Raw genomic sequence first — 72,089 nt, 5'->3', positions numbered from 1 at the left:
GAGGGAAACTTCTTCCTAGGAAATCGCTTAGGGTTAGACACCATTAAAGCAAAATCCTCATTTGAGAGCTCATACTCAGAATGATCTGAATCAGATCCGTCATCAGCAACAGTTTTGCCTTTCGCAACTAAGGCTAAAGACCCCATCTTAGACACCACCTTTGCTTCTTTCATTACTTCACTCTCTCACGCCTTCAGATTCCCACAAGCTTCGCAAGAGTATAGTTCTTGAATTGTTCGTGAGCTTTAATCGTTGACACCACTGCTTTCCACTCTGATCGTAGTCCGTTCATGAACGTGACCTTTTGCTCAATCAGTTCACGTCCAATTCCATGCTTCATCATCTTGCTAAGAATATAATTATATCGATTGAAAGTGGCACTCAGAGTTTCTTCAGGCTTTTGAACGAACTCGCCAAACTCGGATAATAACAGCGTTTGAGTTGAGTATTCTAGATCTGCGTCTGTGGAATAGAGCTCTCTCAACCTATCCCATATAGCCTTCGCTGTGTCACATGAACTAACAAGACGAAAGGTATCTGCTTGCAAAGCGAATCTGATGAGCCTCATTCCTTTAATGTTGCTCATGAGTTTGTCTTTTTCATCTTGAGGCACATCCTTCACACCAAGAAGCAGTTGGTTGTATTCTTTCTGGGTATTGATTTTTCTTTTGGTCTTTGTGTGAACAAACAGACCTAGAGTGTTTGCTTTCCAGATCATATAACCATTATCCTCTGAACCTAAAACATAATCTTCAACGTGCAGCGCCCAGACTTCATATTCGTGAGGAAAAAGAATCGGGATTCTGGTTGTTAATCCGATGCTGCTTGAGATATTCAAGGATTTGATGTTTGAATCGTCGTTCTGCATGGTGAGTCCTTAAGGGGTTAAGTGTTTCTAATTAGCCCTGATCGTCATTTTATGTGAAAACCCTAATTGTGTTGGGTTTTGAGTTGGGCCATTCTGTTGGGCCTAGATGTTTGGACCCATGATGGGCCATCTAATAACAAGAATATGGAGTATAGAATTTGGATGGGCTTTAGAGTAAGGCCCATGTGAAGGGTTTGGGCCCAATTTGGAAAACTGGGCCATATATTAGGCTTTGGTTCATTGTTTGACTTTTGGGCATTTGGAATTTTGAGTTTGGGCCTTGGGCTTGGGTCAAGCTAGGTTGGGGGTAAAGTAGACTTTTAGCCAAGCATGGACTTATGTTATGTATTGGAACCCAATTATTAATTGGGTGCTGTTTTGATGTTGACAGTTCGGGAATCTGTCATCCAGCAGCTAGAGTTTTATCTGGGGGACTTCAGCAGTGTGAGGTGAGTTACCTTCCAGTAGAAGTGGGTCGAAGGCATCAATGTCGGCCCACTAGTAGCTGATCATAGTAAAGATGATTGTCTTTATGATAATTGTCTGGTATGCCACTATCTATTATGCATTGTGTGCTAGTATGTTATGATATTATGTGATAGTGGTAGGAGGGGTGGGATAGACCCCGTTATCGGTCGAAAGGACCGAAGGGGTAGACCAGCACCCAGATATGGTAGGCAGTATGTGACTCATGTGTTTATGTACTCGGATGATATGTGGTAGTAATAGGGGGTGAAATAGTCCCCATTACCGGTTGAAAAAGACCGTAGGGGTAGACCGACACCCATATATGCTATGCAGTTACCGGTTGAAAGAGACCGAAAGGGTAGGTCAACACCCTGATATGCTAGGCGGTTACCGGTTGAAAGAGACCGAAGGGGTAGGCCAGCATCCGAATATGGTAAGTAGTATGTTATTGTATGATATGTTATATGATGGGGGAACTCCCTAAGCTTCGTGCTTACGGTTTTTAGTTTTGGTTTCAGGTACTTCTTCTTCCAAAGGAAAGAGCCGACATGATCACAACGTATTACACTATGTTTTCCGCACATGAGATCTTTGAGATTATACTCTCATGATGTTCATTATGACATGTTTTGATTATTGACATATTGGTTTTGATATGGGATGACACTATAGATGTTTTTATACTATCGGTTTTTATATTAACTTAATTAAAATGAAATTTTTAGCCTTGAATTTTAGGATGTTACAAATCTTTGATTATCAATTTTAACCATTTGAATATTTGACTATGACGAATAAATTCAATCCAATTGAACCTTCAATTATCGATTTTATCCATTTGAATATTTAATACGTCGGTGTTAGCTTAATTGGATTCATCCAATTCTCATCTGAATTTAGATTCAGTTATAAACAATCAAAATACATTTGATAACTTATTATATAAACATCCACTTCAAAATACAGACATCAACATATCAAAATTCAATCAAGAAAATAAAGCTATTTAAACATATTTTTTAAACTTTTTATTGTAGTTTTATTTTAATTTTTTATTACTTTTTGCACAATATACGTATTAATAATATCATATTAATTGAATAATAAATTTTTGATAATTGAATGGATTAAATTGGTTAGTAATTGAATGAGTTTACTGTTCAGTTTTTAATTGCCATCATTATCTCTCAACAATAGACTGGTCCAATTTAAATAATGAAAATTTAAGCCCAATTGTTATTGGATGTCAAATGTTTGTTAATGATTTTTTTATTCAATTAACCGAAAGTTATTTTTTTAAATTGAAACCATATTCTTTAAAGTTAAAATAAAACTAACATAACATATATTTCTACATATAAGTTATTTTATTTATAAATTATAATAATCAATTAATTTTTTAAAATACACAATGAAATGAATGCTTCAAAAAAAGAGTACCGTTTTATGTACTTTGATTAATTTACTTAAAGAAACAAATAAATAAATCACAAACTTCAACAAAAGCAGAAAACACACACTCTCTCTTTCTCGCTTTCTCTCCTTTCCTTTTTATCACCATTTACAGATCTCCATCATCTCTCTCTCTCTCTCTCTCTCTCTCTCTCTCTCTCTCTCCAACAGCTAAGACAAAATTGCAGTAAACCCTAGACCAAATTCAAATATCTTATCGAATCTAATCACTTTCAAATTCTTGTATCATACAATGCTTCAACAAAGCTAGGCTTTTTTCTTCTTTTTCTCAGTGAAAATTTGTTAATTTCCTATTTGGGGGTGGAGATTTGCAGAACCCCCAAATGGGTAGTTGCAGCTCTAAACCCTCGACAGGATCCAAATTTTCCGGTCATTATGATATCGATATTCCGGTTAAAGATAATAATGAGAAAGAGGTAGAAGAAACAACGACGACGACGACGTCTAAGAAGACCACAAAGGACGAAATTGAGGTAGGGAAGAAGTCTCCATTTTTTCCGTTTTACAGTCCGAGTCCAGCTCACAATTGGTTCTCGAAAAAATCATCTCCGGCGAAATCTCCGGCGCCTAATGCGAGTTCTAATTCTACTCCGAGGAGATTCTTCCGGCGACCGTTTCCTCCCCCGTCTCCGGCGAAGCACATTAAGTCGGTGTTGGCGAGACGGCATGGCTCGGTGAAGCCGAACGAGGCGGCGATACCGGAGGGAAATGAATCGGAAGGGGTTTCGGGATTAGATAAAAGCTTTGGGTTTTCGAAGCATTTTGGGAGCAAATACGAACTTGGTGAAGAAGTCGGAAGAGGGCATTTTGGATACACTTGTAAAGCTAAGTTCAAGAAAGGGGAACTTAAGGGTCAAGAAGTTGCAGTCAAAGTTATCCCGAAGTCAAAGGTTCGTTGATTCAATTTCCTTTTGATTGATTTGCTCATCACTAATTACGTCGGATCAAGCTTCTTCTTTTGATCCGTATGCTACAGTGATCAGATCTGAAGTTGATTTGATTTGATTGGATCATATGAGCATTCAATTATTACTTTTCTAATCCCAATTGTTGACTTTCAGAGTTCTCGATCAACTTCTTTTTAGGGTGAATAGACCCAATCTAACTATAATCGAAACATGTCAATTCTACAGATGACAACAGCCATAGCCATTGAAGATGTGAGAAGAGAGGTAAAGATATTGCGAGCTTTAACAGGACATAACAACTTAGTGCAATTTTACGATGCATATGAAGATCATGAAAAAGTCTATGTTGTGATGGAGTAAGAATCCGATCATACATTCAAATCTTCATTCTATGTTTCTTAACTATTCCGCAACTTAAATTTATTATTATTTTTTTTGTAGGTTATGTGAAGGAGGGGAACTCTTGGATAGAATACTTTCAAGGTAACATTTTTTATTGCTTTCAAGCGTCAAACACATATAAACTATTGGGTTTTAATTTTAAATTTATTAAACGAATTTATTTTTTCAGAGGTGGAAAATACACAGAAGATGATGCGAAATCAGTATTGATACAAATATTAAATGTTGTTGCGTTTTGTCATCTTCAAGGTGTTGTACACCGAGACTTAAAACCAGAGGTGACACTTTTACTTAATATGGATAAAGTTTGAATCTTTTTTATCACTCAAGTCAAAAGTCAACACCATTATTATCCATTGGTGCTAAAATTTTGTTCTATGCTTCTTGTTTTCTAATATGAACTATAGAGTTTTATCACATCATATAGTTTATTGACTCATTCTCTATTCCCAAAAGAAAAAAAAAAATACATTGTTTGACTTCCCACATAAGTTTACAAGAATTGTTTGACTATAATATATATCATTTTCTTTCTACAATTCCCATTTAACAATTTTCAATCTTTGCATCAGAATTTCTTGTTTACATCAAAGGATGAAAACTCGCCTCTTAAAGCCATAGATTTTGGTTTATCAGACTTTGTGAAGCCCGGTATTTTCTCTCTCTACATATACATACATGTTTGTGTATGTATATATTGTCTCTATTGTCTATTGACTCTATTCCTTCTTGTTATCGTTTTCTCTTTTTGATTTTTATGTGTTGATGTTTTGTTTTTTAGATGAAAGGCTTAATGATATTGTTGGGAGTGCGTATTATGTTGCTCCTGAAGTTCTACATAGATCATATAGTACTGAAGCAGATGTATGGAGTATTGGTGTTATAGCTTATATTCTTTTGTGTGGAAGTCGCCCTTTTTGGGCTCGATCTGAATCAGGAATCTTTAGAGCTGTTTTAAAAGCGGACCCCAGTTTTGATGAAGCTCCTTGGCCTACTTTGTCATCTGAGGCCAAAGATTTTGTCAAAAGATTGTTGAATAAGGATCCTAGAAAAAGAATGACAGCTGCCCAAGGCCTCAGTAAGTGTCCCCCACAATTTACCTTTTTGCCCCTATGGATGACTTTTACTTAAAGATATGACATGACATGATACAACACGTTGTACTATGTTTGACCTTCATTTGACTGGTAGTGGCCTAGTGGGAATGAGAATGATGTCGATGCGACAAAATTTGCGATTTTTTGTCCCACTCAAAAAGGTGGGACAGGGACTCATATGACTTGTCATGACTGAATAGGTTCCACAGTGTAACCTATTCTGTCATGACGGAACAACAGAATAGGTTCCACAGTGTAACCTATTCTGTCATGATCATGATAGAATATCAGAATAGGTTACACTGTGTAACCTACTCTGTCATGACAGAATGGGTTACCCAATGTAACCCATTCTGTCATGACATGTCATATGAGTCTGTGTCCCACCTTTTTGAGTGTGACAAAAAGTTGTACTTTTTCCCACTTACATCAGTCTGAGTCTCAGTTTAATGCATGTCAAACACAGTGTAACTTACACAGTGTTTGACTGATGTAAGGGTGAAAAAGTACAACTTTTTGTCACACTCAAAAAGGTGGGACAGAGACCCACTTTTGATCTCTTGCTTAAAAGACGTAAATGCCCTTTTCATCTTTATTATCAGAAGAAAGCTTATCTTGAATTGATTATGATATGATATGGTTTAGGTCATCCATGGATTAGAAATACTACTAATGAAGTGAAAGTGCCTCTTGACATCTCCATATTGAGACTCATGAAGGCTTATATGCGTTCTTCTGCCCTTCGTAAAGCTGCTTTACGGGTATTTATTTATTTTTTTAATTTTCTTTTGATGAATGTTGAGAATTATTATCTTGTTTTCATTATTTGGATAATTTCGTGTTAAATTTAGTCTTTTTTTTTCCCCTCAAAATTTGCAGGCTTTATCAAAGACATTGACTGTAGACGAGTTGTTTTATTTAAAGGAGCAATTTTCTTTGTTGGAGCCGAGCAAAAACGGATCCATAAGCATGGAAAATATCAAAGCAGTGAGTAACTGTTCCATAAGTTCATTTAAATATATTAAAAAAATATCAATATACTTTCATTTATTTGTTTATTACTTTCATCAATTTCTATTACACCATTGTAATTTCAAAACTCTTATCAAATTATGGCATTCTGCTTTCGATTGTTTTTAGCACATTGTATTTTGAAAAATCTACTCTATAAATTTATAATGGTGAAAATAGTTTTCTATATAATTTGGTAGTTTTTCAAACTATAATGTTTGTAATATGAATAAATGATAATAATAAACAAATAAACAAAAGTATGTTTCTATTTCCTATATATAACTTTTAACCCCTAAAATTGTAACCCTTTTTTTTTTTTTTTTACATTTTTCAGGCGTTGATGAAACATGCTACGGATGCCATGAAGGAGTCACGTGTCCATGATTTCCTAGCATCGGTATGTCATTCGATAAAAAAAAAACATTACAAATCTGCCATTTTACTTAAATACCCTCGCATCATCAATTCATCATGCATGTGTTCTTATTATAATAACAGCTTAGTGCGCTTCAATATCGAAGGATGGATTTTGAAGAATTTTGTGCAGCTGCAATAAATATCTATCAACTTGAGGCTCTTGAAAGATGGGAACAACATGCTCGTTGTGCCTATGAACTCTTTGAAAAAGATGGAAATCGAGCCATCATGATTGAAGAACTCGCCTCTGTAAGTTTTATTCGTACCAATTTTTTAAATCTAAGGGTCTGTTTGATATGATGGAATGGAAATGAATGATGGAATGGAATGGAATGAGTTGTTACATTCCATTATCATGTTTGGTTGACTAGGGAAAGAATGGAATGAATCATTTAAACATGTTTGGTGTTGACAATTTGAAAAGGTGAAAGAAATTAAATTGATAAAGAAAGATAAAGTTGTTAATTTATATGGATCAAAGAAAGAAAGATGTATTGCTGACTAAATTATATATATTATATATACACATGTTTCATGTGTTTGAAAATATATAGTATGTGTATTTTGAAAAGTCAAAGAAGTTTATTTATTACTTTAAACAATTGTTTACAAGAATAAATAATTTAAATACCAAGAAATCAAAAAATATATGTTTTTTTGAAAAATAATAAAATAAACAATTTAAATTATCTTTAAAATATTTTTTAATCCATTATTGTTATTGAAGTTTATATAAAAATATAATTTATATATTCATTTCCAGTCCAATGCATTTGACTTGACTAATGTTTATGGGACAAAAAGTTGCAACTTTTGTCACATCGACATTTTTCTTAGACCCAGTCCAATGCATGCCAAAAGCAATGCAATATGTTCTGTAAAAGGACGAAAAATTTATTTTTCGTCCCATTGACATCTGTCTGAGTCTAATGCATGTCAAATGCAGTATAACGTGTTCTGTCATGTCATGTACTGTCTAGACAAAGAAACTAACGATAGTTGTACAGGAACTTGGGTTGAGCCCGTCGGTTCCGGTTCACGCGGTACTCCATGACTGGATCAGACACACGGATGGGAAGTTGAGTTTTCTTGGATTTGTGAAGTTGTTGCATGGTGTCTCAAGTCGGACCCTTGCAAATAAACCTCAATAACACTTGGTGAAATTTGTGTATGGATTTGGTGTTGAATGTGAGAAAAACCGAAAAACGTCCCTTTTATACATGAATTTTCTGACTAGAAAAAACAAGAACATGTATGCAAGTGGCATTGTATTTGTATGTATCAACGGATGCTTCGTGTTCTAATCAACTAATTTCTACCTCCCATTTTCCATATTGTATTGATTATATTTAAATCAATATATAAAGATGTAAAACAACTATCAAAACAATTTATCAAAAAAGCTATAAAACTCTTGTGAAACCTTTTTCCTCAAACCATATAAATTCCAAACAAATGAATAATAATGTTGCTTCTTCTTCCACTAGATCCTCTACCTCACCCTCTCCCAACTTTTGGGGTTTCTTCTATATTTGATCGTTGTCCAACATTTAATCTATTCACCGCTTTCATTTCTTCAATATCAATAACCATAACCAAATACAGATACACACTATTTTTATTATTATAAATTACGTTTTCCAAATGTCTTGTATCATTATCATTAATTAAGTCCATAAAATACCGATGTTGGAAAGAAACCTGTTGGAAAGCAACCTTAATATTACTAACCTTTATGTTTGTCTTCGCTTTAACCAATTCTATCAACCCTTAATAGTTAATATCTCTCGAAATATATACACCAACATTTGTAACAAATGGCCTAACATATATGTTTTCTTTATCTATTATTTGCCATGACCCTACCGTTCAAACTATAACAAAAAATTCGTCCATATTACTGAAATCTAATTTTCTCTCAAATGAAATTGTTATTTTATCCATTTTGCCATTTATGACAGAATAAAAAGACTCATTATGCTTACACATACTTTGAATTGTACGAAAACCAAAATCTGCAGTACGGACTGCCAGCCTGCAATACTGTAGTGCGGAGTGATGTATTATACTGGAAGTCCATAGTACGGATTTAATTTCTACAAAGTGAGTCGACTAATGTATTTAATGTGGAATGAAAATTTTGAAATCAAAACTTTTTTTTAACTATGCAGTCTTGTTATATTTGGAAACATCATCTTTTTTTTTTTTGATTTTGGCACGGTGTTTTTTAGGCTGTGTTTGGCACGCCACAGCTAGCTGATAAGCTAGCTTATTTTTCGAGCTTTTTTATGTTGTCGTGTTTGGTAAGCTAAAAAGTAGCTGATAAGCTAGCTTTTTGAAAAGCTACTTAGATTAGCTTTTCAGGAGCTTTTTTAAAATTTTCCAAATACACCCCTTAATTAATTATAGAAACATATATTCTTACATGTCCTTTTATGTAATTTTATATATTTCAGCTAGCTTTTCCGCTAGTTTTACCAAACGTTATTTTTTATCAGCTAGCTTTTCAGTATCAGCTGACTTTTTATTTAACAACTAGTTTTTCAGTCATCAGCTAGATTTTCAGCTAACAGCTTCTCTTTTTTTTAAATTTTCCTATTTATCTTCGCGTGGCGCACACGTTCCCCAACCAGCAACTCCTCTGTAAAATCGACCCTAAATTTGTGTAGAGCGGTTGGATTCTGAATACCAGTTATGAAACCTCCCGTCATTTCAATCTCCTCCGACGAAGAAGACGATGACGGAATCTTCGAAGAAGAAGAACTAGAATCGGAATTGTCATCGCAAGACGACACCGATTATAGCGAATCGGACGATCAGGAGTATGACGAGGAGGAAGAAAACGATGTTGAGTCGGATGAAGAAGAATGTTCTGATAATCAAGGTTTGTTTTCTTGTTCGTCTTATTAGAAATGCGCAAGTATGACTGGCTCAGATATGATTAACTCTTTAAAATTGGGAATAAATTGTACCAACTATTTGTTTCAATTGAATTACTTCTATCGGTAGATTGGTGTAATCAATCACAACATTTTGGTTGATGGTTGAACTGTAGCGCCAAGAATAATGCGACTAGTATCTGTTCTTGTCTGCTAAATCAGAATTCCCAATCCCTCCATTCCAGCAAAAGTGTTTAACACTTCAATTTAGGCGTTACACAAGTTCTTCACAATTTCAGAGTTGATATGGACTTGATTTTGTTTTAGCCAAATTGCTTACTGCATTAATTTTTATGCTAGGTAGGGTAATATCTGTTTCTTTTGACCTAATTTTTTGGATTATGCACTTGGCAACATGCTCAAATGCTGTTTTATATTAATTGTGATTGGTATTAGCATTATGATAAAGACCTAGTTCTGATCATCTTGTTTGGCATCTCACTTTCCTTTGAAGATATTATAGATTTGAGAACTGTTCTTTCTATGTTCAAATGGGAAAAAAAGATTTAAAAGAAAGAAACAGAAGTGCATTTTTAAGTGCACAAAACATTCTTTAATGCTATTTTATCTTTTCAGGAAGTAATGGCATAAAGGAGTTAAGTCTTGTAGAGTGTAAAGCATACTTGAGGAAGCATGGATTGAGGTTATCTGGTTCCAAGGAGGAATGCAGACAGAGAATCAAAGAGCATGAGAGGTTAGTTATTAATTGCAATTATAAAAAAAAATGAGTTTTTAAAATATACGATGCTATGAATCTTACCTTGATAAAAGGTTTAATATCAATTCCATTGATAAACTACAGGACTTATCTGCAAATAGTTTTGTGTATCAAATAATTAAAACATTTCTAGCAATAAATTATCTCTTTTTCTACATCAAAAAACCCTTTTTCTTTATCCTGTTAAAATCCAGGTTAAAAGATGCAGGGGGTGAGTCAATATATCCCAGATCATCATTTTCAATTAACTGCACTGGTAATACTTTTTTATTTTTTATTTTTTATTTTCTTCTTTATTTTCTCAAATAATTACTTTAAAGTTTAAACCAAAATGTTTCTTTTAAATACAGGTGATGCATGCAAAGGAGATGTCGTATTGTTCAAACAAAAAATAAAGTAAAAAACCTTAAATTGTATTACCATTTTTTAGGCTCTATTACTAAATTGTTTTTTTTTTCTCATTGAATTAACAAATTGAATCACTTATAGATATGATAAAGGGGCAAATAGAGGAAATATAGTGGGAAAAAGAACTGTTGCTGGAAGAATAGTGAAAGAAAGTTATGGCGCATCAAAGCAACAGCATACATTCACAGTTAGTCAAATAAATAATATAGTAAAAAAAAACATGATATTCAATTAATTAATTTTATGTTTTTTTTTTTTAAATGTTTGAAAAGGTTGAAGTGTTGTGGAACAAAGGGTGGAAAAAACTCCCTGTGCTTTCCACTTTGCTAGTGAAAGGTCGCAATCTCTACAGATATGGGACATTTAGACAGGTAAAGTTTTTTTATTTAAGTAAATAAGTATCTTTTTATAATTATAATTAAAATACATATACTATAAAAAAAAGGGTGGTGGTTTTTACTTTTTACTTTTTAGCCATGGAAGAGTGAAGCAGAAAGATCAAAAGTTCTTGAAGAAAAACACAAGCGAGGGGAAGCAGCTAGACATATAAGAAAATCAAACAAGACAGAAATTCCTTCCAATAACAATAATAATAATAAACGGAAATTAAAAAAGACAGAATTTCTTTCCAATAACAATAAAGGTACATGCCAAAAGTCAAAACACAGTATACAGTACAACTCTGTCATGTCATGTCAGTATATTTTGAATTTCTGTTTCAATAATCAGGTAGAAAGAGACAAAAGCTATCCAACAAAGGACCATCTCGAAGTAAACAACCAACTCGAACACCTAAACAAAACAGTACAAGTGCTCACAAGAGGAAGCCTATATATATGAAAAAGACGGAAATGCCCTTTCGAGCGGACCCAAACCGTTCGATATATCTTAATCATCATCGGCAACAACAAGAAGCATCGTTGTTGCCTGTTCCTTATGAACGCATTTCTTCATTTCCTAATATGTCCCTGCTAGGGGTCCCGCGTTACACTGTTGGACAACCACCTAGACAAAATCCTATCATGTATCAGTACGAGTATCAATATCAGTATCAACCACGTGATTACCATCATTACACCATATGAATTACCTATTCATATTTGATTGTTTGAAGTCTATTTTGAACAAATTGTAATAAGTACAATTTTTCAACTTTACTTTCAGATAAACAAGATATGTGGTTGACCTGTTTACTTTTTTTTCCAATGGGTTCGATTGATTGACTCATTTTAAATTTCAAAGTTTATATAAAGTAAAAAAAAGTATTAGACTTGTTTAAATAAGCTGCAAACTCAAGTAATCCTTCAAAATGAAAAAGAACACACAATTACAACATAATTGTTAATAACTTTTTAAATTTAAACTTATAAACAAGAGAGGTTGTGATTGTGTATGAGCCGCGTTTCAAATGGTAATAGTTACCAGACAGTCGGGGTTCACACATTACACAGCCTATTCATGTTGTATGATCAAGTCCTTCAAAAAAGAATTTCTCATTCAATGGTGTGCTTTTTTATATGCAGTACATAATTAGTTTTTAAATAACATGCTTTGCCTTTTTAAGTTGTATATCTTATAACTATATAATGATAGAACCGGTGAAAATTGATCAAACTCAAAATTAGCATATTGGTGTGAGAATTTTAACTCCTTTGCCTTTTCTACTTTTTATATCTTAAAACTATATGATAATAGAATGGGAAAATGTCATTGTAGTCCATTAAACTTATGTCTTTTCCTATTTGGTCACTATTTTTTTTTTTTTTTTTTTTTTTTTTTTTTTTTTTTTTTTTTTTTGCGAGTAGGTCATTAAACTTACAAATTACCTGCCTATTAAGTCATTTTCGTTAGGTTTTAATAGATCCTTGTTAAATTAGTTTTTCAAATTACATTATTGGTCCCTATGTTTGCAAATTCTTTCGTATTTGGGCCCGTACTACTGAAAGCAGATGTTTCGTACTCGAATTGAGGAGAGATGAGATTAAACCAAGGAACTTATAGTGAGCTTGAGGTCTCTCGATATTATGTATGACTCTGATGATTGTGTGGTTTGTTTCAGAATGGTGATGACACGTCACAGAGCAGGAGGTTCAGGGTCTAGGTCAGGTTCGGGTACACGTTCCGAGCCAGTTGATGACGGATTGAGCGAGTTCATAGCATCCGAGATTACGAGAGGCATCCTTGAGGCGACCCCGGTGATTTTCGGATCGATCAAGGAATGTATCATTGAGCTGATGGAGGATCGCCTTAGGGCATTCGGGAGTGACATGACACCTGGTCAATCAGGGACTCGCACACTCTCCTTCAAGGATTTCAGGGGATGCGGGGCGCCAGACTTCAGCGGGGTGAAGGTTCCCATTGTGGCTAGACGATGGATTGCAGACATTAAGTTTGCGCAGGTGACGAGCTTCTGCCCTCATGGGTCGAAGGTCAAGTTTATGGTTGGTTGTTTGAGAGAGCAGTCTAGAGACTGGTGGGAGGCAGTCAGTGATATGTTGGGAGCCCCAACCATTCAGGCTATTACCTGGTCGGACTTTGTGACCAGATTTCGGGCTGAGTTTGCGCCAAGTGTGGAGATCCAGCAGCTAGCTAAGGAGTTCTTGGATATGAGACAGACTACTGAGTCAGTGGCGGAGATTACCACCAAGTTCAGGGAGAGGGCCTTACTGGTGCCTCAATACGCGGGTGATGAGGAGATGAAGAAAACCCGGTACCATGATATGTTGAGAGCTGACATCCGGAAATATGTCAGCTACTCGACATGCCCGACTTTGGATGACATGATAGCGAAGACGAAGGAGAGGGAGATTGATATAGAGCACATCAGGAAGAGGAAGGCGGAGATTGGGCAGACGACTGGGGTTTCTGGGAAGAAATCCAAGGGATTCGACTTGATGTCGAAGGGCCAGCAGGACCGGAGCCACTGTGGGAAATGCGGCAGGACACACGAGGGAGTTTGCAGAGTTGGGGGATCGGGCTGCTACAAGTGCGGCAAGACTGGGCACTTTAGCAAGGATTGCACAAACCCTACCCCCACCATTCAGACATCAGACTAGATTTGCTTTCATTGCATTCAGAGGGGCCACAAAAAGACCAACTGCCCTAGATTGACATCAGGAGCGCCAGCTCCAACGACCATGCGGATGACGGATGGCGAGTGCCACACCGGATGTGGTGATGGGTATGTTTTCTTCTCCCTAAATCTTATTACATGTCAGTTTTGATATTTATATTTTACGTGTTTTGTTTAGGATCGTTCCATGTGAACGACATCCCAGTAAAGGTGTTATTTGACTCGGGGGCTACCCGATCATTCGTATCTCTTGCACTCAACAAGAGGTTTCCTGAGTCCTCAGGCATCTTGGATTGTCCTCTAGAGGTCGAGATTGCTGACGACCGTTTCGACCGGGCATCTGAGGTTTATAGGGATTGTGTTTTGTGGATGTATGGCAAGCGTTATCTTGTGGATTTGGTTCCCATTCCTTTGCATGGGAACAAAGTCATCATAGGCATGGATTGGTTGAGCCCTAATGGGGCGGAGACCGACTGTGAGCAGCAGTTGGTTCGTGTCAGGACCCTAAGTGGGGGAGAGTTAGCGATTCAGGGCGAGAGGCCACAGCGTGGGCCAACTTTGTGCTTAGTAGCGAGGGTTAGGCGCTACCTCCAGCAAGGTTGCGCAAGTTATGTCGCCTACGTTATGGATACCCGAAAGGCGGGTAAGGCGACCGTGATTGATGTTCTAGTTATGTGGGAGTACCCGGATGTGTTCCTGGAGGAGTTGACTTGGATACCTCCAGAGAGACAGGAGGAGTTCAGGATTGACCTAGTTCCGGGTGCGACTCCGATAGCCAAGGCACCATATCAGTTGGCTCCTCCCAAGATGCAGGAGTTGTCTACACAACTGCAGGATGTGTTAGACAATGGATTTATCAGGCCGAGTAGTTCGCCTTGGGGAGCCCCGATCCTATTTGTGAAGAAGAAGGACGGGTCACATCGGATGTGTATAGACTACCGAGAGTTGAATAAGGTAACGGTGAAGAACCGTTACCCACTCCCGAGGATTGACGATCTCTTCGACCAGCTTCTGGGGGCATCTTGTTTTTCCAAGATCGATTTGCGTTCAGGCTATCACCAGATGAGAGTCAGATATGAGGATGTACAGTAGAATCCTTTCTGGACTCGCTATGGCCACTATGAGTTCGTGGTATTGCCCTTTGGGCTCACCAATGCCCCTTCCGCGTTCATGGAACTCATGAACCGCGTATGCAGATCGATGCTGGATCGGTCTGTGATTGTATTTATTGAAGAAATCTTGGTTTACTCCAAGACGCAGGAGCAGCACGAGGAGCACTTGCGAGAGTTGTTGGATACCCTGAGGACGAAGAGCTTGTACCCCAAGTTCTACAAGTGCGAGTTCTGGTTGCGCGAGGTGCAGTTTTTGGGGTACCTTGTCTACCAGAACAGTATTCTGGTCGACCTGGCCAAAGTGGAGGCCGTGATGAGATGGGAGGTTCCGAAGTCTCCATCTGAGATTTGGAGTTTCCTCGGCTTAGCAGGATATTATCGGAGATTCATTCAGGATTTCTCCAAGTTTGCGGTACCCTTACCCGACTGGCGAAGAAGGCTGTTGTCTTTCGTAGGGGGCCTGAGTAGTAGGCAACGTTTGAGACTCTGAGGCAGAGGTTGTGCGAGGCGCCAATCTTAGGCATGCCAGAGGACGTTGAGGATTTTGTAGTGTAATGTGATGCGTCTATCTCGGGTCTGGGCGTAGTATTGATGTAGATAGGGCACGTTATTGCCTACGCCTCGAGGCAGCTGAAGCCTCACGAGGCGAATTACCCGAGGCACGACCTGGAGTTGGGGCGGTTGTTTTCGCCCTCAAGATTTGGTGACACTACCTCTTTGGGGTGCGTTGTACCATTTAAACGGATCATAAGAGCTTGAGGTATCTGATGGACCAACCAAATCTGAACATAAGACAACGATGATGGTTGGACGTGGTGAAGGATTACGACTGTGAGATCATCTAGCACCCGGGGAAGGCCAATGTAGTGGCTGATGCACTTAGCCGCAAGGAATTCGCAGCCTCGATCAGAGACATCTGCCTGAGGATGACAGTAGTGACTCCGCTTTTGGAGTAGATCCGGGAGGCCCAACAGGAGGCTGTGAAGGAGGAAGACCGAAAGAGTGAGTGTATCGTGGGTCAGATTTCCTTTTTCGACTATGATAGCCACAGGCTGTTGACACTCCATCGCAGAGTGTGGGTTCCGTACATGGGTGGTGTCCAACCAAGTGGCTGACTCACTTGGTTGGAAGCTCTTCTTTGAGAACTTAAGGGTGCGTTTGGTTGTGGTAAGTCCGTTGCTATCATGTGTATGCAATATTCTTTTTTACCAAACCGCCCATTTATACATCTTTTTGGAAGAATGACCATTTTTCCCCTGCTGAAAACATAGCTTGTATGTCTAATATTTTATTTTATGTTTTATGCCCATGTATACATATTCTAACAATATCTTTTTTTCCTCCCTCCCTTCCCTCTGTATCATTACCTATAAGCTAATTACTAGTATTCATACGTACAGTTAGTTTACTTTTTCCAAAACTTATTCTCTACATAGTAGGTAAGGATAGTAGTAGTAGTAGGGTATATGTAGAGATATGTAAAACAATTTTTATTTATAAATCTAAGCTATCTTGCATTGTATTATTATATATAAATTTTGAAAATGTTGTATTATGTGTATCTCATCCGACAAATTTAAGTTCATGATAAACTTGTTGATCTTAACCGTGCCATTCATATTTCGTTTCAAATATATTTCAATCGCTATTTGTGCTTTCTAAGGCATATAAATCATTTTAAACATTGTCACGATTTTGTTACATTTCGAAAACTTAATAACACTTTCTTTTATAAAAGTGTTTAAACCCCATGATAAAACCTAAACATATGACATTGAAGTTCATATTATGTGTAAAAGCTTCACTGGATCTTCAAAACACTTTTTTTTACTCTTTTGACCACTTTCTCATTTAGGAATTATACTTTACTTAAATGAGTTTTCATGAAACCCAATATGATATTTTTACAACTTTCTACTCCAAACGTGTTTACAAGACATCACCTATACCTACATTTCAAAGCATATCTCATTTGTTTATTTTATTTCAAATTAGTTTTATAATCTCTAAGGTTTCTAAAATTTACAGCATTTCAAAACTTAGTGTTCACTTTTAAATTTTCAGTGATGCACTTTTAACAAACTGTAAGTACTCTTTTAAATATATTGAGTTTTACTTCATCCGTTTTAACCATTGTTGGACTCTAGTCTAAAAGGTCAAAACTGTCAGATTTTCAATTACCAGTTGTAGTGCTTCTTCTTTTTCACAAATGGAGTTTAACTTAATAGATAATTCATGATTTTTTAGCAAACCTTCGCAAACACTTTAAAACTTCTTCGTGTCTATGTAACCATCAACATACATCAAAGAGTGAAGTTTGAAATATATCTCGACTTGGTTTTAAATCTACCTATATGAGAAAGATTTTATCAAATCATTTCTGAAGAAATTTATTTTCATTATATTAAAACCTCGAGATGTCATTGTCAATACAGATCAAAAGCGTAAACACAGAAACAATATAGGCCTTACAACATTTATTTATTTCTACTGGCCTATAATCCATTATCTCTCATCAGATCATCGCATCTATACTCTTGTTCTACTACATGTAATACAAGAAACTGAGTGGGTCAGGCTTGCGAGCCTGGTGTGCACATATGGTTTTCAAACCAAAATAGTTAAGTTTATTAAGTTCATCAAATCAATCAACCCAATTACCCGTTCCCGTTATCCTCACTTCCTGTCCCTAAAGCATCTAAATTAAGGGACCTAGCCTAAGGATTTTCATCAGGATGGATAACACCGCTTAGGGTATTCCTTAGTAATATATGTCAAAAAGGCAACCATGAGGGAATGGAGTACACCTGGTGAACATGTAGTTCAAAAACACCTACAGGTAGTGAACCTGCTAGTGTTCCACTGGCTTGTTTAGAATAGTCTGTGGTCGTCATCTATACTCCACTAGATGACTGGATCATCGTAAACGTTGAGGCTTGCCATCATTTTATTTCATCACACATCATCTATTTTATCTACCCATTTTCACCCAACATATTCGTAGATATAAAATACATATACAATTTAAATCAAGTAAAAACATGTATAAAACGTTCCTCCAACATAGATATCAAGAATACAGATAATATGCACACATAACACGTAATTTATATTAAATACTTTATATATATCTATATGTAAGATGAAAGTAACTATGCACTCACTTGTTAAAGTGATGAATCCAAACTTGGGCAACGTTTCGCTTTTAACAATTTTATTTTCCATCGACGAAACCTAGTATTATTACCACTAGATTTAGTCTAAAATTTTGTAGCGAGCGATATTGTTTTTCTTGTATTATATAAGTGTTAAACAACACTTTTCAACTACTATATACAGACAAGGGCCAAACATGAAACACTGGTGGTCAGGACCATTTTGGCATTTAAGTTGTTCTGAAATCCAACAACCTAAGCGTCCCTTCAAACCAAATTCCCCGTACCGTGAGCAGTTAAAAATGTATTATAATAACACTTTGCATAATTTATAATACTTAGCTCATGTATTGTTTATAGGTTCATAATAACAATAATGAACTTAAAGATAAGTTATACTAAAAGTAGGGTAAGCATAACTCACTTACAAGGGGGTTTAGCTAGGAGTCGAATTCTGTGGGGGCAGAACTTCTGAGCCAAAAGCTCTTCTTCTCGGAGCCTTCTGGCACTCCGAGACTCTCCTCTAGCACTTAGGAAGTACTATGGAATGGGAGGGAGAGTTTGGGAGTATTGAGAGAGAAAGAATGGGAAAGATGTGAATTTTTGGGGTGAGCCTCGCATCTATTTATAAGCCGAGGGATTCGGTTACACTAAGCGTAACTTTGGAGTATGCTATGCATACTCAATATGCTGCACGTACGAGGCTCTACACTGCGCACACGAGGGGCAAGTGTCGGACTCTCATGCGATGCCGTGGAGAGAAAGCGAGGGTTAGGATTGACACGTCCTTGCATCAGCTTATACTTAACTTCGAAATTCCATAACTTTCGCATACGAGCTCCGTTTTTGACATTCTTTATATCCACACGTAGGTGGCGATGTAATCTACAACTTTCATCTAGACTCCGTCGACTAATTTTTTTTATTTATTTTTAAAGTTATATTTTAAAAGGCTTAGACAGATAAAGTCTGTTATAAATTCATAACTTTGTCATCCAACGCCCATTTTCACCCGTCTTTATATCGTTGAGCTCTTATTAATGAGATCTTCACTTCTAGTTTAGACTGTGTCGGATAAAAATCAATCGATCTAAAATTCGATTTCCGGGTTGCATACTGCTATGCCAAATCTTAGAAAAATCATAACTTTCTCTAACGATGTCAGATTTGGTCGATCTATATATGCATACTCTCGGTTTAATGTATAATAAGAATTTCGTTTAGATTGCTAAGGCTAAATTGTATTTTATTGCAAGCTCACTTTTCACGTCACACATCGTTGTGCCCGTTTCGTCGCGAAACTGCGACATGTCATATCTTCTTCTTTATAAGTCGGATTTCAGCGTTCCTTATATCTCCGGAATTCTTGTCACGACTACTTCAACTTTCTTTAAATATATTGAGTCAAATCTTCATTATATCTTATAAACAAGTATAATGCACATAAAATCACATAAATCACATAATACTCAAATACTTTTTCTTTATTACTTCAAAATATGTTACAATTGTTGATCCTAACTATTACATCATAATATTAATGCTTAGCCAGAAACGCAGGCGTTACAATTCTCTCATCCTTAGGATGATTCTATCCTGAAATCATGCATCAACAAACATATGTGGATAGCGACTCATCATATCACTCTCTATCTCCAATGTGAGGTTCGGGCCTCCGTATGTTTGCATCGCACAAGCGCTAATTCGACCATCTTGCGTCGCAACTTCTTTATCTTACGGTCAACAATTGCTTCAGGCTCTTCGATTAACCTCTTATTTTCATCCATCCTTAACTCTGAAAGTGGAATTATATCGGGAACTTCTCCCATAAACTTACTCAAATAACACACATGGAAAGTGTTATGAATGACATCTAGTTCTTCTCGCAATTCCAACTTGTAAGCTTGGTTCCCAATCCTCCGAAGAACCTTGAATAGACTAATAAATCTTGGACTAAGCTTTCCTCTCTTTCCAGATCATATAAGTCCCTTCCACGGTGACACTTTGATACAATGAATCTCCAACTTCGAATGTTATCGGTCGTCGGTTCTTGTCAACATAGCTCTTTAGGTGCATGATCTTGAACTACTAACATCCTTTCTTTAATCACTTTTAACTTTTCAGCAGTTTGATGGACCATTTCGAGACCCATAAACTTCTTTTCTCTGGACTAAAGCCAATAAGATGGTGTACGATACTTCTGTCCGTACAAGGCTTGATAAGGCGCCATTTTAATGCTCGAATGGTAACTATTGTTGTAGGAAAATTCTACCAAGGGTAAATGCTCATCCCAGTTACCTTGAAATTCTAGGGTACATGCTCTTTGTTGGATTAGTGTCTAAGTCCATAACTATAAATGGTATGTACTTGACCCGATTTGGCATGGTCCATTTGGGTGGCATGGCATCGGAACAATTGGATAGACAAAATGAGAAAAAGGATACTTATGATTTATATTAATAAATCATAAGTTCTAATATATTAATATGAAATCATATTATTTAATTAGTATTGATTAAGAATTAATTTAGAATTAATTTAGTGATCAAAAGGAACTAATTAAATATGGATTCTTATATATATATATATATATATATATATATATATATATATATATATATATATATATATATATATATATATATATAGGCTGTGCCAAGTTCATTTAGGTTGGGCTAAGCTTTAATGGATAGTCCATGGAGTTTTTAACCCATGGATCCTATGGAAATGAAAGGTCATGTGTATTAGGGTTTACATGAATGTAACCATAATCCTCCACACTATATAAAGAGGTCTCTAGTTCATGAAATGGGCACTATTATGTGTACACAAGAGGGCAAAACCGATTTGGTGCAAGTATCCTTATTCTCAAGTTATTGGTTAGGGTGCAAAGTCATGCTTGGATGTAGTGTTTTAGGCTTTCCTCTTTGTATGTGTAAATGGGTTGAGTCTTCCCTATAAATAGGAAGTGAGTGACTCCCATTATAGAAGTGAACCATTTGGAGTGTTAGACTAGAGAGAGAAATTGTATACAAACCCATTTGTATAATCTTTCTAGATCTAATAAGAGCTTACAAAGATTTATTTACTCCTTGTATTCTTGATTTTACATGATGATTCACTAGATCTTTCTAATTCCGCACATGCCATCATAATCAACACCACTTCAATTGGTATCAGAGCGGGTGTTCTTGATTTTATCAAGAATTGATCCTTGATGGCTATTTTGATTTGGTGATTCTTCATGTTCTTATTGATATTTGCATTTTGAGAGTGTTTTGTGTTCTAGAAATCGAATTTTTCTTTGATTTGATCCATAATTTGACTTTCTCTCTCTAGAATACTTGTTTGTATCACTTCACTAGAATTTGATTCATATTCACTTTCTCTCTCTAGGAAACCCAAGTTCATATCGATTGATCAAAGATGAAAGAAACAATTTGTGAAGTTTTTTTTATGGAGGATTATCCATGGTCATTTAATTTTGAAGGAGTTCTCAATTGTTTTGTAACCGGGTATTTCAAACAAAATACACTCATTTCTAGTATGAAATGTGAATGTGGAAAATTTAATGGTTATCCTCTTGATCATGATCATCATTAGACGTTGCTTAATCGTTTGGTAACAACTTATCATCAAAGAAGAAAGAAGAAGAAAGATGATGAAGTAATTGAAGGAATTCGTCTTGATGAATGCATATTTGGTGATAATGTTCTTGCTTCTTACCCGGATGTTCTTGATGTTCAAGAAAAAGGAGTTCAAGTTGATTCTCATGATGAAAAAGTTTTTTGCTCGATTGGAGTTCCAACCGATAATATTTTGTGTTCTTCTGATTCGTTTGAAGGAATGAATCCTTATCGAAAGCCGGTGGTTCAAGAAATTCACAAATATCAAACTCCAAAAGATTTGATTCAAACTCAAAATGTTCATGTTGTTGAAAGTGGGTTTGTTCATGAAGTCAAGTCTTCAAGATGCAAAAAGACGAGAAAGAAAAAGAAGAAGAAGATTAATTAGAAAAATAAGCGGGTTTACTCACAAAAAATCGTCAAATGTTGTGAAGCCGAAAACCGTGAAACAAATTTGGGTTCCAAAGCAACAATCTCCAAAGGTTGCATTGAATTTGAAGTCAAAACCCAAAAGTGTTGGTGGTTCTTTTGAAGATGTTCTTGGATCATTGAAGAACACAAAGAACATGAAGAACAAGTTGTACATCTCGCATGGTGGGTGGTACAATGTTCGATTTGGAGATTTTCTCTATATAAAGAGGTCTCTAGTTCATGAAATGGGCATTAGTGTATGTACATAAGAGGGCAAAACCGATTTGGTGCAAGTATCCTTATTCTCAAGTTATTCCAAGAGTTCTTTGTGTTGTGTGAACAATTTGAGGTGCAACACTTGGGGCACTAGGCTCTTAAAGGTTAAAGACTTCAAGCTCCATCAAAAGGTATGTCATTCTACTAGATTCTTGTATTGTATATACTTCTTATTATGCTAGTTAGGATGAAACCTTGGAATATTGAATATTTGCATGTATAATAGAGAAAACATAGATCCAAGGTTTATAGGGTTGCATGTATACCTTAGGAGTGTTAGAATGCTCAAAACCCAACACTCTTAACATATCCTCCAATGTTTGAATTGCTTTTTCACTTTGACCACCAGTCTGCGGATGGTAGGCTGTACTTAAACATAAACTTTATACCCAACACTCTTAACCGGAGCTCCCCATGGTGATGAACTAGGTCTATTGAAACCGTTTTCCAACAACTCCTGAAGTTAAATCATAATCTCCTTTATCTCTGTCGGTGCTAATTGGTATGGTGCTTTTGTTATTGGTGTCAATCCTAGCAACAAGTCAATCCGAAACTCCAGTTGTCTATCAGGGGGCAATTGTAACATCCTGTTTCAGATTGTCCGTGATTAGGGTTCATGGGCTGCAACCTGGGCATGAGGAAGCCTCGGGGTTGCGACGAGCTACTAGGAGCGTAGGGCATCTCGTCACCTTTTCGAGGAATCTATGGAAGTTTGAAGCTTTGGCAGGATAAGTCCCTATAATGAGAAAGGTGGCAGCTGAGTACACTCGGCGTACGTGTGTACGCTTAGCGTACTCATACGCATGGTTTATAAGCGGAGCCACCTAGTACGGTGGGCGTATTAAGCACATAGTGAAAACCCTAATTTTGGGTGTGTCCCTATATAAAGGATATGATGGCTTCATTCCTAGCCACCATTCTCAGTCATCAAACCCTCTTAAACCATAAACCTTCGTTCATAGAGCTTGTGAGAGCATTTGAGAACCTTTGGGTGATTTTGTATGTTCTTGAAGTGAAGAAGAAGCTTTGGAGAAGAAGGAGTGAGAGTCCTTGCCCATGGATCTGAGCATATCTATGTTGGGAGCTTCATATAGAGGTATAAAGCTTCAAGCTTTCTCACTCTCTTGATTTGTGCATCATAGTGAAGTATTTTAGGGTTTTTGTCTCAAAAGTTGAAGACTTTATGAGTTATTGAGCTCCAGAGACTATGATCAACCCTTTTTAGTGTATTTTAGGGTGCTGTGTCATAAAAATCAGGACTTGGACATTGGGTTCAAGCCATGCATGAGATATGAGCATTTTGAGCTAAGAAAGTGAGAGTTTTATGTGTTTGTGACCTTATCAGCCATGCAAAGGCTTAAAGTCACTGACTTTATGGAGTAAGAGCTATGAGGGAGTCGATAGATGTGATATGAGCCAAGGTCTTAACTGATTAAGACCAAATGAGTGGAAGGGGTGAAACTGGGAAGTACGTTGAGCGTAATTCTAGTACGCCCCGCATACTGACCAGGTGTCCTCGATGGCTAATCTGGATTTGTGAGTACGTTGAGCGTACCAAGGGAGGTACGCCCCGTGTAACCTCACTGTGGACTTTTGGTCTAAATCTCATTTTGAGCCTTGAGTGTTGGGCTTGTTGCAAAAGAGTTTTGGACCAGAGGAATATATATTTGTTCTTTGGGCCCTTGAGTTGGGCTTGCCATTTAGATTTGAGAGTTGGGTCTCGGGAAAGCCCATTTATTATTGGGCCTTGGTGGGCCCAATGGGTTTTAGGTTATTGATGGGATGGTTAGTAGACTACCATTAGACCTAATGAGTGAGAGTTTGGACTTAGTTCCTAATTGGGTTAATTGTGGGTTTGACTCTGAGATAGAGGTCGGTGCGCAATAGCAGCGTTTTTAGGGGCTGTTCATCATCCGAGGTGAGTCTTCACACTATACTTTACCATGAGTGGTATCTATGTGTGACCGGAAGGTCTTATGTGTATACTTGTGTTATGTGATATTCTGCATTATGTATTTGTGATTTATGCTGAGTATTGTTATTATAAGCTTATTGAGTTAGGACCGGAGGGTCCACCCAAGTTTTGGGACCGGAGGGTCTTATCTGAGTATTGCCATGAGAGGCTACTGAGATATGTGTGGTATTTTGGGAAACTCACTAAGCTTCGTGCTTACCGTGTTATGTGATATGTGTTTTAGGTTTCTCTTAGGATCGCGGGAAAGCACCGACTTGATTACACACACCAGAGAAAGAGTTATGTTTTGACGATCCCGGATTATTAATTAAACAATTATGGAGTTGCGTTGTAAATTAAATAAATGAGATTTTTGTGAAATGTGTTATGAGAATTATGTGATTTTAAAATGAAAAAAAATGCTTGAAAATTTACGGTGTTACAGCAATCCAAGAAGATCTTCGGGAAAGACTTCCGGATAATCACACACCACTGGTATTCTTTGTGTCTCTTTCTTCTCTTTCTTTGCATCGATCACAAATGCCAAGTATGATGTGCATCCGTTGGACAAACATTTTTTTGGCTTTCATCAGGGAAATGATTCCAGAATTCACTCTACGTTTGTCCCTATTCACCATAAATGACTCTTTTACAGGCGAGTTTACTCTCACAATCTTCTTCGTACATAGTATCTCGACATTGTTTTCACTAAGCCAATCCATTCCTAGTACGACGTCGAAAACATTCAACTCAATGGGTAATAACTCTTCATGGAATTCGTTTCCGTTCAAGTCGATGATGATGTTTTTAATGCAATCGCTAACAGGTATGAATTTGCCACTGGCAACTTCTACAACTAGAGCATTATCAAGTTTATCTATAGGCAATGCTAGTCTTCCACCAAATTTATGCAATACAAAGGAGTAATTTTCTCCAGAGTCAAACAATATATTGGAAGGAAATCCATTTACAAGAAAGGTACTTGAAGCGACATCTGCTGCACCCTTTGCTGCTTCCAGTGTCATTTGGAATGCTCTTGCTTTTGGCCTCGATGGAACATTACGTCTCACCGCCTCTTTCTTCTTCGAGTAGTCCTTTGCAATATGTCCTTCTTCGTTACATCCATAACATACCCTCTTGTTGGATGTACACTCATTGGCGTAATGCCTGATTTTTCCACACTTGTAACAAGTGACTTCCTCGCCACACTTTCCAAAGTGCTTCTTTTTGCACTTATCACACCACTTTGCTTCACCTCCTCCTCCTCCAAACTTCTTATAACCAGACTTCGAGAATTTTCTTTTCTTGTTGGATCTTGAAGATCCATCAAACTTCCTTTTCTCGCCAACTTCAACCTTGTTGGCGGCTCTACCCTTGATCATCTCTTCAACAAACTTAGCAGCCTAGATAGTTGTCTCAAGAGTAGGTGCCTGCCGTACTGGCATAGTATACTCTCATGGTAGTTCCTTCACATACTTATCGATCTTTGTCAGCTCGTCAGGGAATATGCACAAAGCCAACTCCATCTTGTCTGTGAAGGTATTGGTATACTCATCTATAGACATGCTACCCTTCTTCAACATCAGGAATTGGTTCTCTAGCTCTAACAGGTTTTGGGGTGAGCCGAACTTGCATTTTTAGTGCACCAATAATTCTGCCCATGTCAGCTGTAGTTGTTCATTAGGGCTTATGGTCTTCCCCAAAGTGTTCCACCAGTGAACAACACTACCTCGAAACTGACGCACTTCATAAGTAGTTTGTAGCTTGCCCTTGCAACCACACATTATGAAACTAGATCCATCTCCGATGTCTAGTTCATGACTCCTATTGGATCCTCTTTCCCACTAAAGTCGACGGTTTACAAGTCGTAAAGTCATTATACTTGCATCCGTTCATTTCGATTCCTTCATCCTTGTTATTTCTGCTAACCACTGGCGGTTCAGCTTGACCAACGGTTCTATTAATTCCCTTATTATGACTTTCCGTCATTTTGTTCCGGCTGTTCAATAGGAATCATAGGTTCATCCCTATTTTATTGAATTAGACGCCATGTTTCTTTCATCTGATGATCCAACATCATCTGGATCATTTCTTGTGCTCCTACCATCGTGATTGGCTCAGGTGCAACTGCTACTACCGGTGTATGCCCAATCACTTGTGGCTGAGGCTACTGATTGCCATTAGCATTTCCATTAGTGTTTCCGAATCCGCTTCGGGTTCTCTCCATGTCGATCTATACACCAAAGTAGGTGAAATTAGATCTTTATTTACGATAGATGTTTTAAACCTCCTTGTCACTCCAAAAGGTTACACGCCAGTTCTAATACCGTAGTCGAACGTTTAGAAATCTGAACACATAAAGTTTCCAGATCCAGTCGGCAACAGAGCATTGATCCGATCAGCTAACAACATATAAGGCATTTTTATGGCTATAATATAAATTATTTAGCACATAAAAGCATTTTAGGCATCTTTCCTAAAATTAGCTAGTGCTCGTGTCTAAAATATAGAAGACACTTATCTCACAATCATCGCTTAGCATTCAAAGTTTAAGTCTAGAAATCCTACAAATTCCTAGTTCGCTTCAACTAACGCTCTGATACCTTTTTGAAGAAAATCTTGCAGAATTTGTTCCAAAGAATATGATAAATTTTTTATCAAAGCATTTCCGAAGAAATGTATTTTCATTATATTAAAACCTCGGGATGTCATTGTCAATACAGATGAAAAGCATAAACAGAAACAACAAAGGCCTTACAACATTTATTTATTTCTACTGGCCTATAATCCATAATCTCTCATCAGATCATCACATCTATGCTCTTGTTCCACTACCTGTAATACAAGACTCTGAATGGGTCAGGCTTGGGAGTCTGGTGAGCACATAGGGTTTTCAACCCACAATAATTAAGTTTATTAATTTCATCAAATCAATCAACCCGACTACCCGTTCCCGTTATCCTCACTTTCTGTCCCTAAAGCATCTAAATTAAGGTACCTAGCCTAAGAATTTTCATCGAAATGAAGAAATTTCTTAGGGGATTCCTCATCAATATATGTCAAGTAAGGCAACCATGAGGGGGATGGAGTACACCTGGTTAACACGTAGTTCAAAAACACCTACAGGCTGGGAGCCTGCTAGCGTTCTATTGGACTGTCTAGAATAGTCTGTAGTTATCTTCTATACTCTTCTAGATGACTGGATTATCGTAAACATCGAGGCCTGTCATCATTTATCTAATCATCTATATCATCTACCCATCTTTAACCATCATAATTATAGGTATAAAATGCATATACAGTTTAAATCGAATACAAAATTTATATTTTGTTCATCCATCATATATCAAGAACACAGATAATTTGCACACATAGCACGTAATTTATATTAAATACTTCATATATATGTGTAATATGAAAGTAAGTATCCACTCACTTGTTAAAGTGATGACTCCAAACTCGAGCAGCACTTCGCTTCTAAAAATTTTATTTTCCTTCGACAAAACGTAGTATTATTACCACTAGATTTAGTCTAATATTTATTACGTGCAATATTGTTTTTATTGTATTATATAAGTGTTAAACAACACTTTTCAACTACTATATACAGATAGGGGCCAGACATGAAATACCGAACAACAGGACCATTTTGGCATTTAAGCTGTTCTAAAATCCAACAACCCAAGCGGCCCTTAAAACCAGATTCCCCGTACCGTGAGCAGTTAAAAAGGTATTATAATAACACTTTGCGTAATTTATAATACTTAGCTCATGTATTGTTTATAGGTTCATAATAATGATAATGAACTTAAACATAAGTTAGGGTAAGCATAACTCACTTACAAGGGGGTTTAGCTAGGAGCCGAGCTCTGCGGGGGTAGAACTTCTGAGTCGAAAGCTCTTCTTCTCGGAGCCTTCTGGCTCTCCGGGACTCACCTCCATCACTTAGGAAATACTAGGGAATTGGAGGGAGAGTTTGGTAGTATTGAGAGAGAAAGAATGGGTAAGGTGTGAAGAAATGGGGTGATCCTCGCACCTATTTATAGGCTGGATCCTTGGTCTACACTGGGCGTAACCTCGGAGTACGTTGCACGTACTCAATACACTATGCGTATGAGGCTCGACATTGTGTGTACGAGGGCCAAGTGTCGGTATCGCATACGAAGCCGTGGAGAGAATGCGAGGGTTGAGATGGTGCCGCGTGACACTCCTCGCATCAGCTTATACTTAACTTCTAAATTCTGTAACTTTTGCATACAAGCTCTATTTTTGACGTTCTTTATATCCACGTGTAGGTGTCAATGTAATTTACTAGTTTCGCTTAGACTCCGTCGGCTAATTTTGATTTTATTTTTAAAGTTATATTTAACCGGCTTAGACTGATAAAGTCCGTTAAAAATTCATAAATTTGTTATCCGGCGTCCGATTTCGTCTGTCTTTATATCGTTGAGTTCTTATTAACAAGATATTCAATTCTCTTTTAGATTGTGTCTGCTAAAAATCGACCGATCTAAAATTCGATTTTCGAACTGTACACTACTGTGCTAAATCTTAGAAAAATCATAATTCCTCATACAAAGTTAGATTTTGACTTTCTTTTTATGTATGTTCTCGTTTTAACTTAGACTATGACTTTCGTTTATATTGCTAAGGCTAAAAATTATTTTATCCCAAACTCACTTTTTACGACACACAACGTTGTGCCAGTTTTGTCGCGAACTTCAACGGATCATAACTTCTTCGTTATAAGTTGGATTTTAGAGTTCCTTATATCTCCGGAATCCTTGTCACGACCACTAAAAATTTCTTCATAGATATTGGGTCTATCTATTATTGTATTTTTGATGCTTATTTTCATTCTTAATTTATTATATCGCTAATAGCAAGTATAATGCACATAAAATCCAATAATTCTTTTTTATTATGTCAATATAAGTTACAACTGTTGACCGTAACCATTACATCATAGTATTAATGCTTAGCCAAAAACATGGGCGTTACAGGAGATGAGGTACATGGAATGAGAAAGTCATCAAGTGTTGGTAAGGTTGTTGGTAAATTGGTTAAGGAAGGAATCTGGTTCTCAACAAACTGAACATGGTAAGAGTAGTACAAGCAATGGGTAATAGGGTCATAACATTTGTAAGCTGATTTGGAAGTAGAATATCCAAGGAAAAGACAAGAAGTTGATCGCGGTTGAAGGTTGGAGGTGGAGTAAGGTCTTAACCATGGATAACATAGAAAGCCAAATGGTTTAAGTCTGGTGTAGTTAGGAGAATGACCAAAGAGATACTAGTAAGGGTTTTGATTATTAAGAATAGGTCTGGGAAGCCTATTGACCAAATGGACTTATGTTTCAAATGCATGAGACTAGAAGGTTAAGGGAAGTCTTGCATAATGAAGAAGAGAGAGACTCGTATCAACTATGTGTCGATGACGCCTTTTAGCTACACCATTTTTCTCAGTTGTATGAGATAGAGTGGTGTAATAACAAATACCATGCAACTTTAGAAATGGCGAAAGGACAATATATTCTCCACCATTTTTAGTGAAGATGGATATGAGTGGTGTTTGAAAAAATCTTTCAACTAGGAGTTTCAACTGAGGAATATGGTGGTAACATCAGATTTATTTTTCATTGGATAGAACCATACATATTTGGAGAAGTAGTCAACGAAAATGACATAGTAAGTGAAGTATTCAATAGAACTGTGGATCGGGCCCCAAACATTAGAGTATATCAATTGTAAAGGTTTTGTAACAAAAAAAAGTTGGTGCCAAAAAGGAAATTTATGAATTTTATAAACTAAAAAAGATGAACAATGCATATTATAAATTTGGGAACTAAGGCCTAGTTTGGAAAGTAGAGACTTGAAAACTTTGGTGGATGGATGGCCAAAGGTATGATGTCACTAAAGTGGTGAGGCCGTGATGGTGACATTTAAATGTAGGTTGGAGGGTAATTTGGCATAGTAGACATCTTCAAAGTTCTCCCTTGCTTGAAAAGCACCCTTGTGTTTAGATCCTTCATAACAAAATAAGATGGGAAAAACTCAACAAAAACCTGGTTACTTTTACATAGTTTTGCTACAAAGATAAGATTTATTTTTAACTATGCAACATATAACACATGAGGTAAATTTAGAGTTTTAATGTAGCACCCTATTCGTCAGGTATGAAGTTAATGGTTTGTTCTATTTTTTTCGTAAATTAAATGGTGGTGGAGGACTTGTAAGTACACTAGGTGTACATTTGGTACGTATGGCGTACTCCTTGCATGCGCATGCCAGAGGCAAACCATAAATTTTAGTGTTTGCACCCTATTTAAAGACCTTAAGTCCCTCAAGCTCTTTACCCTTTCAGCCTCCATTTCCCTTTTAGTGTCAATCTCGAACCCTAATATCTTTGAGTGCATTTTTGAGCTTACCTTGTGTGTTTGAGTACTGTTTGGTGGTTTTGAAGAAGAAGGATATTGTAGATCCAGAATTTGTGCACCATTTCTAGCCCATTGAAGGTATAAAGTTTGAACCATGACCAATACAAGCATAGATCTAGGTTTAGGGTAGAATATGGCATATTTTGGTCCCATAGCTGGTTTCTTGGAGTAGGAGAAACTCCAGGCCATTTGAGCTGTCCTTTTGGACTCTTGGAAGTGTTTTGAGTCATAAAAATTGTATCTTGGTGGTTAAGACCCAACTATGCTAGTGTTAATGACCAACCAAGTGATTTAATGGACTTAATTCATGGTTTGAGCCCCATCTATGCATGAAAAAGCATAAAGTTTGCAAAATTATGGCTTATGATGTTATTTTGAGCTTGGATCTAAGTTTTGGACGTAAAGGCTGAATGGATTAAAACTTGGGAATGAAAATGAGCTGACTAGCCTGTACGCTGGGTGTACACTAAAGTACGCTACGCGTATTGGGTTTGTGTCCCAATGCTGGATGGATATCAGCGTACGCTGGGCGTACGAGCCGTGTACGTTGTGCGTATGCAATCTGTGGGCTTAAATGAATTTCAAGGTTGATTAGTGTTGGGCTTTGGACTTGTTTAAGTTGGGCATCGGGCCCACCTGAATGTAGCATGTCATTTTTGGGCCTCAGGCCATGTTAGGTGTTCTTGGGCATACTGGGCCATAGAGGCCTTGTAGTTGGGTTTGGATACCATTTTGGGCTTTTTGTGGATTTGGGTACTAGGGGAGGGAGGCCCATTTAGGCAAGGGTAAAGGAGCCCCTTTTGCCTGTCAAGAATTAGGGTTTTGGACTTTCAGGTTAGAATATGGCCTAATTTCTAATCAGGGCTTTATGCTTGTGCGATAGGGAGAGGATTTCGTGAGTCATCCGTTGAGTGCGATTTGATACCTACAGTCTGTGGTGAGTCTTCCAGCGTAGTATCCGTGGGTCGAAGGTACCAATGCCGGCCTACTAGTTTATTATGCAGTGTGATGATTGTCTTTGTAACAATTGTCACTTATGCCTATATTTTCTCGATGAATCTGTAATTTTTGTTATGATATTATGTGGTAGTAGTAGGAGGTGAAATAGACCTAATATCCGGTTGAAATAGACTGAAGGGGATTGCAAGCACCCAAATATGCTTGATAGTATCCGGTTGAAATAGACGGAAGGGGTAGGCAAGCACCCAGAGATTCTTGATAATATCCGATTGAAATAGACTGAAGGAGTAGGAAAGCACCCATATATTCTTGGCAGTATGTTTGTTTAGTATGTGGTGGTTTGGTGGAACTCACTAAGATTTGTGCTTATAGTTTTGGGTTTATGTTTCAGGTACTATCAGTTCGAAGGGAAAGGGCCCGACCTAATCGCACCACATCACCCTATGGTTTCCGCATTTAGAGATTTTGGGAATATGTTCTCTGATAACATTTTATTATGATACTCTTTTTACTATTTTGATGTTAGTATCGTATGATTTGAATGAATTTAAAAGCAAAATTTTATCCGTATTTTTGGGATATTTCATTTAAGAGTTGTGTTAATGTGTTTAAAACCAATATATGAGATCTTTAAACTGTTACCATTCCCGAGAACTATTTCATTAGGCCCACCATAGTCGGAGATATTTTGAAGTGTATAGGAAGCACCGGTGACATGATTAGAGGCACCACTATCAAATAGCCAATTTGATGGAACAACAGATCGACTAGCTGTGGGGACATTTGCTACTAGAGCATTTGACTAAGAGGTTTTGACAATGATGTTATTCTCTTCTAAGAACCAGGGGAGATTGCGGCAATCACGAGTCATATGACCTGGAATATTGCAATACTAACAAAAAGAGTTGGTCTTGTTTTATCGAGTTCCTCTAGATCCAGATGAAGACCACTAAGTGTGATTGGCTGGGCTGCAATGCTGATTAGAAAAGTGATTGTTGGTGTTGCGTTGTTGACTGAAACCATATGGTCTCCCATGTTGACGATTTGATTGTCTTGCAGCATAGTTAACAGTGTTTAGCATAGGTTCAGAGGATGCTGTTTGTTCCTTATGAGCTCGCTCAAAAGCAATTAATTTATAAAATAGTTCTGAGTAGGATAGTGGTGTTTCACGCTCTTTAATAGCATCAAAAATAGTTCTATATTCATCACCAAGTTATGATAATATATGAACTAGTAAGTCTTCTTCTGTAACAGGACTCTGGGAAAGTGCCAAATCATCAACAATGGCTCTCATGTCCTGGAGATATTCAGCTATGGAATGGGCATCTTTTGGGTTTTTTACAAGTTTAGACATGAGGGAGATGACAGGGGATCTAGAATCACTGGAAAAGCTGGCATTGAGTCATTTCCATGCCTCCTTTGTTGTAGTTGCTGATGAAATTAAAGGTTGAATTGAGTCTAAGCAACAACCAAGAATGGAATTGAAGATGGTTTGATCCGGGCCGTACCAAAAGAGGTATTCTGGATTTGGTTTGGAGCCGTCTTTTTCATCCAAAAGTTGTTTTGGAATCTGTTGATCACTGCTGATGTATGCATCAAGATCGAGCCCTATTAAGGTGGACTCAACATGGCGGCCCCAAACTGGGAAATTGTTGGTGGTGATTTTGATTGGAAAATGGGCTGCGGCAGTTACTTGGATTGGGGGTTTTGATCCCATTGAAACCGTTGGGTTGTGTAGAACAGAGGACAAGAAATGGATCGACTCTTTAGAGAAATTGTAGCTCTAAAACCATATAAAGGTATTAGGGTTCATGTAAAGTATATTTTGTATATATGAATCGATTTACACTGGAGAGGCTATATAGCCATGATGTACATATAACCGGGAGGTAATCTAGGAACTAAACTAGGTAACTATTGACAGTATAATACAACTGTAAATCTAAATAATATTAAATCAAATCTTTTAGATTTAGTTTATCTTTGGGTTTTAATAGTGCTCTCCCTCTAATTTACCTTCCTTTTGTTAGAATTTGTGAATCAAATCCATTGATCAAATGTAAATCACAGTGAAGAGAAATTGGAGCCAAAGATGTCGATTATTGTGTATATTTAGAATGAATTTAAGCATACAAAATACAAGAATATATAAACCTAGCACAATAATCTAATTACATAAATACCCACTAATAATGGTAAAATACAATTACAACCCCTAATAATTAGGGCTAATAATCCGAGAAGAATATATACTAATATCCCCTCTCAAACTCAAGTAGGGAAAGTATGATCCAACTTGAGGATAGAAACAAGATACTGAAAGTGGCTAGGTAAATGAGCTTTAGAGAAAATGTCAGTAGGTTGATCAGTTGAAGAAATTAAGAGAAGTTTAATGGTCTTGCGAACATGTTGGCGAACAAAATGACAGTCAATCTCAATATGTTTTGTACGTTCATGAAAAAACATCATGATGAGCAATCTAAATGGCACTTTTGTTATCAGACCACAACGAAGTTGTAACACTCATAAATTTTATGCCAAATTTAAACTTTTTCAAATATACGTAAAAATCAAATAGCATTTGTTTACAAAAATGTTTTCAAATCATTATCCATCAGAGTGTCCCCAAATCATATCATAAGGATGAGGAGCGGTACGGTCACACATTCGCCTTGCCATGATCTCCTGAAGTACCTGAAAGAATAAACTGAAAACTGTAAGCCCGAGGGCTTAGTGAGCTAACCCGAAAATACCAATACCATACTGGCAATACCATATCAGTAATAATCAATCAATCAACACACATACTGGGCCATCGGCCTGACTGGACCGCCCTACAGGGCCTACAGTCTATCTGAATCTATCCCGAGCCTTCGGCATGACTGGTCCGCTACGTGGGCCTACAGTCTCCCCGGACCGCTCATAGGGTATATTGGCCTTCAGCACAAAGCAGGACCGCCTCAACCCAACCAATCAAGCAAATAAACATGTGCGCATAACTATCATATACTGGCATATACAAACATCAAACATATCTATCTCACTGATCACCAATTATAGAATTCTCCTGTAACTAGAGTACCGACCTAGCAGGTCACTAAAATACCAATCCCTACGGATCATAAGAGCATAACATATTGTCTACCCTGATTCCGATCTAACAGATCATAACCACATGTAGCATACTATAACAATAACAACTAAAGGGCCGACTTTGGTGCCGTAGACCCTATCGATATAGTGAGGATAACTCACCTCGCAGATGCCACCTCGGAAAGTAAACTCCAACTCTCGGATCACTTGACATAGGCTCCACCACCTATTATCAGAGTACAATATACTCGTAAGTCCTTAACCTTATAAGGTACTCCATAACCCACTAGTAAACCCCTGATCAAAGTCAAAGTCCTCAGTCAAGGTTAACAGTCCATGTTGACCTCTACTCGCCAAGTTCCTTGAAGCACATTCCAACTCGCCGAGTTCCTTCGATTCTCGATCAAACTTTAAGGCCACCCGTCGAGTTTCCTCCTTGCAACTTGACGGATACACACACATACATATCCTGGAGAAAACTCATCCGACTCGCAGAGTTGTTCTTCAACTCGTCGAGTCTATGGCAATCATCATCGGACTCGCCGAGTTGTTCCTCCAACTCGTCGAGTTCACGACCATCTTAATGTGACTCGCCGAGTCAACCTTGTGACTCGCTGAGTCCATTCAGTCTTTTTTCCATACATACCTATTTTGAGCCATGCAGCGGCTCCAAATCACACATCCAAGCTTCTAGGGCATGCTTTTCACATATAGTTGCAAACTTTACGTGCATGCATAGCTACAAAGGTTCTAAATGCCAAATCTAAGCTCTTAATGGGGTCTCATGCCCAAAGAGGGCCTCATTCACGACCAATACAGCAACTTTATGATTCTAAAACTTAAGGAGGGTCTAGATCTAAAGTTACAACTTCAGATCTAGCCCATAGCCCACCTTATCAACCTCAAAATCCATAAAAACCCCCAAAAACTCAACAAAAGGAAAAGGGGAAGTAAGGATGGCAACTTGATACCTCCAAGGGATGCAACTTGATACCTCAAAGATTATCATTGTAATTTGTTACAAACAGATAATTCCAATTTTACTCCTCCGCCTACAAAATACCCTTTGTCTGAGGTTCTTTCATATTCCAATCCATCCAAAACTCATTTAGCCTATGCTCTATCTTTTTCCACTATAAGCAAACCAACAAATTTCAAATAGGCAGTTCAAATTCCAGAGTGGAAACAAGCTATGGATGAAGAAATTCATGCTTTAGAGTTAAATAACACATGGACAAATGTACCCCTACCTCCAAACATAAAGCCTTTGGGTCGCAAATGGGTTTTTAAACTCAAGAGAAAGGCAGATGGTTCTATTGACATATATAAAGCATGATTGGTGGCTAAAGGCTTTAATCAGCAAGAAGGTGTGGATATTCTGGATGTGACAACCGTCAATTTCCGGTCAAGTCAAAGTCAACTAAAGTCAACAAGTCAAACCAGTGAACTCGATTAACCATTGTGTACTAGGGTTTACGCTATGTTATTTCCGCACAACTCGTTATTCTAATGCGAAATCTTCTATTGAAAAGTTTGTATATCTAGATTTCATTACCCTAAAATGGCGTTAAGTAATGAACCAAATCGATAAAACAATGTTGCATACTCATCGTGAGTGTGTAAGATCCTTAAACATGGCTTAGCGGGGTCTACGGACCTTGCGTTGCGAAGCCGGACACTCAAAAATATCACGAACGAAACCTCTCTCAATCGTTTTCACTCTATCTCTCTCTCTAATAAGAATCTCTCCCAAATTGTCACACCCCGAAAACCGAAGGTGGAAACATTTCCGGGGTTGACTCCATGTTGAGTATCAAATCCAATGCACATAGTAAGTAAAGTAGAACAACCATTACATTACATATAGAAAAGTTTTACATTTGTTTCAAAAGTAAAGTTATACAGTTGTGATACATAGTATATAATAACAAAACGAACTGATCTTCTGCGCACTCCCACCTGGAACAAAATGATCTTCACATACCTGTTCTAACGCTGAGCTGAGAACACAAGCGGTTTGAAAATCAACATAACGCTGGTGAGTTCATAAGTGGTTTTTTTTTTGTAAAAGTGTTCGAGTTTCCTTTCTGTTTTCTGAAAATGTTACACACACCAAGCAAATCCCATATTTTCTTAAAAAGATTGGTTTTTGTTCTCAACATGTAAAGTATAGTTGTACACTGAAAACACGTTTACTCTTGTGAAAATGTACAGTTATGTTATCTGGTTTGTTATACTATTCTGGTTACGTACCAATGTATCCCCAGGAAAGTCCCATACTTTCCTGAATGTGTTTTACCAATTGTAAAAGATGTACAATTATCCGTTTTGTTACACTTTTCTAGTTATGTAAACGTTCACCAGGAAAGCCCCATGCTTTCCTGAATGTTGGTTATCAATGTAAAAGATGTATTCTGAAACTTGGTTATCTTGTAAAATGTGTTAAGTTATTCATTATTACTATTAAGTAAATCACTGTTATCCTAATTGCGAGTTCCATAACCATACGATAGACTAGATATGACAATAAGTAGTCCACATCACCTTATGACTTTCGTCACCCTTGAACCATTTCGGTTCGGCTGTAGCTAGCAGCCAGGTGTGGGGTAGTCAGCCCCGTATAGATCTATACACTCAAGTCACGCTCTCTAATCCCAGAGATTCTAGTTACGGGTGCAGTCCTCCACTCGCGTATCTCTGTGGAGTGTTCACCGAGGACGTGTCTCCAATCATACATGACTAACAATTTACTAGTAATAATATGATAATCCTCCACTCGCGTATCTCTGTGGAGTGTTACCTAGGATATACAGTGTACAAGTTTTATGTTTCAAAAGTTCAAATGACATGCTTTTAACTGATAAAATGTAGAAACCATTTGTGAAATATATAAAACATAACAGTTTATAAACTCATTTCACAAATAATATGTTATGTGATCTGCATGTTCAAACGATTATCAGTTGTATCAATCAGTGTTAAAAGGATATAAAATGTGAAACACACACATGAAAATAAGTTTTGAGTACAAGTAATCCCTTGTACTTTGCTTGTGTTTCCCCTGAAAACAGTAAAAAACAGTGAAAAGGGGTAGGGGTATGAACTCACCGCTTAATGTAGAGATCGAGTGTCAACGGATGCCCTGAACTCCTATGGCCCCTATTTTTCATGAGATGACACATAAATGAGTTAGAACTAAGGTTTTCCATGACTAAACATGATGGGAAAACATCCTTAGGGCTTGGAATTACTAAGAATAAGTGTCCTATGATCCAAACTTAATGATTTATGCAAGTTTAGGGCCAAAAATGGGTATTAGAGTGGGTGTATGGTCTTGAAAATGAGTGTGCGGCTGGGGAGTGCGGCCTGGAGTGTGTGTGAGGCAGCACACAAGAGTGTGCGGCCGTAAAGAGGGTGTGTGCGTCCATACACAGGAGTGTGCGGCTGTACACTCCTCATTTAAGTCCATATGTTGATTTTTGAAGTGTATGCTCTTCATACTTGGGAGTTTTGAATGTGTGCTGCCCTTATATGAAGGTGTGCGGCCGTACACCTTCATGGGATGATGAATATGATGAACATATTGAGTTTTAAGCTTGGGATTCAAGTGTTTACCACTATACTTAGCTTGAAGATGAAGTAGATCACGATTATGAAGCCTTCCAAGTGTTCTTGGTTGATGATTTAGAGAGAGAAAGTAGAGAGAGGGAAGAGAACATCTAAATGAATGAATGAAGAGGTAACCATCCATAAATTGAATTGGGTGTGAGGTTGAGGGTGTTTGCGGTTGGGTGTGTGGCCGTACACACAGGTGTGTGGCCGCACACACCTTATTTAGTGAGTTTGGCCTAATATTGTGATACTAAACACTCTCCAACCCTTCCTAAGATTCATATCTTAGATTATACTAAGTCTAGAGCACTCAATGAAACCACAAGATTTAATAAAAGACAATGAACTCAAGTTTTAGTGCTAGATCAATTACATGGGTTAGAAGTTTCGGGTTGTCACACAAATCTCTCCCAGGTCTCTCTCAAAAGTTCCCGTGACATTTTGTAATCATTCGGGTCATCCTGACCCTTAACAAGGTAAAAAAAACTGCTTAAAACGGGGTTAGAACGGGAAAAATATCCTAAAAGAACCGAAACCCCTCTATTGGGCTGAAGCCTCTTAGAGCCGAAGGTCCAAGAAGGGACCGAACCCTGCTGACCTGAAGCTCCTGCGAACCGAGGAACTGAACTAGGAAGAACTGAACCAAGCAGCAGCCTTCGGACCGAACCCTCCCTCTCAGATCGAGGCTCAGTAGACCGAACCCGAAGGTTCCTTCGGACGAACCTCGCATAGACCGAACCCTACCTTCGCCTTCGCCTCCTACCCCCCTTTCGCTCCATTTCGCCTTCGGCCCAACAGCAGAAGGGACCGAACCTCGGCCCACATGCGAGAGGTCTCGCAGAAATGCCAAAATCACCCAGTTTTCGACTAGTTTTGCATTTTAAGCCCGTTATTAATTATTTTAACGCGATATTTTCACCAAAAACTTTATTCTATCAATTAAAGCCCCATAATTATTAATTAATCACATTTTTGGGGATAAATCTAATCCAAGAAGAGTAGGTGAAGTACAAAAGGTGGAGTGTTGACCTTTCTTTACTCTATGAAACAAGCAACCACTCCCATACCCACTCCATGTCACTATTCACCATCAGCCCATGCCTAGTCATTTCATGATACTTTTCCAACCATTTTTCAGCCACACGTTTGGTCAAGGGTTAGAAAACCCTCCTCTCTCCTCACATTTCTTTCATTTCCTCTCATTCTTCCATCAAGAACAAACTTTATTTTCTCTCTCTAAAATTCGAGATTCAAGGATATTCTCCAAGCTTTTCATCTACTTTTGGTAAGTATTAACATCCTCCATATGATTATTTCACTTCCTTCTACTCAAATCATAGATATCTTACACAAACTCCATCATATTTGTGTTAGATCTTCGAATCTTCAAGTAATCTCCCAAAGTGTTCTTGAGTTGAACACTTCTTTTCTCCATCATCCATCTACTGAAATCAATCAAGGTGAGTTCATACCCCTCTATTTTTATGTTTTTCTTAAGTTTTAAGGGGGAGAATACAAGTTAAAGCACCAAGAATACATCTAATATCTTCTAACAGCTTTCATCAGAAAAGTTGGACTCCATTCTTGGACTGTTTTGACCCACTTAAACATTTTAGTTTTCAAAACTTTTATAGGTGTACGTAGTTCCAGTTCTTAGCTTTAAAATGGCTACTTGCACATCTCCATACTATTTTCGTACAATTTATGGTGATTTTTACAAAACTGCCTATCACTGTAGCTACGAATTCGGACCAGTCTGAGAATATGGACATTTTCAGTCAAGTTGGAGGCATTTAAAAATCGTAATAAAATTTATGAACAAACTAGACACATTTTTTGAACTCTCAAAATTTACGGATTTAGTTTTTGACTTCAAATGATTTTTCTATGGCTTTTCTAATTCAATGTTGAAAGGCTAAAACTAAATAACAGCCTATAACTTTTATAACACTTTGTATTATGCGGAGCAAAGTGTATAACGATAAGTTCTAAATATTGAATGAATTTCCTTGTTAGTTTGTCATTGTAAACTGAAAATTGTCATTCATGATAAGGTTTCATCATTCATTTCGAGTACATTTAATAAACAACAATAAGCATAGTTGATGGGATTTTTACCGCATGAAAAAGGCTTTACCCTCAAAACAAATGGGTTTTCATACACTGCCTAATAAACTATAAAAATAATAGTTCAAGGATTTCATATCACTAATTTATTCATAAAAGGTTATTTTACTCCCTCTACGGAAAAGGTTTAGTATCAAACTATTTGTAAACTAGTTAACTTAGGTTGTGAGACAATCTCTACCCGTACGTTCGAGTTTGGGACCTTAATTCCTGTAAGTTATAACCAGAGTCTCTTATAGGGAGAGCGTGATAATTGTGTATAGATCTATATTGGGGTTGACATCCCACACCTCGCTGCTAGCTACAGCCAGACCGGTAGGTCTACGGGTGACAAGAGTCATAGGATCAGGGTGTCTGAAAGACGTTGTACAGGTTATCTCTAGTCATACTATGGTTATAGCGACTCACATAGGTAGTTAACAATCTTTCAAGTTTACATGAAAAATTCTACTTTGAAAAATGGTTTTACTTCTAAACTAAACGAGTTTATGTCGATTTAAACTTGCATGAATTTCTTTAAGTATGGCAACATACTTTGTATATATATCACTTTCATGGTTTTATGGCAAATTTAAAACCACCTTTATAACCACAAGTACGGATTCTACTTGTACACTTTCGGTCTTGGAACTTTAGACTACATAACATAAAACTCACACGTACATTCAGTCTTGAGATTTAAGACTACACATCACTTTTATAAAGAAAATATTGGATTTTCTGGAAACATACTCTATTGCTTTTACAAGGAAAACGGTTTCTTTCTCAAACCAAAATTCTTATGAGCTCACCAACCTTTGTGTTGACACTTTTTCAAACAACTTGTATTCTCAGGAAATCACTAAACAGGGAACCGATGGCTTTTGAGGATGGGACGTTATGGCGTCAAACTATTCATACTTTGTCAAACATAATGTAATTGAATTGGAAAACATGTAAACTTACTATGATGTAAATTTTTTTTATTTATGATGATTGTATTTACTTTGAGCACTGTTATACTCGTTGTTGTGATACTATACATGAAGTCCTCTACCCCCAGACGTTTCCGCCATCCTTGGTTTGGGGGTGTGACACTGGATACATATTCGCATGTTGCAAAATTAGTTACAATCAAGATGTAATTGATTATTGCAGCACAAAAATCATGGCCTCTTATTCGGTTAGATGTGAACAATGCATTTTTAAATGGCGATTTAGAAGAGGAAGTTTACATTCAGCTGCCACAAAGGTATTTACCACCAAATAATTCAAATTCAAAAGTTCCTCCTTTTTGGAAATTGGAGAAATCACTTTATGGTTTAAGACAAACACTTCACCAATGGTATGCTAAGTTCTCATCTTTTCTCATTTCTGAAGGTTTTACTCAATCTCAGTCAGATTCTTCTTTATTTACCAAAGGTCAAGATAGTAATTTTGTTGCTTTACTGGTATACGCGGATGATATAGTACTTACTGGTGCTTCACTTGAAGCAATTATTGACATCAAGAAACGATTGACTGATCGTTTTCGTCTGAAGGATTTGGGTACTTTAAAACATTTTCTAGGTCTTGAAATTGCCAGGTCACCTGATGAAATTGTGATTTCCCAACGTCAATATGTGTTGGATTTATTACAAGATGCAGGCATGTTAGCAGCTAAATTTGTCTCTTATCCTATGGATCCCAAACACAAATTTTCTGATTTTGAAGGTGAATTACTCTTAGATCCTTCTCAATTTAGGAAATTTTTTGTGACAACAACTCTGCCATACAATTAGCCACAAATCCAATTTTTCACGAACGTACAAAACATATTGAAATTGATTGTTATTTCGTACGATACAAAATTGTGGATAAAACAGTTAAGTTGATGCCCATTCATACATTGAATCAATTGGCTGACATTTTTACCATGCCTCTACCTTTTTCAAAAATGGAACCAATTATATCCAAGATGACGCGTAAAAATATTTTTAAGCCTCCATCTTGAGGGGGGATCTTGGGAGTGTCAACATGTTTGTGATCGTGGAAGTCAACATTAGCACATAATGCAGCAAGGAGAAAGTTTATGAAGGACTTAAAATGTAAATTATGTAAATAGAAGGTTGGATATGTAATTAGTTAGAAAGGTTGTTACAGTAATTAGTTTTCTTCTTGTCTGTATAAGAGAACAGTTTGTAATTCATTTCCAATTAATGAGAATGCAAGCTTTCATTTGTAAAACCCAGTCCTCACTTTCTTTTTGGAAATGCAACATCAGTTTCGTCTGTGTTCTTAACAGGTTGGAATATTGTGGAAATACAACATGCTTTACTCAATGTAGTTGCATATGATCTACTAACCAGTTACTTGATTTTTATTGACTTTGAACATGAGTACGGATAAGTATCCCAAAAATCTCAACAAGATATTAACTTTATATAGACATTCTACAAATGGATCAAGCATTCATTCATTACTATCTTCCCTACTTGTTAATTCGGTTGATTTCCAGGATTTTATACTTTACATTTACATGTCTATTAACATACGACCTATTATGCTTGACTTTTAAGAGTCAAACTGTTTTTGATTTCATTTTGATAGCAATGATGCAAGCCCTGCGCTATGTATTCCATTGATGGGCGTTTGTCTTGTTTTGCTTGAAGACAGTTTGAAATAAGTTGAGCGAACTTAAATGCTTCCTTTGAAGGATAATCAATATTTTGAAGTCGTGGGTCAATAATTATACTCAAATTAACCTCATCTGCTAGCAATGGAATAGCTCATTCCACCAGTTTTTGCTTTCCAAGGGGTCTCCTCTTATCATACACCTTCATCCCTGTTAGTATTTCTAACAATACCACTCCAAAAGCATATACTTCACTCTTGATTGCAAAACCTGTCAAAGTGGAGTTTGATTGGTCAGCCATTGACACATGTGTTTGGTATGATGGAATCATAGAAGGAATGTAATTGCTGGTTTCCTTGGTTGGAAAAGAAAAGATGTTAGGGTTGTCCAATGGAGTGGAATTGTGCATTCCTTAAGGAATTCAAATACATCCATTACGTTGATTTACATTCGTTAGACATGAGATGTTTTTCTTTTCATTCCATCATGGATTGGATTGAAAAATTATAATATAACCCATTCTTATTTATAAAATTTTAATTATGCTTTTTAGAATTCCATGATTTTAATTAAATATGATTTATTTACGGTAAATAAATAGAAATAATATATTTTCAATTATAATCTCATTTTGGTTTTGGTGAGCTTCTATTATGTCTAATCTTTTAGTATTATAAATAATAAATTCTATATTTATTTAGAGAAGTTATATATAAAATATTGTAAAAAGTATGCCTCGTATTTATATATACAATAGAAAATTTGTATAAAATTCATCCATTTCTACGGGTACTGTCTAGAAGATGTGGAATGTAATGACTCAATCCATTTCCTTTCTTATTCCATTACTTTGGTTATTCCATTCCATCCAACCAAAGGCTTTTAGCGGTTGGGGTAAGTCTCAAGTGTATGGTAAACAAATAGTTGTAATATCATTTTTAGATATGCAAAATATTTCACTTAGAAAGAAGAAGATACCATCTTCGGGTAGCCACAGTGGGTGAAGACCATCAAATGTGTTTGATTGGTAACAAAACGACTCGGGGGCTGCATAATAATATGCATCCAATTGGAAGTTTTGAGTAACGAAAGCAAAATCTGAAAGCCGAGCATTAAAATCCTGAAAATAAGCATGAGATATATAATCATATGAAAAGATAAACTAAAATTGATGTTAAAAAACGTTAATGAGAGTGTAACTTACCTTATCCACCAATATAAGATTGGTCTTAAATTGGCTATATGCTGGTTGGTTCCTTTTATGTAAATAGGCCAGGCCTTCGGCTGCTCCTATTGCTATTTTTAATCGTGCAACCCAAGAAACTGAAGTACGTGACTCTGCATATATAGTAACATAAGAAACGGTAAATGCAATTTTCAATCTTGCATATAAGTTAGGGGAGATTGTAGAAAGTAGCAACGGCTTTTACTCTTTTTACTAATACTTTACTTTTCACACATAATAGAAATATATTTACTCTAATTTACCAATAACAAAAATGTACATGCATTTTTTGTTTACGAATAATGGCAAATATCTATCTCATATCATAATAGTAATATACTAACATTCACTTTACAAATAATAGCAACATAGAAAAAGTTATGTGCTCATAATAACAACGTATTTACACCTTACCACAAATGGCAATATGTAACAAATAAAGTACAATGCTCATATCGGTAGAAAAATGTAATTAAATTCTTATAATTAATAGGTTAAAAATAAAGTAAGTTGCTATTATTGGTAAAGAAATATATGCACGTTGCTATTATTCGTAAGACCGTTAGAAAATAAGGCGGATAAAGCAAAGTAAGTTGCTATTGTTCACAATTTTCCATTTATTGCATACCAACCACTCAAATTATGCAAGACTATGACTGAAAGATATTTACAACTAAGTGGAAGGTATTCTTACCTCCGTAAAGATATCTATCCAAAGTTATCATAAACACAAAATAGTTCGTGATTATTCAGGCAATATCCAAAGAATTTTACAGGGTTCGGATGATTGAAATGTTCTAGTTTGATGTCCTGCTGCACAACCAAATTGTTAACTTAAGAAGCTAGAAAATATCAGAATGCTTGAAAAATATACGAGGCCCATTCATTATGCGATTTAAAGTAACTCCCACATCCTCATCATTTCAAATATTGAAAGTACCTTTCGTGTTGGAATCTCCATCTTCCTAATATACATCGCTAAACCATAACCATTTATTGTTGGTCCATACGTCCTTTCATTAACGCAACCTTTGTAGATGAAATCCGTTAGAGTTGGGGAATATTCCTTGTTCGTGAAATTGCCTGATGCAACTGCCAATTCAGTATATGTGAAGGTTCTATAACTTTTATTAGTACTATTGCTTCCTATTGTGGCATCAATTTCAATTGATATTTGTTTGTGGTGCACAATGAAATCCGATTTGCTTCTAATTTCAGCGTCAACACCTTTTTTTGTTGGCGAACATGTCCTTTCTGTTGGAATAGTGTCTAAGGCTGCAACTATATTAGGCAAGTATTTGACCCGATTGTGCATGGTCCTTTTGGGTTGCCTTCACCATAGCAATTTGATAGGATGATTTATTATGAGAGAATAGATATTATTAATATATTATGAGAATAATATAAGGAATAATAATATTGTTATTTGATTAATATAAGTCATAGATTAATTAATATTAATTTGGTGACTTAAAGAGATTAATTAAATAAGAGGGTATAAACTGTCAATTGTTTGATAGTTACACTTTGGGCTGTAAATCCTTTAGGGATAGAGGTTGGACGAATTCTAGGGCTTGGGATAACCCACAAATCGTCCAAGGCACTATCATGGAAAGGATTTGGATTGCTTTAAGGAAAGATTATCCAACTAGGGTTTAAGGGTGAAACCCTAGGAGCCTTACAAGTATAAATAGACCCCTAGGGCAAGGGAAATCGGCATCTCTACTAAAGCAAAGAAACCCTGGCCGATTTCTAATCCCTAACCTCTCTCTCAAATCATCCTCCTTGCTAGTTGGTGTTTGTAAGCCATTAGAGGAGTGACAATTGTGACTCTAGAGCTCCAAGACAACAAGATCAAACAAGAGATTCAAAGGTAAACTTCTAGATCTGATTTTGTATTGTTCTTATACCTAATTAGTCATTAGAAGTCTTGGATTCAAAGCATGTTTAATTAGAGAAACCTAGATCCAAGCATAGGGTTTGCATGTGCACATAGGAATGTTCATATGGCCAAAACTCATCAGTGGTATCAGAGCCTAGATTGGTTTCTATTAAATTGTTGCTTGTTTGTTTGAATCTTACTTGCAAAATTCGAAATTTATGTTTTTGAGTCATGGACTCGGCGAGTCCCATAGTGGACTCGACGAGTTGGCCTGACTCGGCGAGTCCAGTTGGGCACTCGGCGAGTCCGAGCGTCAGGAAGGGCCAAATTCGGGATTTTTTGATATTTATCTTATGGAAACTTGCATTTATCATATTAGATCAACCCTAATCCGATTTTTTTGATAAATATGACTATAATCTTGATCTAATTAAAGATATTTATCAATTAATAAAATATTTAATTTCCTTATGTGATAATTAATTAATTATTTTGATTAAATTGGTAAATTATTATGCAAGAAATCTTAAATAAATCAAATATGGATAATTATGGAATTAATTGTTAATTAAGATTATTTGTTATTTGATCCTCCATGTTTTAAATGTTTAAAACTTGTCCTCACGTTTTGAAATTTATGTTTTGTGATTAAAAGTTTTAATTTGGAAAATTTAAATTTCAAACCCTAGAATTTTACAAGTTTAAGATACAACCCTATACTAATATAATATTACAAGATTAATATATATATGTATAACTAAAATGCTAGTCTTACCGTTAGTAGGCCTCATTCACGAAGCCGATCTATAAGGTGGGTATAAGGTTGCGGCCTATAAAATGGCGCTTAATGGGTGTACACTCACACCCACCGCTTGCTTGATTGGTGGAGGGTCGTTAGCCGAACGGGTAGGATAGGGCAACCTCATCCTCTCATTAAAAGTATAATATGAAATACAAAGTAACTACATGTTTTTTAAAATTTCCCAATCTTAGTTACTTTAAGAAAAGTGAATTGATGCAATCCCATGAAATTACACTTTTCACCCTTGCTAAGAAGTTAGTGGAGCGTGTGTGGTTTACCGACACACTAATTGGTTCTAAGCAAAGGTGGCAAAGGGTGATTCATTGTTTATCATAGTTCGATGGAGCGTGTGTGGTTTACCGGCACATCGAATAGGTGATCGTTACAATGAAGGTACCATGTGAATTTGCCTGGTAATTCACACCCGCTTTGTGATCCTCGGTATCCCAGTTACAAACAAGAGGGGCATATCGAGATTTAAACATGCCATTGAAAAGTTTCAATGAATCTCATCTAAACCTAGGAATTCTCAAATTCATTTAGAACTTAAAGTTAGGTTTTCATGGTGGAGAATTAGTGAATCGTCATTCACTTACCTTCAAATTGTTTGCATGTTAGATTACGGCATCCCTTTTCTAATATGTAAATATTGTTGTTGGATCCTAGCCCTAATTTTCTTATTGGGTGATAATTAGGGATTCATATTCTAATCTATCTTTGTCCTTTCTATTTGTAGATGTCGAACGCGAACAACGCTGCTGGTAGTTCTTTCACATTGATGAGCCTTTGTCAAAAGGTCACTTTCGATGGGACGAACTTTAGCGGATGGATAAGATACATTCGCACAATTTCTCGCTACGAGGACTAGGAGTATGTCCTCGATGAGAAGCTCGAGAAAATCAACCCTGAAATCGCTACTCCGGCTGAAATGACCGCTTTTGAAACTCACGAGCATGATGCAACGAAGGTACATTGCATCATGATAGCCACTATGAACTCCGAATTCCAAAAGTCCTATGAGGACATGTACCCATACAAGATGCACCAAGACTTGTTGGAGAGATACCACCAAAACGCGAGACAAGAGCGTTATGAGATTTTCACTAACATGATTTCCGCTAAAATGGGTCATGTAGAGTCTCTTACCGTGCACCTGCAAAAGATGCAAAGGTATGTCGACCGTCTTCGCAAGTTGAATGTTGACTTCGGGGAAGACTTGGCGATCGACATGGTGCTTCACTCTTTGCCTCCAAGCTACAATCAATCTAGGATGACCTACCACATGAACAAAGAGAAGGTAACCCTAAGCAAACTCCAAGGTCTCTTGAGGGTCGCTGAGAGCAACTTCAAGGACAAGTCTGTTGCACCAACTCCCAATCCACCCGCTGCTCCTGTTTTGGCTATTGGACAAGGAAAGGGAAAGAAGAGGAAGGCTTCATCTAAGAACTATCGCAAGGTTAAAGACTAAGATGTTGCCTCTTTTAGTGGGACCAAAGTTGATCCTGCTAAGCCCTACCCTAACCCAAAGGAGGCAGAGTGCCACCACTTCCACAAGATAGGAGATTGGAAGAGAAGCTGCCCAGAGTACCTGCAAGCCATCAAGGAAGGAAAGATCAAGCCGTCTTTCGCAGGTATATACACAATTAAATCTAACGATTCATCTCATGCTATTTCTTGGGTTCTTGATACCGGTTGTGGTTACCACATTTGTTCTAATGTGCAGGGACTAAGAAGAAATAGAGATGTGGAGCATGGAAGGATTAATCTAATCATGGGGAACAGAAGATCGCCGCCTGTGACCAAGATTGGAGTGTATTCTTTAGTGCTTAGGAATTGTTTAAGTTTAGATTTGAACAGTTGTTGCTATTCGCCAGAAATGGCTAGAAACATCATTTCATTTCATGGTTTGTTTAGACAAGGTTTTAGATTTTCTTTTAATAATGAGAATGGTTCTATTTTGGCTTATCTAAATGGTGTCTTTTATTTTGAATCTATACCATGTAATGGAATTTATGAAACTGTTATGATTGTTGATAACTTAGGAAATGATGTTTTGAACATAGATTCTTCCAATAGTATGGATAGAGCATCCTTGTGGCATTGTCGTCTTGGACATGTCAATAAGAAACGCATAGCCCAACTCCAAAAGGATGGAGTGTTGGAGTCATTCAACCTTAGGGAAGATGACACATGCGAGTCTTGTTTACTTGGAAAGATGACTAAGTCACCCTTCACGAGTACGTGTGAAAGGGGTGAGGGTCTATTGGACCTAATACATACCGATGTATGTGGACCGTTTAGATCAACCACAAAGGATGGGAACCGCTTCTACGTGACTTTTACCGATGACTATAGTAGATATGGGTATATCTATTTGATCAAGCAAAAGTCAGAAACTTTTGAAAAGTTCAAAGAGTTCAAGAATGAAGTGGAGAATCACTTGGGCAGGAAAATCAAGATGCTTCGATCCGATCGAGGAGGAGAGTACCTAATTCTTGAATTCCACTATTATCTCAAGGAGTGTGGAATAGTTTCACAATTGACGCCAGCTAGGACACCACAATTGAATGGTGTGGCAGAAAGGTGTAATCGAACCTTATTGGATATGGTTCACTCTATGATGAGTCGTGCTTCACTACCTATCTCTTTTTGGGGGTATGCCTTAGAGACTGCCGCCCATATCCTTAACCGAGTCCCTATTAAGAAGGTTGCCAAAACACCTCACGAGATGTGGACAGGGAAAGCTCCCTCGTTAGCATATATCAAGGTTTAGGGTTGCGAGGCTTTCGTAAGACGAGATACTCACGACAAGCTCGAACCTCGTAGTGAGCGATGTAATTTCATCGGCTACCCGCAGAAATCCTTTGGATATCTCTTCTATAGGCCGAAGGACAATGTTGTCTTCGTTGCGAGGAGAGGAGTTTTCTAAGAGCGAGAACTCATAGGCCAAGGAGACAGTGGGATGCAAATCGAGCTTGAAGAGATTCAAGAGTCGATAGATGAAGGAACCTCTACCGCTGGCACTCAACCCGAGGAGGAAACTCCGGTTGAACCGATTGACGAATCCTTACCTTTTAGACGTTCCGAAAGAGTTAGAGTTCAACCCCAGTTTTATGGTTTTCATATTACTACCGAAGGGGACACGTATATTAGTGATGGTACACTAATAAACCTTGATGAACCTAATAGCTATAAGGAAGCCATGGCAGGCCCGGAGTCTGCAAAATGGAAAGAGGCAATGGATGGCGAGATCCAATCCATGTATGACAACCAAGTTTGGAATCTGGTTGATAATGTGCCCGGACGTAAGACCGTTGGGTGCAAATGGATCTTCAAGAAGAAGACCGACGTGGATGGAAAAGTACACACGTATAAGGCGCAATTGGTTGCGAAGGGCTTTACTCAAACTCCCGGAGTTGACTATAACGAGACCTTCTCACCAGTTGCGAAGATAAAATCTATTAGAGTGATGCTAGCTCTTGCCGCATTTCATGATTATGAGATTTGGCAAATGGATGTCAAGACCGCTTTCCTTAACGGGAAGTTGGCTGAGGATGTTTACATTGCTCAGCCAGAGGGGTTTGTGGATCCGAAGCATCCAAACAGTGTGTGCTTGAGAAGTCCGTTTGTGGACTTAAGCAAGCGTCTCGCAGATGGAATCTTTGCTTCGATGAGAAAGTCAAAGAGTTTGGATTTGTACGAAGCGAAGATGAATCGTGTGTATATGTCAAAGCCAGTGGGAGTATAGTTAGCTTTCTCGTTTTGTATGTCGATGACATACTACTCATAGGAAACGACGTCCCGACTCTGCAGGAAGTTAAGTCCTGGCTCGGGAAGTGCTTCGCTATGAAGGACCTCGGAGAGGCTTCCTATATTTTGGGAATAAGGATAGTGACAGAAAGAAGTAAGAGACTAATAGGACTTAGTCAGAACAGTTACTTAGAGAAGGTACTAAAATGTTTTAGTATGGAAAACTCGAAGAAGGGAGAATTACCGATACAAAGTAATGCCAAGTTGAGTAAGACTCAAAGTCCGAGTACCGAAGCTGAGATAGCTGAAATGAGCCGAGTTCCATACGCTTCCGCAGTTGGCTCAATCATGTACGCTATGACTTGTACTCGCCCTGATGTAGCTCTTGCTTTGAGCATGGTTAGTAAATATCAAGGGAACCCTGGCAGAGCTCATTGGGTTGCGGTGAAGAATATCCTTAAGTACCTTCGGAGGACGAAGGAATGGTTTTTAGTCCTCGGAGGGAGTGATGACTTGAAGGTGCGAGGGTATAGTGACGCCAGCTTTCAGACCGACAAGGACAACTACCGTTCGCAGTCGGGCTGGGTCTTTACCCTGAATGGAGGAGCAGTGACTTGGAAAAGTTCCAAACAAGAAACCGTAGCTGATTCAACGTGCGAATCAGAGTACATTGCAGCGAGCGAAGCGTCGAAGGAGGCGATATGGTTGAAGAACTTCATTGGTGATCTTGGAGTTGTACCTGCCATAAAGGAGCCCATGGAGATTTTCTGTGATAATGAAGGAGCGGTTGCCTTGACCATGGAACCGAGAGATCATGGTAGATCACGACACATCGACATAAAATATCACTTTATTAGACATCGTGTAGAAGAAGGACAACTCGTAGTGAAGAGGATATCATCAGAAGATAACCCAGCAGATCCGCTTACGAAGGGACTGAGTAGGGTTAAGCACTTGTAGCATGCTAGGAGTATTGGGCTGAAGGATGATATTAGCATAGATTAGATAGTATTAGAAACGTGTAATAGATAAATGTAATTAACATTTGATGATTAAATAAAGGAGTTTTATTTATGTGTAATGTTACTATCTTATGTTAATTATTTAACTATTGTTTCATTTTGCATGTTTTAACTTCCAGAATAATTGAGTTTATTAAGAATAATCGAATTATTCAAATTGTCCACAATCGTTCATATGTTGGAAGTAGATATGAATGAAGATTGTCATGAATTGGTGTGTAGATTGTCTAAATGGTATTAGACATAGCAAAGGGTTGCTGCAACATTCATGAGTGCTTATGAACTAGTTTTGAGCATTGGAACAAACCCGCGCTTGCTGGAATCACCTTATGGAATATGATATAAAAGGGTGATCGCAAGACGATAATATCATATAGTCTTAAAACCTAGATATATGGTTTGTTATTTGTTAATTGATTGTACATTGATAATGCGAAAACGCATCAGTAACTCGGTGTTATAAAACGCATTGTTGTGTATAGTTGATTAATGAATAAGTAAATGCATATAAGTCGAAGTTTATCGGTTACTTTATCCCAAGAGGGTAAAAACGATATCTCGGCCGCTCGATGATTTGATTCGACTTATGTGTCGGGCCCGGTCAGAACTGAATTAATGTGTTCGATTAAGTTCTATGTCAAATAAATCAGAGATCGAGAAACCTAAATGCTTGACTACTCATTCCATAGAAATTGTCAGCATGATATCTAACAGATGACTGTACGATCCCTTATCTAAAGGACAAGATTGATTACATAAGAGTTTGACAGCGTCTTTGAGAGCTACGATTACAAATCGAATTGTACTTGTGCATATAGTTACTAGACTTATCCAAGTGGGAGACTGTTGGAATAGTGTCTAAGGCTGCAACTATATTAGGGAAGTATTTGACCCGATTGTGCATGGTCCTTTTGGGTTGCCTTCACCATAACAACTTGATAGGATGATTTATTATGAGAGAATAGATATTATTAATATATTATGAGAATAATATAAGGAATAATAATATTTTTATTTGATTAATATAAGTCATAGATTAATTAATATTAATTTGGTGACTTAAAGAGATTAATTAAATAAGAGGGTATAAATTGTCAGTTGTTTGATAGTTACACTTTGGGCTGTAAATCCTTTAGGGATAGAGGTTGGACGAATTCTAGGGCATGGGATAAGCCACAAATCATCCAAGGCATTATCATGGAAAGGATTTGGATTGCTTTAAGGAAAGATTATCCAACTAGGGTTTAAGGGTAAAACCCTAGGAGCCTTACAAGTATAAATAGACCCCTAGGGCAAGGGAAATCGGCATCTCTGCTAAAGCAAAGAAACCCTGGCCGATTTCTAATCCCTAACCTCTCTCTCAAATCATCCTCCTCGCTATTTGGTGTTTGTAAGCCATTAGAGGAGTGACAATTGTGACTCTAGAGCACCAAGACAACAAGATCAAACAAGAGATTCAAAGGTAAACTTCTAGATCTGATTTTGTATTGTTCTTATACCTAATTAGTCATTAGAAGTCTTGGATTCAAAGCATGTTTAATTAGAGAAACCTAGATCCAAGCATTAGGGTTTGCATGTGCACATAGGAATGTTCATATGGCCAAAACCCATCACTTTCATCTACCCAACCTTTAAAAATGGATTCATTAAAATCTGGCGAATGTTCCTCGTCCTCAAAAACCATTTGTTTCACTTACCAATTCAGCATATGAGAAAGTTCTAGAACTTTTATAAGGATTTTTTCGTATTGCAGCATTATCTTCATCTAATATTGGTTTACGATGCGCAATGAAATCAGATTTGCTTCGAATTGCAGCAACAACTAGTTTCCCAATGAAAAGAGATTTTACCTTGTAAATGAATCCTTCATCATCAACAACCGAATTGGCGCTTTCTCTTTCTTGTGAAAGAATAGACTCGAGCGTGACCATAACCTCTGCCATGGTAGGGCGGTGTTTAGGTTGGGTGTGTAAACAATGGCCTGCTACGCTTGCAAACTCCTTCAAGTATTTTCTGGAGATTTGTCCGATTAGTCTCGGGTCAATAATTCGATTGAGTTTTCCCTCTTTGATTTTGTGCTGAGCCCAACTTGCCAAACCCCACTGGTCTTCCTCAAGGGTTGAATCAACCGCTTTTCTCCCAGACAATACCTCAAACATTACAACCCCAAATGCATAAACATCGGATTTTCTTGTCAATTTTCCGGTGTAGAAGTAGCATGGATCCATATACCCAAATGTCCCTTTCACAGCTGTGCTCATATGAGTTCGTGTCTGATCTATTACCCCAACTTTAGCCAATCCGAAATCTGAAATTTTAGCTGCAAAGTTTGCATCCATCAAAATATTAGAGGTTTTCACATCACGATGTATGACTCCATGTTGAGTTGATGTACCTGTGTGAAGTTAGTCTAATCCTCGAGCTGCTCCTACACATATCTTCAGTAGTTGTAACCAGGATAAAGAAGAATCCGATGAGAGAAGATGATCTTCAAGTGTTCCATTTGGCATGAACTCATAAACGAGGACCATCTCTTTTTCTTCATAGCAATAACCAATTAAGGATACGAGATTACCATGTCGCAGCTTAGAGAGGACCTTGACTTCCGACTCAAATTCATTGGCTCCTTGATTGGACATGGAGTGCAATCATTTGACTGCAACTTCGGTCATTGACCCGGTTTTGGAACATTTATACACCTTGCCGAATCCTCCCTGGCCAATTACTAAAGCCTCATCGAAGTTTTGGGTTGCCGATTCAATCTCAGAAAGAGTAAAACGTTGACATGTTTGGCCTGGGAGTATGAAAGAGGAGTGGCTATCTTTGATAGGTGTGGATAACATCTTGGGTGGCTTCTCCGTACCGGACCTTTGATTCTTCACAACGATATCTCTTGTATCTAAAAAAGGAGCTTCAGATTTGCCGAAGTGCACTCTGATTTTGTCTGGTTGTTATTGTGTTGCTAACGGATGTCTATTAACTCTTGACATTGTTGGTCTTCAAGTAATTTCCTTTTTTTGTCGATTCGTTTTAATTCTCTTTTTAACGGCAAAACTTTTTTGGCCGGCGGAGATTTTAAAATAATTTCTCTTTCAGATAATATATAATAAGAATCAGAATAACTTGATTATATATTTTTTAGACAAAAAAAAAGAAAAATAATCAACTTTTCTAATCATTTTCTTAGCATAACCAAAATTTTTTAAAAATGACCTATCTAGCCAACAAAATCGCATAAGAATTTTTAATGGACCGCAGTGTTATGTATTACTATTAGGTTACAATTAGGTTACAATGACCTTTCAGTAGACTTCGATTTTCTCATCACTGTCTCACTAATAGTGCCATGTATTAAAAGAGAAAGTCATATATGCTACAGTTAGTTCAAGTCTATAGTGATCTAGCTACGATAATAAATGTTAGGTAGTAATATTAGTTCACTCTTCTACACCACTGTCACAAGATCCGAAGCCGAAAGTATGAAGGACGAATCAACGATGACTGTTACATATGGAAATGAGTTCAGTCCTCATTGTCTTCTTCTTCACATTCACACAGATGTTCTCCGTCGTACAATATTGATTTATTTCTCAACAAAAACTAGGTATGCCAGGCAACATAGAAAACCAAAATTATGTTAGACAAATACACATCATCCATCATATCATCGTTGACAATAGCTAGATACTTTCGAAACAAACTAATCATCTATTTGTACAACATAATAGAAGAAAACAAATGCCAAAACTCCAAACAAATACAAATCCAATAATCCAAACGCTCTACAAACTATTACAGTGGAAGAACAACTGCACAACACACTAGTACAAAACAGGGCTATATCAACGTGAAAAAGACATTTTATGTTGGTTTTTTTTTGGAGAACATGAGAGGAAAGGTTGTGTCATTATAGATAAGTTACGTTGTCCTACAATTGTAGTGAGTATAACCTATGAATACCCATTATTATAAGTCAAACCCGTTATTATATGGTAGAGTGATTTTGGAGATATATCTATCTTATTTTGAACCGTTGTTAGTAATACACCTATAGTGATGTGTTTTTTCATATAGAGTGATAAATTTAAACTTACGGTGACCGTTTACAAATATTATCGCAGTAATTGTTGACTTTAATTTGGAGACAGGAATGTAATTAAACTGTATGAATAACTTAACTTTTCTAACATGTTTAATCGTTTATCATTACTATTGTTTATATATACCGACAAATAAAATTTTAAGAGGTCAGCAAAAATGATCTATAGTAACATGTTATTTCTCTTATTATGATAATTGATCAATTTTGGTGACATGTATAATATTATATCATGAATATTGTGAACGGTTACTCACTCATTAACAATTAAACAGTGAGCATAAAATACTTATAGTGATATGTTTTTTTTCCTAAAGAGTGATTATTGTTTACTTATCGTAACCATTTATAAATATTATCGCGACCATTGTTTACTTTTGGAGACACAAATGTAATTAAGTTGTAAGGATAAGTTATATTTCCTAATATGTTTAATTGTTTATCATTACTGTTGTTTACATACACCAATAAATAAAAGTTTAAGACGATACAAAAAATGATCTATACTAACATGTTATTTCTGTTATTATAATAATTGATCACTTTTAGTGACATGTTTAATTTGCACAAATAAGGTGGTTGGAGAGACACATATAAAAAATTAAGCATATGTTTTCCGGAAAATGGCGGATGGAGCATAAAGGAGACTGAGGCGATAGGTAGTAGCAACAGACGACCCGTATGACCGGCACCGACAAGAAGGGATAAATCAGTGAGGACGAAGGAGACACATAAGAAACATGTTAGGGGGTGAAGATCGGTGAGGTAAGCATGCAATTATTAGATTTTCTTTTCCTTTTTAGGGGTGTTTGAGATTGCTTAGTTAAAAGTGAACACAACTATTTTTTTTTATAAAAAGGTGTATTAATTTATCTGGTTGTAAAGCGTAGTTTTTATAAAAATGTTTGAATTAACTTATTCGATATAAAAACTTTCACAAGTTGATAAGTTGATTTTAATATTTGGTAATTTCTAGTTATACGTGTAAAATGACCAAATATGATATCACAAAGAACAATGAGCTTCTTACGTAGCGGCGTGACAAGGGAAGAAAACATATTCTTTTTAAACCACGTGATCTTGTATGGCTACACTTATGAAAGCGGCGTTTTCAATCTAAACGACCTACGAAGTTAGATCCCCAGTCGGATGGTCCATTCAAGGTTCTTGCAAAGGTGAATGATAATTTCTATAATGTTCGAAGTTAGATCCCTCGTTGGACGGTCTGTTCAAGGTTCTTGCAAAGGTGAATGATAATTGCTATAAAATTGACCAGTTTCGGCTACCATTAATGTTGCAAATCTTCAACCTTATTATGACCCTAAAGAAACGCTTCCAAGTTTGAGGACAAACTCTTTGAAAGACAGTGAGAATGATAAGGATGCACTAGCCCATGAGCCATTAACACCAGGCCCAATCAGAACTGGGTCAACTTGGCCAAATTGGATGCAAGACACTTACTCCACGATCAGGACTAGATCCCCATGTTTTTGTTCCATGGCTTCTAGTTGTTGCATTTTATTAATTCCCACTTATTTTATTTTGTTTTTAAGTTATCAAATTAGAAGTTTACAATTCCACAAGTGTAGGAAACGGGTGATCATGTAGTTAGCAGTTATTTACCTTTCACAACTTATGTATTGAAAAAAAACAAGGGAAATTGTAGATTTTCGAAGTTCAAAATTTCATTCTCTATAATCATAAGGTAATTTTATTACATTTATATTCTAAAATTAGGTGTCACACCCCCGAACCAAACGACGAAAATGTCCATGGGCTTGTGTGTGACTTCATCTTGAAATATCATCGCAATGGATATAAATGAAACATAACATCATCATCACCATGCATAATATAATACAACTATCATTGTTTACATCAAGTACAATCTTTTAAATTACATGACCAAAACATTCGGTATATGATGTGATGAGTTATAAAAACTCTTTTGATCGATTAGATCTTTGTAACAGGTAAATAAAGAACGTAAAAACAGTGAAATAAAACACAAGTATGGATCTGAATGATTCGATTACTCAATCCTCAGCAGAGCTCGACTAAGAACTTCCGCTGTAGAGGATTCTAGGGTTACAAAACAAGAACGATGAATATGCTTGAAATTACTTATCTAATCGTTTCTAATCCTTTTTTTCTAGGATGCATGCAAGCATCTATTTATAATAAACCCTACAAAACTCACGGATGGACAGGCCCATACCGGAGATAAACATTGGACTAGCTAACGAGCCCAATAGACGCAACACAATACTGGACCTAACAATCTCCCCCTTTGCGTCAATTGGGAGCGAGACTGTCATTTCTTCTTGCTTGGACCAGCTGCTGGAACCTTCTTGGTTGTATCAAACAGACGCGAGATAAGCACAAGGATAGTCTGTCTGAAGCGAATGTACCATTGAATCATGTCGTCAAAGTACTTTTTATCATCCGCTGTGTTCTGCTTGCACCGATGGATAATCCCTAAGACATGTTCCAGACATGCAGTGGTATAGAGAAGTTTGTCTGCCAAAGCGAAAAGACATTTCTGGCCTTTGTTTCTGGTAAACATAACGGAGTTTCTCTTTGGGTCTATCTTTCCCATCTGCATCATGTTTAGGTCACTTGCTGAGCCAACAGGAGGTATGGTAGGCTTTTTCTTGAATACGCTCGCTACCTCCTGATCCATCTTGGCGACTTCCATTATATAGCAGACAAGCATCCTCTTGAAGTGGTCGATGATCGGACCATATTCAGCTTCATTTGTAAGAAGGATGTTGTGCAAGATGATCCAGTCGTGTGGATTCAAGTTGGGAAGATCAGCAAGCGAGAGGGCATGTTCGGTCTTAGCAGATCCCCTTAGCACCTTAAACCGAACGTTGGTGAAGTTTCCTTCCCTGTACGGCTTCAAAACCCGAACATTGATAATCTTCTGAGCGCTCCATGTTTGGTACTGTGGTTGAGCGGCCCTCAGATAGAAATCGACTAAGTCCCGATCAACCTTTGGATGAGGATGAGGGAACTCAACGGTGTTGTCAAAGGCATGGAATACAAACGCCTTTCGGGTTAGTGGCATGTCGAACTGAGAATCGACAGTGTTAGAACGATCTAAAGAGATCACCGGTTCTAGCCACAAGATGCTAGGTGTTTCGATGGCTTCTTTCAGTAGCTTCTCAAGAGTCCAAGGAGGAAAAAGAGTTTTCCTGCTCTCGAGAAGGTCGTGAGCTTCTTTTTGTCTTCTTTCGGCTTCTTCAGCCTCTCTAGCTACACGAGCACTGATGTCTGCATCTTTATCTCGACCCTGTCTCTTCAAAAGATCGACAATCGTCTCCTTATCATCATCGTCGCTCTCCTCAGCAATTTTCTTGCCCTTGTCTTTCACACCGGAACCTGAGGCTTGGCCTACTGGAGGAGGTTCGGTTATGTGAGTTGTTGTTGAAGTAGGAGGCGGTTGAGACACATTCTCTTTTTCTCCCCCTTGTTTCGGAATGGACACGAAATGAAGGAGCCCTTCAATCTTGCTCAGGAGAGAGAGAGGGCAGGAGCAAGTTTTTCCGCAAGGGCACGCCTCATAGAGTAGTTGAGGATCGGGTCATGTGCTTCCAGGATGTTGGAAATGGATGCGTGGACATCCGAAACACACGAAGAAATTATCTCTCTTTCAGATCGAAGAGACTCAATCTCCTGTTGAGAGGTGGATAGTTGAATACTCTTGACCTTAAGAGCGGTAGTCTTCCTTGCAAGAGCATCCATGAGAGAGTTCTCAGCAGCTAAGTCTTCTTGAAGCTTGGAGAGGCGCTCCTCAATGGTTGTTTTGAAGGCTGAGTTGTCGTCAGAGAGAGTTTGACGAAAAGAAGCGAACGACTTCAACTCTGATGCAACTGATGTAGCCTGCTGGTTGACAATTGGTTCCAACGTTGTTTTGGTGGCTGCAACAGTTTCCTGTAAAGATTGTAACAGAGAAGAAGCATCAATAAATAGTTTATCGACTTTTTCGGTCGCTGCCTCACAGGCTTTGGTTGAGGCATCAATGGCTGCAGTAGCGGAATCAAGAGAAACTTGATGAGCTTTGGAAAAAGCATCAACAGTTTTCTGTATGACAACTTCAGAGATGGAGGATTCGGATGTAGAAGATGAGGCGATGAGCGAATCAATTTTATCGTGAAGCTCCTTGAGATGCCTCTTTGTGACAGGAGCATCATCATCATTGTCACTCTGAACCTGAAACGGACTGTAATAGACCGAATCGAAGGTCATGTCCTCCCCGCCAAGGAATTGTTCTTCACTCTCAGCTGCATGAGCAGTAGATGATGGTGGTGGTGAAGCTGGAGGCTCGGTAGTAAAGGTAGGTTCAGGTTGGGTGGTATGTTCGGTTGTTGGTGTGGGTTCGGGTGCTGAGGTGGATTTGGGTGCGTCAGTATGAACCCCCGTATCAGATACGTTGGTTCTTACTTCTGCAGTGGTGGTGGTTGCTTCGGTAAAGATGGGAGGTGGTACTGGGATGGAGGTGGAAGGTATTTCAATGGTGGAAGTTATGGGTGCAGTAAAGAGGTAAACAAAGGTTTACGCTAACTTTTATACTGTGGGTAGAGGAGAGAGAAGAATCTTTCCCAAATCTTCGAGTGAAATACGAAGAGTTATTCGGAGGCGATGGACGTGTGACAGTTGGTATTGCCGATGATTACGCATGAGAGAGAGTTTCAGTCCCGATTTACACGCCTTCCCATCAGGCTCCATTTTTAGATGAAACGGTTCCAATTCGCACGCCTGGCCTTCTAGCGCCGTTTGAAATCAAATCAATTTGATTCCCGCCTGAGTCAACATTTTATCATCTTATCCTTTTAGAGTTAACAGTATCTTTAAAGCAAAATTACCCACGTGGATTAATATTAACCACAACCCGTTTATAACTGCCAATCCCATTCAAATGCCTTGTAACTAATGAAATCAGATTTTTGGAAAATCAAAAAGATTTTCGTGCTTAGTGTGTAAAATAAAAAGAAATAAAGCAACACATTTGAGGGATTATGTGATGTCAATAAAGACACGAAACAATGGATCCCGGGCACGAATCTCTTCCTTCAAAGTCAAGAGAGACCTTAAAGTGTTTGTGTGGTTTCCCGTTGCATAACGATCAGACACTTATTAAGAAGTGTTGAAAGGCTTCTTTTAATTAGGCTTATTTGGGTGGCTTTCGCTTCAATTCAGAATTCATGATTTTGATATAAGACAGAAATCGAACGAAGTACTTGTGAGACCAGTGTAGTCTGTTGAACAAGTAGGTTGGAGATAATTTAAGTGGCAAGGTAAAATAATGTATGTAAAACCTAGAAAAAAAAAAAAAACTGGATTCCATGGGAAGAAATGTTATTGGATTTAACAAGTTCATAGGAATCACTCAAAATAAAAATAGAGATTTCACATTGTAGCCCCATGGATGAGTCCATCAATTCATTAGTGAAAGCTAGAGCAAATTTATTGTTCACCGTCAATGCATAGTAGAAATTGAATTGTGGGTTTCACTTAGCACGTAGTGACACGAGGCTAAGATCATGAACACAGAAATTGTGTAACCATAAACCTCAGTGGTAATTTCTGAGAGTCTCAAGGGTTACATTTATGAAGAGAATAAGATGGAGAAAAGTAGTATAGATGGTGTAAAGAAACCAAAGTACCTCTGCTGTTAAAATAGGGACTAAGCAGAAAACTCTTATCTCATGTGAGAGGAGAGTTAGGTAGCTCATGATTAGAATAAATATGAAAGCCTAATTGGGAAGACAAGGTTTGTTTATACCAAGTCAATAAGGCTATTATTCATAATCAGGTGAGGCTTTGGACACATACAACAACATGCTTCTAGGGACACTTAACTAATAAAAACGTGAGAACCAGAATTTACCCACAAATAGACACACAAAAAGATAAGACATAAAAAATATAGAAAATAAAATTTTAAAAAATATATATATTTTTTTTAAGTTTTTGAAGTAACGAAAAAAAATATTTTTGGAATTTTTTATTTAAAAAAAACTTAAAAAATGGAAACACAAAAAAATTTTGGAACCGAACCCGAGCGTTCGGTCTATTTCGGTTTAAAGAAATTTTTTGGAACCGAACCCGAGCGTTCGATCTATTTCGGGTGCCAAAAAAAAATAATTTTGAAAAAGAAAAGAACTTTGAAAATAAGATAAATGAATTTGAGAAAATAATACAACAGATTTACAACCAAAGAAACTATCTTTGAGTGATAAGCGAAGAGTAGATGATACGACCGAACCCAAGCGTTCGATTCATTTCGGTATACCAAAACAAGACCCGAACCCGAGCGTTCGGTTTATTTTGGCATACATGAGACCCGAACCCGAACGTTCGGTCTATTTCGCTTCCAACTTTTGATCTTGAGAAGTAATCTTTGGTACTGACTCCGATTCCATCATTCCTAGCCCTTGTAGAATTTTGTTGAAAGAAGCTTCAGGAAGAGCTTTGGTGAAGATGTCGGCCAGTTGATCAGTGGTTCGAACAAAGTGAATTTCGACGTTCCCATCTTCCACATGATCCTTTATGAAGTGATACCTCAGTGCTATATGCTTGGTCTTGGAATGTTGCACTGGGTTATGACAGATCCTAATTGCACTTTCTGAGTCACAATATAGTGGGATCTTTTTCATATTGAGTCCATAGTCCCGGAGCTAGCTTTGGATCTAAATCACTTGAGATGTACAGGAGGCAGCTGCGATGTACTCTGCTACGGCTGTAGACAGAGATACACATGTATGTTTTTTTGATTGCCAGCTAACCAACTTCCCGTCTAGGAATTGGCAGCCTCCAGTGGTGCTTTTCCTGTCTAAACCACAACCTCCAAGATCTACATCTGAGTAGGCTTGAACGAAGAAACCTGAGTTTGATGGATACCATAAACCGAGAGAGGTGGTTCGTTTCAGATACCGGAGTATGTTCTTCACTGCAAGCATATGGGGTTCACGAGGGTTTGCCTAAAATCTAGCACAGTAACAAACAGAAAACATTATATCAGGCCTGCTAGCAGTAAGGTACATTAAAGAACCAATCATCTGACGATATAACGTAATATCGACTTCCGGTTTCTCCAAGGATGGTGTAAGCTTGGTGCCGAATGCCATTGGAACTTTAACTTTTGAGTCTCCCTTCATGCCAAATTTAGCAAGAAGAGTCTTGGTGTAAGCTTCCTGGTTGATAAAGATATCTTCGGGTCCCTGTCTATTATTTAAACCAAGGAAAAAGTTAATCGGACCCATTGAGCTCATTTCAAATTTAGTCTCCATCAGCTTTCTGAATTCAGCTGTTAAGCTAGGGTTCGTTGAGCCAAAGATGATATCATCGACATAGATTTGAACAATCATAAGGTGGTTACCTTCCTTCTTACGAAAGAAGGTTGGGTCAACCGAACCTTGTTTGAATTTTGACATCTTTAAAAACTTGGTTAGTGTTTCATACCATGCCCTAGGTGCTTGTTTCAGACCGTAAACTGCTTTGTCCAGAATATAGTAGTGATTGGGGTACTTTTCATTAACAAACCCAGGAGGTTGCTCCACATAAACGGTTTCTTCAAGTTCTCCATTCAGAAAGGCGCATTTCACGTCCATTTGGTAGACCTCAAAGTTTTTGTGTGCAGCATAGGCCAGAAATATTCGAACAAATTCCAGCCTCGCTATCGGAGCAAAAGTTTCCTCATAGTCAATTCCTTCCTCCTGGCAGTATCCTTTCACCATGAGACGAGCTTTGTTTCGAATCACATTGCCTTCCTTGTCCATTTTATTTCTGAATACCCATTTGAGACCAACGACTAAGGTGTCTTTAGGAGTTGGAATGAGGCGCCAAACGTTGTTTCTTTCGAACTCGTTGAGTTCGTCTTGCATAGCTTGAACCCAGTCGGAGTGATCAAGAGTAGTATTAACTGTCTTTGGTTCAACTTTTGAGACGAAAGAATTGTACATACAGAACTCTACTTTGGAGAATAGAGAAGTTTGCTTTGCCTTTAGTTGAGATCGGGTCATGACCGTTTCAGAGACATTACCCACTACCTGTGAAACAGGATGATCTCTGGTCCACTTAACAAGAGGAGGGTAATTTGGATCATAGGATGGATCCAATTCAGCATTCACCATTTCTTCTAATTCAGATTGGCTATCATCGTCGTAAAACACATCGGCATTCTCCCCCTCGACTGATGAGCTTTCAGGTGTAGCTGGACTTTCTGGTGCTACAGGACTTTCGGGTGGTGTTGAGCTTTTGGGTGCAGTTGAGCTTTCAGGTGGAACTGGAATGGAATTCTCCCCCTCAATTTGTGAGCTCAGTTGTTTTGAAGAAGGTGGATTCTTCCCCTCAACTGAAGCACCATGCTTTGGAGGTTCGTTTGGAACTTGTTCTCCTTCACCCATTCGTTTGGTGGCATCTTCGACGATTTGCTTCAGATGGTCGACTTTGTTGTCTGCTGCCTTGGCTTCAGAGAGAGTAGCTTTCTCTGGTTCATCGAATAGTTCTACAAATTGTTTAAACAAATTATCAATCGAGGCCGTGACTTGACCTGTTTGAGTGAAAATCTCTCCAATTGCTTCTTCAGTGGCCTTCAGCTTCTTGACGTAGCTGTCATCAAAAGTCACATAAAACGTTTCTTCAATCTTCCTCGAATGCTTATTTAAAACCCGGTATGCTTTTGAAGTAAGAGAGTGTCCAAGAAAAATTCCTTCATCAGCTTTAAGATCGAACTTGTTGCGATGTTCTTTAGAGTTGAAGATGAAGCATCGTGAGCCGAATACATGGAAGAATTTAACGTTCGGCTTCCTGTTATTGATGATCTCATAAGGAGTAAGAGTGAAACGCTTATTGAGATACGACCTGTTCTGCGTAAAACATGCTGCAGCAATAGCATTAGCCCAGAAATATAAAGGTAGAGAAGCGAAACTTAGCATTGTTCGGGCCGCCTCACACAAGGACCGGTTTCGTCTTTCGACAATTCCGTTTTGTTGAGGGGTGTAGGGTGTTGAGAAGTTGTGACTGGTTCCTTTTTCTGCCAAAAAGTCTTCAAATTCTTTATTCTTGAACTCCAGTCCATTGTCGCTCCTGATGTTGCGAACGACTTTCCTCAGTTGCACTTCAACCTGCTTAATAAACATTTTTAGCTTGAGAGTGGCCTCAGATTTGTGCTTCAGAAAGAACACCCATGTAAAACGTGAAAAGTTATCAACAATAACAAGAATATACTTGCTACCGCAAATGCTTTCGATAGATGATGGACCACATAAGTCAATGTGAAGTAACTCAAGTGGTTCGATAACTTTAGTGTTTATAATGGATGAGTGACTTTGACGACTCTGCTTCCCCATTTCACATGCAGCACACAAATGTTCTCGATCAAACTTAAGCAATGGAAGACCCCGAACATGACCTCCGGTGACAAGCTTGTTGATATCCTTGAAGTTGAGATGGGAGAGCCTTCGGTGCCACAACCAGCTTTCGTCAGAATGAGCTTTGGATAACAGACAGATAGCTGGATTTCCTTTGATAGGTTTGAGATTGAGAGGAAACATTTCACCTTTGGGTTCTGATTTGAGAATCACCCTTTTTGTTTTCTTCTCTATGATTTCCGAACCCTCATCGTCAAATGAAACTTTAAGACCGGTACCTCCAACAAGCTGAGATACACTGATGAGGTTATGCTGTAGCCCTTCAACGTATGCCACCTTTCTTATAGTGAAATCTCCATTGGTTATCATCCAATATCCCTTTATCGTTCCATATGAGTTGTTCCCGAACTTGACATTCCCACCATTCTGAAGAGATCGAAATTCCCTTAGCTCTTCCTTCCTTCCTGTCATGTGAAGTGAGCAGCCACTGTCAATGTACCATTCTTCGTCGAACTGCCCGTCACTTATAACCTACAAAAATTAAGCAGATTTAGGAACCCAAAGTTTTTTGGGTCCACATGAGCCTTTCACATGTATAGTAAGAGAAACATCAACAAGATATGTTCTTTTTATTAAAGTTTTTTCATCTTTCTTCTTAATGGTGTACACTTTGATTTTGTTAGGATTAGTTACAGTCGTTTTGGTTTCAGGTTTTGGCGTTTGGGCCTTGGACTGCTTTCGGTCATTCTTGATTGTGGAAACCTTCGATTTTCCTTTCAAATCCTTTGATGAATTTGAACTTTGAGCAGGAACAGAATTAGGTTTAGAATGAGAAGTATTAGAGTGAGAGAATTTGGACTGAGAATGTTTCCTGGCGTGAGGTTCTAAGTGACCCATTTGTTTTTGATCATTAGAGGGACCGAACCTTGAACTTTGGTAGCTTTTGCTTTCGGAACCGAACCTATGCTTTCGGTTGCTGTGCTCTCCGAACCGAACTTGTCCTTTCGGTTGTTGTTGCCCTCTTGCGGCCTGACAACACTTTTCTATGACTTTGAATTTTTGTCATGATAAGAAAAATGGGCATTTTGAGATCGCCAAAACTGCTTTCGCTCTAAGAGATTCTTTTTGTATCTCAGATTCCTTGGTGCTTTTGATCCTTCACTTGTTTCGGCTGTTTGTGAATGTTAGCCTTTTGCTTCTGCTTCTTGTCAGCCGATTCACTTTTCACAGATGATGTTTCGCTTGTGGAAGTGACTTCTTCTACAGGAGCTTCTTTTGTACCACTAGTGCTTGGCACATCGAAGTTGTCAGGCTTGTTTAGTGGCTCAGGCACATATCTGCCTTTGGTTTTCCAGGACGTCCACTCTGACAGACCAATAGTTTCGTCGGCATTATCTATAGGAGCAAACCAGAAAAACTCATCACAGCCATCTGCATTATCTTCGTTCACTATGGCAGTGAGCTCGGCTGTTTGATGTTCGGTTACTCCTGTGACTTTATATACTTGATTTGGTGTTGTTCTCACCTTTTGGTACACAACAGCCTTGTCTTCTAGAATCGGGGACTTATTTTGGGACAAACGAGCAAACTCCACATAATTTTTAGAAATAAGATTTTTGTGGTTTTCGGGTTCGCTCTTGACAAACTCAGAACAGTCGACTTCATCCTCTACAGAAATTACACTCATATCATCGTCCTCATTAAGTTCAGACGCGTTTTCAACATCAATTTTATTTTTGAACTTAAATTGGCATTCACTGAGTCAAATTTTTGTATAGTTTCAGTCCTTAGTTTCAGCTTATCATTTTCATCCAAAAGGTTTTACAGCATGTCCTTATGGTCTTTGGACTTTATGAAAGATTCTATTTTGTCCAGACCATACATGTAAGTGGGAATTACATCATCAGACGAAACAACACTTTCGCAGTTATATACCTCAGCATCGATTTCATCCTCCTTAAACTCAAGGAAGGGCAAAATCATGCGATGAATTTTCTGCCCTATTTCACAGTTCAGATGCAGTTGAGTGATGTTAGCATAAAGACGTTTAACAATTAAACAAAAAACATTTCTCTGTTTTAAAAGTTTTAAATTGTCTCTTTGTAAATAAATGTTTTCGTCCTTAGACTTAATCAGCTCCGACTCCTTCAGCTCTATCAACATCCTCCGCTCTTCACTCTTGGATGACACCCTGCTTATTTGGTCAATTAAGTTAGAATTGGTGACCCTTGTTTGAGTTAAACAACTATCCAGATTTGAGATTCTTGAATTTAAGCTATATAATTCTTTTTCATATGATTTCTGTGGGACTTTGAATGAAACGAAAAGAGATTGTACCTTCTTGATCAATTCATCAAGCTCATTGATCTGCACACTGAGAGGTTTTGCTGTGAAGCATAAGTCCTCTCGCTCCTTGGTGTCCTCTTTTCCGCCATCAGTATTGTATCCCCTCATGTGAGATACATCAGTCACCATCAAACACTTCCTACTGCTTTCGTCACCTCTTGCTACATACGCCTTTCCATGCGAAGGCCTTCTCACTTCATCATCCTCTGAGTCGGTAGACCATACCTGCATGCCACCGAACTCATCATCTTCTGCCGAACCCTGTACAATAAGAACATTCATAGAAGGGTTAGTAGCAGCTTTCTTCCTCTTGATCTCTTCCAGCTTTTTCATCAAGACAGCTTCTTCATCTTTTTCTTCATCTTTCTCTGCCATTTTCTTCAGAACACAGTCTTTGGCATAATGGTTCTTTCCTCCACAGTAGTAGCAGTTTACACCAGAATCTCCTTCAACCTTCGCCTCTTTCTTTGGTTCTTCTGTCTTCGACTCCTCTCTAACCTTTTCAGAACTATAGCTTCCCTGCCAATTTCGGTTCTTATTGGTAGGGAACCTTTTCTTGATAAACCTCTTAGGATAAGACACCATCATTGCATAATCTTCAGAAGTAAGATCATAGTCTTCTAGGTTTAGATCTTCATCTTCTACCACATTTTTGCTTTTAGACAAGAGAGCCAAGGACCCCAAACTTGAGATCACATTCTTCTCTTGCATGACAATCTTTTCTTGGGATTTCAAAATTCCCACCAGCTTTGCCAGCGAATAAGACTTGAGCTGCTCATGAGCTTTGACTGTAGACACAACAGCTCTCCATTCGGGTCTTAGGCCATTCAAAAAGGTGACCTTCTGTTCAATCAGCTTCCTTTCTATATCATGTTTGATCAACTTGCTAAGAAGATGATTAAAGCGATCGAATGTCTGAGTGACAGTTTCATCAGAATTCTGCTTAAATTCAACAAACTCAGACAACAGCAATGTCTGAATGGAATGCTCCAAATCTTCATCTGTGGAATAACGCTCTCGCAACCTATCCCAGATTTCTTTAGCGGTACTGCAGGAACTCACCAACCTAATGTCTCAGATTGAAGAGCGAATCGGATCAGTCTCAATGCTTTGATATTGCACTGAAACTTTTCCTTTTCGTCTTGAGCAACGTCTTTTACATCTTTTAACAGATCATTATATTCTTTCTGAGTTTTGATGATCTTTGATGTTCCTGAGTGAGCGAATGGTCCAGACACGATTGCTTCCCAAATAAGATATCCACTATCTTCAGATCCGATGACATAATCTTCAAAGTGATGCGCCCAGACTTCATAATCTTGGGTGTAAAGAATAGGAATCTTTGTCGTTGATCCAATGCTGTTTGAGATGTTGATAGGATTAGATTGAGACTCGTCCATGCTTGATCGTTTAACTTGTTTGAAAGATCAGAATTGTAATACGTAATATTAGGGAAAAATGAATAAATGCTGAGTTACGTCAATTATGGAATGACGGCTCAATAAATATCAGTTAATTCGGAATAACCCTAATCGTAAACTCTTTCACAGAAAAGATGTGTATGGATTACACAGCCTCCTGCTCTGATACCAATTGATGAGTTATAAAAACTCTTTTGATCGATTAGATCTTTGTAACAGGTAAATAAAGAACGTAAAAACAGTGAAATAAAACACAAGTATGGATCTGAATGAGTCGAATGATTCGATTACTCAATCCTCAGCAGAGCTCGACTAAGAACTTCTACTGTAGAGGATTCTAGGGTTACAAAACAAGAACGATGAATATGCTTGAAATTACTTATCTAATCGTTTCTAATCCTTTTTTTTCTAGGATGCATGCAAGAATCTATTTATAATAAACCCTACAAAACTCACGGATGGACAGGCCCATATCGGAGATAAACATTGGACTAGCTAACGAGCCCAATAGACGCACCACAATATTGGACCTAACATGACGTTTAACAGTACACAAAACAAAATCCCTTATTCTTGTTGATTCTTCCGCTTAACGAGTCCCTAAGAATACAAGTTTTTTTGAAAACGTCAACATATATAATGTTGGTGAGTTCATAAGCATGTTTGAATGAAATGTTTTGTATGATTCGTATAACACCAGAAAATCCGATATTTTCTGTAAAGTAGTTTGAAAGTAATGTATCGAAATCAAGTATTAATGCATGTGTGTTTGCTGCTTTTGGAATGTATAGATAAACAAAAATGTAATCCAGATAAAAATCTATTGTAAATAGAAGGTAATGTATAAATGTATTTATCCTAGAAAATCCGATATTTTCTGCTTATAAAAGTATCGTAATCATAAAATCCCAAGACCGAGTATCAATGTGTGTATGTTTTTAGCAGGGTTCTAAATAACGCGTCATGGCGGCGCCAAGGTGTGCCATGGCATCGAGGCGAGGGGTAGCCGTCCCGAAAACAACCAAGGCGACATTGTAAAGCTTGGCGGAAAAATAACGTAGTAAGGCGCACCATTTCGCGTTCTTTTTTCCGTAACGCGTTATGGGCCTGTTGACTTTGTTGACTTTGGGCTAAAGTAAATATTAAATAACTAAAATAGTAAAAATCAAGTCCATTATATCGAAATGGGAAATCGGGACAGTAAAAACCTAAATTTACAACATACAATTCAACACCATGCTCTCTCGATCGAACTCTCTACACTGATCTCATCACTCGATCTTCACTTGCTGGGCTACTTCAATTCTTTAATCAATGTAATCGACTATAGTTCTTCACTGATCGAACTACTTACAACCAGCTTTTGTTCTTCAATTTCACCTACGTGTATCGAGACTCGAGAGGTAACCACTAGGCCTAAGAAAAATCTCCCTTCTATTGGATTATGTTATACATTCAATGTTATACATTCAATGGTTAAGTTCATAAATCATAAGTATTCTCAATTTGAATAGGGGATCAAGAAGACAAGAAGTAATCTGCATCCCTTTTGAGATTTTGTTTTCTCTTTGACTGGTATAAGTTGCTGTTAATTTTCTCTTTGAGGTTTTGTTTTCACTTTTCACTGAACTCATTGTTTTCTGCATCCCTTTTGATCTAAAAACTTATATACATCATGTTTTTAAGCTACTAATCTGTTTTCAACTTTTTTTTTCAAACAGGATATATTATAATTTTATTCAAGAATGGCTAATGTTGATCAAGATTATAATTTGGATGGTGCAACAGAAGGTAATTCTGATGCAAATGCACCCTTGAAAATAAACTCGGATGATCCAGGATGGAATTATGGCACACTGTGTGCTCCTCTAAATAAAGATGCAATCAAATGCAAGCTTTGTGGATTTATATGTAAAGCTGGAATCACTAGGCTAAAGTACCATGTTTCAGGACTAAAAGGAAATGGTGTAGCCATATGTAAGAATGCAAGCAAATAAGATAAGGTTGTGTGTGTTGCTTTGCTTGAGAAGCCAAAAGAGAATAAGATAGCAAAAAGAAAACGAGAAGAAGAAATGAGGGCAGAGGTTGAAATTGAAGTAGAAGATAATGAGTTTTATGTAGGGTCCAAGAAGAAAAGGCGAAGCAATTTGCGTCCATTGGACAAGTTTACAAATTAAAACAAGACAAAAACAGCTTAATGTTTGTTTTTCTTTGTTAGCTACTTGGTGGATGAATTATGGAAATTCAACACCGACTTTGCAAAAGATGGCTATAAAGATCCTCTCATTAACCACTAGTTCCTCTGGTTGTGAAAGAAATTGGAGTGATTTTAAAGGGGTAAGTAATAATTTGTTACTTAACAAGTAATTTTATTATTATCTAAATTTATTGTGACTTTTTTAATCAGATACACACAAAGAAAAGAAATAGGCTTGATAGTCAAAGATTACACAAACTTGTATTTGTTCAGTTTAATTCCAAACTCATCAACAAATGGGAAGGAAATAAGAACCAAAATATAGATGTATTGCGTTCTCTTGATGCTAGTAAGGCGCAATCGTGGATTGTTGCTATTAATGATGACGATGAGGAAATGGAAGAAGGTGAGGGTTTGGAGGTTGGTGGAGAAGCAATTGATAATGCAAACCAAGAGGCTAGAGAACTCCATGATGATGATTTTGTGTTGGATGAAGAACAAGTGGAATGTGAAGAAGATTTTGAATTTAATTCTGATGAAGAAGGTTTTGTGGATAGAAATGAAGACTATTACTAATCTAAGGATGTAACATGCTTTTGTAATGTTCACCGACGTTTTGAAAACTGACACTTTTGTAAACTCTTAGTATAATTGTCAATCGGTGACTATATATGTGTTAGATAAAATGTATATTGACATATGAAAACATTGGGTTTTTTTTGTTAATATATAGTTTTTTTTATATTATTTAATGATGGTAAAAATATATACAAATATATAAAATTTTGCCTCCTTGTCACGCCTTGAAAAACGCCATGGCCTCACCAT

At 37.6% G+C, this 72,089-nt stretch overlaps 3 protein-coding genes and 1 long non-coding RNA gene across 4 annotated transcripts; 2 read left to right on the top strand and 2 right to left on the bottom strand.

Annotated features, from left to right (window-relative positions):
* Window positions 1-2,834: 2,834 nt before the first annotated feature.
* On the top strand, window positions 2,835-7,972 carry LOC111891480 (CDPK-related kinase 5). Its single transcript, XM_023887540.3, has 11 exons — window positions 2,835-3,699; window positions 3,943-4,073; window positions 4,159-4,200; window positions 4,289-4,397; window positions 4,692-4,770; window positions 4,901-5,197; window positions 5,862-5,977; window positions 6,096-6,203; window positions 6,565-6,627; window positions 6,729-6,896; window positions 7,655-7,972. Exons 1-11 carry the CDS (start codon window positions 3,133-3,135, stop codon window positions 7,796-7,798), a joined length of 1,824 nt encoding a protein of 607 aa, XP_023743308.1. The 5' UTR covers window positions 2,835-3,132; the 3' UTR covers window positions 7,799-7,972.
* A 1,294-nt stretch (window positions 7,973-9,266) lies between these two features.
* LOC111891481 (zinc finger CCCH domain-containing protein 62) lies at window positions 9,267-11,905 on the top strand. Its single transcript, XM_023887541.3, has 8 exons — window positions 9,267-9,531; window positions 10,163-10,280; window positions 10,499-10,560; window positions 10,655-10,700; window positions 10,794-10,899; window positions 10,985-11,083; window positions 11,187-11,355; window positions 11,442-11,905. Exons 1-8 carry the CDS (start codon window positions 9,342-9,344, stop codon window positions 11,795-11,797), a joined length of 1,146 nt encoding a protein of 381 aa, XP_023743309.1. The 5' UTR covers window positions 9,267-9,341; the 3' UTR covers window positions 11,798-11,905.
* A 31,071-nt stretch (window positions 11,906-42,976) lies between these two features.
* On the bottom strand, window positions 42,977-44,816 carry LOC111891503 (uncharacterized). The gene is made up of 3 exons (XR_006191517.1): window positions 44,345-44,816; window positions 44,119-44,260; window positions 42,977-43,410 (listed from the first exon to the last, which is right to left on the bottom strand). It is a non-coding gene; the product is annotated as an uncharacterized LOC111891503 (long non-coding RNA).
* An 8,455-nt stretch (window positions 44,817-53,271) lies between these two features.
* On the bottom strand, window positions 53,272-54,739 carry LOC111891469 (PTI1-like tyrosine-protein kinase 2). Its single transcript, XM_023887531.3, has 2 exons — window positions 54,217-54,739; window positions 53,272-54,141 (listed from the first exon to the last, which is right to left on the bottom strand). The coding sequence occupies exon 2, from the start codon at window positions 54,080-54,082 to the stop codon at window positions 53,495-53,497; it is 588 nt and encodes a 195-aa protein (XP_023743299.2). The 5' UTR covers window positions 54,083-54,141; window positions 54,217-54,739; the 3' UTR covers window positions 53,272-53,494.
* Window positions 54,740-72,089: the final 17,350 nt, after the last annotated feature.

Source organism: Lactuca sativa, chromosome 4 (assembly GCF_002870075.4).
Source record: "Lactuca sativa cultivar Salinas chromosome 4, Lsat_Salinas_v11, whole genome shotgun sequence".
NCBI lineage: Eukaryota > Viridiplantae > Streptophyta > Magnoliopsida > Asterales > Asteraceae > Lactuca > Lactuca sativa.
This window is presented reverse-complemented; position numbering and strand designations above follow the sequence as displayed.

What these genes read in the sequence shown, in the direction of transcription:
- LOC111891469 (XM_023887531.3), bottom strand. Translation starts at nt 54,082, where the DNA reads ATGAGCACAGCTGTGAAAGGGACATTTGGGTATATGGATCCATGCTAC.
- LOC111891480 (XM_023887540.3), top strand. Translation starts at nt 3,133, where the DNA reads ATGGGTAGTTGCAGCTCTAAACCCTCGACAGGATCCAAATTTTCCGGT. An exon ending in AAGTTATCCCGAAGTCAAAG is followed by an intron (nt 3,700 to 3,942) that starts GTTCGTTGATTC and finishes TCAATTCTACAG; the next exon opens with ATGACAACAGCCATAGCCAT. An exon ending in TTGGATAGAATACTTTCAAG is followed by an intron (nt 4,201 to 4,288) that starts GTAACATTTTTT and finishes TTATTTTTTCAG; the next exon opens with AGGTGGAAAATACACAGAAG.
- LOC111891481 (XM_023887541.3), top strand. Translation starts at nt 9,342, where the DNA reads ATGAAACCTCCCGTCATTTCAATCTCCTCCGACGAAGAAGACGATGAC. An exon ending in TTGTTCAAACAAAAAATAAA is followed by an intron (nt 10,701 to 10,793) that starts GTAAAAAACCTT and finishes AATCACTTATAG; the next exon opens with ATATGATAAAGGGGCAAATA. An exon ending in GATATGGGACATTTAGACAG is followed by an intron (nt 11,084 to 11,186) that starts GTAAAGTTTTTT and finishes TTTACTTTTTAG; the next exon opens with CCATGGAAGAGTGAAGCAGA.